This window comes from Xenia sp. Carnegie-2017, unplaced genomic scaffold, assembly GCF_021976095.1.
Source record: "Xenia sp. Carnegie-2017 unplaced genomic scaffold, XeniaSp_v1 HiC_scaffold_23, whole genome shotgun sequence".
NCBI classification, from domain to species: Eukaryota; Metazoa; Cnidaria; class Anthozoa; order Malacalcyonacea; family Xeniidae; genus Xenia; species Xenia sp. Carnegie-2017.
Window position 1 is genome coordinate 15927901 of NW_025813486.1, and position 72089 is coordinate 15999989.

General features: G+C 35.9%; 4 protein-coding genes and 1 long non-coding RNA gene across 9 annotated transcripts; 3 read left to right on the forward strand and 2 right to left on the reverse strand.

The window, feature by feature from the left end:
- The first annotated feature begins 4936 nt into the window (after nucleotides 1–4936).
- On the forward strand, nucleotides 4937–5866 carry LOC124449229 (putative nuclease HARBI1). The gene has a single exon (XM_047000169.1). It carries the CDS (start codon nucleotides 4937–4939, stop codon nucleotides 5864–5866), a length of 930 nt encoding a protein of 309 aa, XP_046856125.1.
- An 11233-nt stretch (nucleotides 5867–17099) lies between these two features.
- Nucleotides 17100–21414, reverse strand: LOC124448817 (52 kDa repressor of the inhibitor of the protein kinase-like). Of its 5 annotated transcripts, XM_046999790.1 has the most exons (3): nucleotides 21237–21414; nucleotides 18048–18142; nucleotides 17100–17265 (listed from the first exon to the last, which is right to left on the reverse strand). In XM_046999790.1, exons 1-3 carry the CDS (start codon nucleotides 21359–21361, stop codon nucleotides 17195–17197), a joined length of 291 nt encoding a protein of 96 aa, XP_046855746.1. In that variant the 5' UTR covers nucleotides 21362–21414; the 3' UTR covers nucleotides 17100–17194. The 5 variants fall into 5 exon arrangements, 3 of the variants coding, with proteins under 3 accessions (XP_046855746.1, XP_046855747.1, XP_046855745.1); XM_046999791.1 differs by lacking the exon at nucleotides 21237–21414 and having other exon boundaries at nucleotides 18048–18447; XM_046999789.1 differs by lacking the exon at nucleotides 21237–21414 and having other exon boundaries at nucleotides 17100–17362; nucleotides 18048–18436.
- A 12303-nt stretch (nucleotides 21415–33717) lies between these two features.
- Nucleotides 33718–34980, forward strand: LOC124449230 (protein ALP1-like). Its single transcript, XM_047000171.1, has one exon. It carries the CDS (start codon nucleotides 33718–33720, stop codon nucleotides 34978–34980), a length of 1263 nt encoding a protein of 420 aa, XP_046856127.1.
- A 3722-nt stretch (nucleotides 34981–38702) lies between these two features.
- LOC124449392 (HMG domain-containing protein 3-like) lies at nucleotides 38703–42832 on the forward strand. Its single transcript, XM_047000310.1, has 8 exons — nucleotides 38703–38983; nucleotides 39282–39421; nucleotides 39653–39863; nucleotides 39993–40106; nucleotides 40297–40496; nucleotides 40584–40725; nucleotides 41074–41696; nucleotides 41802–42832. Exons 1-8 carry the CDS (start codon nucleotides 38806–38808, stop codon nucleotides 42039–42041), a joined length of 1848 nt encoding a protein of 615 aa, XP_046856266.1. The 5' UTR covers nucleotides 38703–38805; the 3' UTR covers nucleotides 42042–42832.
- A 23882-nt stretch (nucleotides 42833–66714) lies between these two features.
- LOC124449396 lies at nucleotides 66715–67545 on the reverse strand. Its single transcript, XR_006949379.1, has 3 exons — nucleotides 67430–67545; nucleotides 67111–67246; nucleotides 66715–66832 (listed from the first exon to the last, which is right to left on the reverse strand). It is a non-coding gene; the product is annotated as an uncharacterized LOC124449396 (long non-coding RNA).
- Between the last annotated feature and the right edge of the window lie 4544 nt (nucleotides 67546–72089).

The following is a 72089-nucleotide window of genomic DNA, read 5'->3' on the forward strand; positions in this document are numbered from 1 at the left end:
AGAGAACATGGCGTCGTTATGTCGATTTGAACTTTAAAAAATCGACTAAACAGTTACGGATTGAAAAGCCGCAATATCATATATGATAAAACATTGGTAAGGCAACGTGTCAGTGATCTATTGGACGGTCCAGATTGTGTTGGTGGGTACCGCTCGATTTGGCACACACTTAAACTCGAAGGAACTCAAGTTCCTTGGGATTTTGTTGAGCGGATAGTAAGTGAGCTTGATCCTGTAGGTTGTGCTGAACGTAAATCAAAACGATTAAAAAGAAGACAATTCGTTTCTCCAGGCCCAAACTATTCCTGGCATGCTGATGGATATGACATCTCAATATGGCAGCTCAAACCATATGGCTTTCCTATCCATGAGGCAGTTGATGGCTGGAGTAGAAAGATAATGTGGCTTAAAGTTTTCAGATAAAACAACTTTCCTGAAATTCCAGCAAGCTTTTATTTGGAAAGTGTGAGAGAGCAACAAGGCTGCCCCCAGAAATTGTGAACTGATAATGGGACAGAAAATGGAATAATGACAATTATGCAATGCTATTTTATGGACAATGTTCAAGCCTATTCTTATGGAAAATCAACTTCCAATCAGCGAATAGAAGGATAGTGGTCTCACTTTCGGCGAAATCGATCTACATGGTGGATTAACTTTTTCCAAGACCTTATTGAGACTGACGATTTGTCTGTGACTAACGAATTACAAATGGAATGTCTGTGGTACTGTTTTGCTGAGATAATCCAAAAAGACTTAGATTTTGTCAAAGAACACTGGAATCCTTACAAAATTAGAGCCTCAAACTATCATACAATTGCTGGACGACCTGATGAATTGTTTCTTCTTCCAGAGAGCAATGGAGGTAAAGACAAGTTGCATACAGTTTCTTTGCAGGAAGTGGAGTTTGTTGCCGAAAATTTGCTGCAATTTGATGAAGAGGTGAACTGGTATCAAAAAGAACTCAGTTGCCTCAAACAAACAGTCGCGTAAGACAAGCAAGTCATCCATTCTATCGTTAAGTTCTTTTTGAAATGATATTTATGAATTTACTATCTTTTTACTAACAGAATTGTTAACCAACCTACAATTTGGATTGAGGCTCTCAATTTGTACAGACAACTATTCCTCATATTCCATGAGCATAATTAAATAATCAAACAATGCTTTAACTATTGTTATTCCAAGTTTACAAATTCGTTCAAAAAAATTAAAAGTTCTGTGTATTTTAAGAAGTAATGCTTTCAAAGTTCTAACAAAACAAATATTCCAACTAATCTTTTGTTAAATGTAATAATACAAAGTACATCATGGCGATCAACAAAAGGTTTGATGTGCCAAATGCACATGTTTAACAAAGAAAGATTTTAAAGCATCCCAAAATCTCCACCATCAATTAATGCAGATATCATGATTTCATTCATGCTGTCTTCACTCTTGAGATGTACAGGCAAGGTGATCACGAGGTCACAAGTGGATGTGGTTGGTCTACACCTACAGTTAATCTGACAACCATGTAAAAACTGACACTTGATCTTCTTGCCAGATCCAAGAGGTGGCATGTTCCTTGATCCAGTCATCCATTGAAGGATATTACAAACACAAATATTGAGAACCTCTGCATTTTAAACACAAAAAAACAATTGTATAAATTTTTTGTATAACATATGTATGAATAAATATATGACTTTGTAATAAACAAAATGATGTCATGTGACACAAACAGACATCACATGCTAACACACCCACAAAAATACACACCTTTCATATCCACATTATGATTAAAGTCATAGAAATATGTGTATGTATCTGCTTCCAGTTCTCTTTCCACCTGACTTATGCTGTACACAACGTCAAATGACTCAATTAGCAAGTTTGCTGTGACAGGCAAACCCTTTCCAATAACAAATACATTTTCCCAAATTTGAGCATGCTGATGTATATTTTTGTGCAAACAATATGTTTGCAGACCTTCTTCCAATTGCATAAGTTGTGGCAGCCTGTTGCCAACCTGGTCTCTCAAACAAATTGACCTATAAATTTATATATTAGAAAACTATACATAAGAAATAAGGACTAACAAAATATAAACAATGTTCACACTGAATCAGTCCTCTAATAGATGACTTGTTTTTACGGGAAGGTACTCCTTAATAACCAATTTCTTCAAGTATTGGATAAACATCATCCTGAAGAATGTCTTGCAGCTCTGAGTCTTCAGCATTCATGAGCTACAAACAATATATTATTACTAAATATACAAGTTTTTTAAAGTAATTTTATCCGTTAAGGTTTGTACCTTCTCGCAGATTTCTTTATTGTTAATAGAATTCATGTCTTCTACTTGCAGATTTCCACTCAAATAGTTATAAATTTCACTTGAAAATAAATTTAGACCTTGGCCTCCTTGAAGCACAGACATTGCCATTATCTCCCCAGCCAATTTGAAATCCTTATTGGCTAAAGACATTGTTGATTCAAGAGGTATGCAATTAGGGAAGAGACTTCGTTCAACAAAGGCAAGCATCTCTGCAAAAATTAAACAAGGATTTCTAGAATTCCATTGTTCAAGTATGTAACATATACCATGTGTTCATATGTACATCGGTATTTTATTTACCCGCAAAGAACTCTCGTCTTGGCCCCCCATCATCAACAGCAGCCTCTCCTGCAAATGTAACCTTTAAGAGACGATCTGGAGTGTAGTATTTACTCTTTGCTCTCTTATAATTTTCCCAAACTTTTTTCCTTCTCACTGTTTTTCTCACCATCTCTTCATCGGACTTAAGAGAATGCATTTTCAAGTCTGTAATGCACTGAAATAAAGATGGACTATCAGCTTTTTCGTCACTTGATGCGATCCCAGCATTGGACAAGTCGCCAACCAGGCGAGCATTAGGATTATTTTCCTTTACAATTCCAAACGAGCCTGAGCATTGATTTGCATGCACCTCTATCTGATTGATGGGAAATAACTTAAATAAAAAGAGGACACTCGACCTTAGGAATTGCCTTGATAATTGATTTAGAACTTTGATTACTACTTAATGAGGTTGATGGAGTATCCTTATTTTTAGTGGCTAAAACAATTGCAGAAGATATTTTAAAGCACTCTGATGACATATTTTTACTTTGGGAAGATCCTAATTCAACTGCTGATGAGCTATCATTTGCAGCACTTTGAGCTGTTTTATGCTCAATTTCAATAATGGGCATTTATTCATCACTTGAAGAGCTTTCCGAATTCCTCAAGAAACGACTTCAGTGCGTTTATTTTTTTCTCCAACAGTGGTACAAGAAATAGTTTTACTCGAGAGTAACCAAAACCAGACACCTCTTTGTATCGAGACAAAGTAAATAGTTCGTGAGGATCCGTTCCTGGGATATTATTGACCACGCTCCCATCTTTGAACACCAACATGTAGTCAACTTTTGAATTGAAGCTCTTGTTAAATGCAGAGTGTTTCAAGATTGCAGCTTTCAATATATCATCAGCAGTTGAGGCCACCGAAATGTTAAGTGCGAGTGAGTTTCCACGCTTAGCCTTTTTGTTTTCCATTAAGGACACCGTAATCTTTACTTCATCGTCCGACACTTTAGAACGTTTTTGGTTTTTTTTGCGAACAAAATATGAGCTCCAGCTTCTGTTTCCAATCTATCTTCATCTATTTTACCATCATGCGGAAATGTTTTGTAATTCATGTGGTGTGGTTTGTTCAGAAGACGCAAACTTTCGCCATGAATGTGGTTCTAGAATAAACGTTGCCGTTAGTGAAATTTGAAATAATGGAGATAACATTGACAATATCGTAGAGAAATATTTTTATCGTGGTAATCGATATCGTGGTATTGTAAAATTGCTTGAAAGCAAGATGGAGTCGAGATACATGTTCAGACACTTAAACGAAAATTAAAAGAGCTTGGCTTAAAACGATGAGAAGCTGGTTTTGACGAAGAAACTGTTCGAACTTCCATAGAAAACGTGATGCAAGAAGCTGGTTTTTGCTGGTTACTGATATATTTGGCATGCCTTGTGATTAAGACATCACTTAACCCTGTCGCGGTATCTGCTTTAATGAAGGAGATTGACCCAGATGGAGTCAGGCAGAGGGAAGAAAACGTTCGAGGAAAAGACCTTATATTTCATTTGGGCCAAATTTCGCCTGGCTCAAAGAGGGCATGAGCTGTATTAACAACCCTCTTTAAGTACTAAGCCCTTAATCACAGAGGTCGAAGTTTTTACAGAGAAATAATGGACCAAGGTCTTTTTGTACAGACCAAGATTTGTGCAAAAAAGAATGAGGTCGGATATTTCTCAGTAAAGACTGAGAAAGCGAGGTTATTAAAAGTATTTAAGCCATGGCCATTTCGGGCTAATAACCAGGCTACAATGGCTTAAGTACGATGGCCCGTAAGGGACATCAGCAAACATAATATGTGGTGGCAAACATTTAAATCGTGGAAGCAAACATTTAAATCGTGGATGCAAACTTTTAAATGTGGAAGCAAACATTTAAATCGTGGAAGCAAACTTTTAAATTGTGGAAACAAACTTTTAAGACCCCGTCCACACGTATACGGATATTTTCGTATCCGCAACAAAAAAGTTGCGGATAAGCCTTTCGTCCACACGCATCCGAATATTTCAGAGAGTTATCCGGAAACTTTTGAATCCGCTCTCTAGAGTGAAAATTTTTGTATCCGCAAACAATTTGGATGCGTGTGGACGGTAAATCCGGATATTTTTCTAACCAGAATTGCCTAGCAACTGTTATAGCGCAAATTTTCAACATGGTGGCCACTAATACAGTTACCATTGCTCTTTTACTTGGACTTATTTCCAGTCTTGTAACGTGTGTTCAGTTGACCTTAGCAATTTTTTTCTGTACACTTCAACTATTGCAAACGCAAGCTTGATATCCTCAGGCTTATTTCCATGTCTGATGCACGGATCAGACGCTATAAACAAGTAAAACGAGCAGGAAAACAATTTCGTCGTCGAAGATTTTGGGTCCGACCAGGACGTACAAGCGCTTGGTGGGACAATTTTGTCAGGCAAACTGTGATAGAAGAAGAATGGCGTGAAAATTTTCGCATGAGTCGACGTTCTCTCCACGAATTAGCTGACGAACTTAGACCATACATAGAAGGCAAGACAACAATAATGCGGTCCCCAGTAGATGTGGTTAAGCAGGTAGCGGTCACACTCTATTACATAAGTGACGAGGGACGTATGCGAAAAACAGCGAATGCCTTTGGATTATCGTGTCAAGTTGTATCCAAAATAATTCGTAAAGTGTGTAAAGCTATCACGATTCGACTTGGACCTGAATATATTAAACTGCCATTCACAAAAGATGTTGAGAGGCATATCAGGAACTTCCACAGATTGCACGGCTTTCCTCAATGTTTGGGCGCAATTGACGGTACGCATATCGAAATTAGGCAACCAGCATGTAATTCCACAGATTTCATAAATAGAAAAGGACGGTATACATTAAATGTTCAAGCTGCATGTGACTATAAGTATTGCTTTATGGACGTCGTCGTCAAGTGGCCGGGGAGTGTTCACGATGCCCGAGTATTTTCCAACTCAAAGTTAAATTATTTTCTTAAGAGTAGGGAAATACCTCCATGCCCACGACAAATACTTTCAGATGAGAATCCCATTCCAGTATTCCTGTTAGGAGATCCAGCCTATCCCCTTATGCCATACCTCATGAAGGAATACTCAAATGGAGGTTCAACAGTTCAGGAGCAATATTTTGGTATGACCCTTTGCCAATCAAGAATGGTGATTGAATGCATTTGGTCGTCTAAAAGCAAGGTTTGGGGCTTTGAAGAGGGCAATGGACATAAACATTAAAGATATCTCTACTGTTGTCTATGCATGTTTTGTCCTTCACAACTTTGTGAAGTTCACAAAGAGATTATTGAGAAGACAAAGTTTGTTCAGCTATTGATTATGATAGCCACTTTCAGCCAGCACCTAGTCACAACAACTACAGAACAGATTGTAATGAAGCTGAAGGGAAGAAAATAAGGAGAGTTCTCACAAATTATTTTGACCCTTAAAATTATACAGTATTCACTCAGCCAGATTACATGATGTGCTATCTCTTGTAACTTGAAGCAAAATTCTACATGTTAATAAGAGAAAGAGTTAAGTTGATGAATATGCATTAGTATAAATTCATTAGCACAATGCAAAAAACTGCTTTTTAGCTGATTTTACATTACTCAATTAAAAGCAAATTAATGTTTCAAGTTGCATCAAAAATAGCATCATGTTGCAGGCCTTTATGTAGCTAATAACTTTCGTTGTTTTGTCAACTTTTACTGTAATTTTTCTGTTTGAATTGTTTCATCAACACTTAGAGTGAGAAACTTACCATAAACTTCTGGTTGAATTTGCTCCATAAATGTACAGTTAATTATATCATCAGAGTGCATGCAAAATACTAGTAACAATTCAATATACCAGCAATAATTAAATATACCAATAATATTTTATAACCTTATATATCATTTACAGTATGCATCATCTTTAATAAGATGTATTATAAACTTTGAACAAAACCAACAATATTTTCAATGTCATAAATCTCAAGAAATTAATAATATCTAATATATAACATATCTCCTTACTACAGCTTAAAAACTACTCTCATTGTCTGAGTACAAGGACTGAGAGTTCAAAAATTGTCCGCTATGTGCCGCTGGAGTGTTTAGCTGAGAAGCATGTTGTGTTTTGCTGTAGTTGAACATGCTGTAGTTTGCCTGGGGAGCAATGTACTGTGGCTGAATCACACCTGGTGCAGGACACATCATTTGCCTCAATAAAACAAATCCTTCAGATATTGAATCAGTGAGTTTTTCCATGTTACTAGAGAGCTTTTCCATTTGGTTGGAGTAAGCCTTGTCCATGTTGTTATCCATTCTCTCTAGGAGTTGTTTCTTTATTTGAAGTTCTTCATGTGATATGTTAATGAGTTGTGCATCAACAGGCATTTTTCTTTTGAGTTTCTCACTCTTGTGTCCTTGTAATCTTGCATTAAGGAGGTCCCTTCTCTCTTTGACTTGACCCCTGGAAGATGAGCTACTGGAGGTTGAGACATTGTCTGTTGATATGTTAGCATAACTAGTTGCATCACCAGGGCTATTTTCATTTTCTAATTCAGGGCTGATAGTTCCATTAAGCATATAATATGGACTTTCTGGGTTCAAGCTGTGTTCGTCGTCGATTTCAGCGGTCTCGATTCCATCTGCTATCGTACTCGTGGCAGGAGAACCACCCCATATTTGCTCGCATAGTTCAAAGTATAGCAATACTACGCGGCCATGTCCACTTTTCCTACCTGAATCAACAGCTTCCCTGAACTTCTTTCGAACAATTTTTAATTTGGATGTCAACACTGATTTGGAAAGTTCTTCGTTTGGGTGGGGGTAATTTTTCCCCATCATCAGGGCATTTTCCGACGAAGGATACTGCTCAATGAAACGTTTAAAAATGTCATCATAATTGCTTCTGATCGATTCCCAATCGACATTCTCCATAGCGTTGGATGTTTTATATTCTAATGTTACTTTTAGTAAGAGTTCGACCTCATCATCACTCCAAATAAAGGAGTCCGTCTTGCTTTTCTCATTTTTCTTCGATTTCTGACCAAATAATGACATGTTTAATCAGACAAAGCCGAAAAACCTTTAACACTGACCGAATTCACAATTGCTAACCAATTTATCACCAAGTTATAAAATATGTGCACTCTCATAATCACTATCTTCATCCAGACACTCATAGGAACGAATGTAGACTGATCCTTGACCAGAAAGTTTAAGCAAAAGGTTACCAGTCATTTCCACTCATGGTGCAAGGTTTGGTTTGATGAGTTTGCCATAAGATGCCTAATGTAAATTTACATTACTGTTAGTAAAGATTCAGTCAAACAAATGGAGAAGTTCATGATCCATTCCAAATTTGCTTTCACAGAAATGCTACTCAACTGAAATGTCCGTAGAGATATTGAACCAAAAAATTTTTTCGTTCTATAGTTATAATTAAATGAAACAGGCATTTTCTGATAATTTGATGTACAGATAACCATTTCATTGCAGTCATATGGTATATTAAAAGCATTTTCAACTTACTTTCATGTACTTGAAACATAACAGCAAATACTTAGGAAATGCCTCCGCAATTTTACGTGTTAGTATTTGTGTATCCCACTAACGTTGAAAAGGAAAGCTGAGCACCACAAAGCCTTTACTATCCAACATAACTCTTGTGGAATGCGTGGGCACAGTTTCTTCTTCTGGATTGGGGATAAGAACCAAGTCTCACTACGCGCTTTGAATATTTATTGTTTCTACAAGCACTGGTGCTTGACTTTTTTCTACCAGTGGCGGCCTGGTAAAAATGCTGTTCTCTTCATCCTGTGCGGGACACCGATGTTTCAGGGGATGCTTGAGGCCTACGTAGGCTTGGAAACTGTCGATAAATTTCCTCTGGGACGCTCGTACTTGTAGTTGCATTAGCCGTTGAACTACTATTTCGTGACATTGCAACGCTTTCCCTTCCAAATTGAGATATACTAGGAGTCCTAGCTATCCTTTCTAGGTTAGAAATTCTTTGTAACGCCTTATTTAACGCATCTTCCATGTCTTTCTCCCCACAGCACACGTGAAAACAACACAGATATCAGTATCAAGTTATCAACTACATCGCGTAAATTATCATGCATAAATTTGCATTAATTAGAACCAATTTTTAAAGTTTAGCAAATATTTTTAGTTTAGAATTACAATTTGCAGTTTCGCACATTTTTTTTCAAATTTAGCATATAAATTAAACGAGTTTGAAATATGATTTTAAAGTTTGAAATATGATTTTAAAGTTCCGAATTAAAAATCAAACAATCGATAATTTTTCAATATTACGCAAATATTGTCCCGTTTCGTGCCTCATAGAAAGCTTTCAAGATGGCGGTTCTTCTATTTTAGGCAAAATACATCAAAATTAAAATTGTAAACAATTAAACGGACGCGTTTTTTTGCTTTTATGTTAATTCAAACCTTAATATCTCGTGTAAAATGATATCAAAACGAATGAATTCTGCACTATCTGAAAGATCGTTTTTTAAGCTATAATTTGTTGGTAAGTTTATTATTTACGTTGTGTATATCCAAAGTTATGATACAATGAACTTCGTAGGTCTTCAAAGACAGAAAATTACTAGGGACCATCGCCAGAGTAAAACCCAATGTTAACTACTGTTACGAACGTCCCGAGTAATAATAAAACGGTCGTTTTGGTTCAATTGCTCGTAACAAAAGAAATAAAACTTTGTGGAGAAGTTGTTATCAATTTTTAAGATATTTATTCAATACACTAATAATTCTGATACAAACGTTATAATATAAATGTTAAGTGTTCAAACTTATGTAGGACAACTGCTTTAGTGACTCTTTCGTTGATGGATATTATGTTCTGGTTTCTTTAGTTCTTTTGTATAGGTTCATTTTCTTTTATTTATCTCTTTTCGGGTTTCTCGTTTAACTTTTACTTGTGACTTTCCTTTGATGTGGACTTCTACTGAGTACCAACATGACTAAAACTTTCTTTTCTCTACTTATAAGTAAGTGATCGTACAATGATGTAGGATTAACCGCTTGTGCATAGACTGTCGTCAGTTGATTAACAACGTCCTGTTTTCTGTGGTCTATGCGTAAGCTTTTCCTGTTATTGTGTTAAATTCATCCTTTTGTAATACACCTCTTCCAACTCTGCCTTTGTAAATATCACACTATTTAATTTCTATTGCTTACTTCCGTTTACTTATTTCATGCGTTGTAAATATATGTGTATGTTTGGTTTTAAATATCATTCTGTCTGAGGATGACTTTGAAATAAAGTCGAAAATTTACAGTTTACTTCTCGTCTTGTTTTGATTCATATTTTGCAATCTCAAGATGTCTTGTTTCTTCGGAATTTGGTTTATATTATATCATGACAATGTTTTCATTAATAATAAAAACTGCTGTTCATTCAATGTTGAATGCCACATCAGTCAAATGAGCCAAGATTTATCATCTTGAATGAAAGGGACAGGTCCTCCAAAAAGTATGAAAAAGTTTATTTGGTGGTAAAACTTGTTGAAGAGTGGTGTTCTTCCGTCTCAATGTCTCAAGAATTATTTAAATGTGCATCCTAACTGTAGCTATATTTTTGCTGAACTTTTTCTTTCTGTCAGCACGAGCCATATATTGTTTAGCAAAAGTTTCTCAACCCAAAAGTACAAAAGATCTTCTTATATGTCAAACTTGACTCACAGAGCAAATTTCCCTTAGCACATAAAAGCCAGGCTCGTTGTGCTGTGATAATTTTTGGCAAGATTCCATCAATCATAGCATTCATCATACACATTTTATCTCTCATCCATCTTTGCATAGCTGAACAACACAGCAGATACTTTGCTAACCGTTTTTTCTATTGTATTTAATGATTACAAAACACCATCCTCTTTTCCCCGCCCAGAGAAGTACCAAGTCCAGAGTGTAAATTTCGCTTAAAACACAATCGTTTTCGAAAACATAGTGCATAACGGCATAAATCTTGGCAATGATCGTTCGCATTCGCAAGTCGCTACTTTACTTAACAAACGTTTGGATTACAAAATCTCCATTTCTTTTTTGTATTTCCTTATGATTTTAGCAACAATGCGGCAAATTCGATTCTTGTACGAGCAATTTTTAAATGAAAACGAACGCCGATATTTTACAGGTATCGTAATAATTTTGATGTCAAATTGATTTAACCTGTTTTATCCATGACAAATATTTGAAATAAGTAAAAGGTCGCTAAAATGCCTTAAATATTCAAAAATCCTTGTTTGTAAACTGTTATGATATACTCATGTTAGATTTGTTTACATTCATATGCAAATTGTTATAGAATCACGTGATATGTAAATTACCTCGTGGTATGTAAATCAATTCATTAAAAAGTTCAAGTCGATATCACAACATGGTGTCAGAATTTGTGGATTTTTAAGCCATTTTCTCAATCAAATACCGCTAGAAACAAGCTTTAAACATATCAATGGATAATCTACGTGGTATACCGTTTCCGTCAATGGATTGGACAGCCAGAAATCTTCCAGAAACCTTCAGAAAGTTCAAGAGGAATTGCGAAATCGTGTTCGATGGACCGTTAAATGATCAAACCGAAGCCGTAAAAGTAAACTATCTCAGACTCTTTCTTGGTGACGAAGGACAAGACATAATCAATGGATTGGACCTCACAGCCGACGAAGAAAAGGAGCTTGACAGCTACTGGTCGAAACTTCAACAATACGTGCGACCGAAGACAAATTTTCGCGTGGTCCGAGCTCAGCTCCGTGAATCAAAACAAGCGCCAGATGAGACAATCGACAGTTTCATGACAAGAGCCAGAATACTCGCTGATGATTGTGAGTACAAAGACAAAGAAGAACAACTAATCGACACACTTATATTTGGAGTTAATTCAAACGAGGTCCGCAAGAAATTACTCACCAAGGATAGCTCTTTGAAGCTCCACGACGCCATGAAAATAGCTCGCGCCGAAGAAGCATCACAGAAACACGTGACCGCCCTCCAAGAAACTAAAACAATAAGCGCTGTACAATCTACTCCTAGAAACCAAAACCGTCAATATCATCAACGTAGCCAAACAACTCAGTCCCAAAAGCCACCGTATCGCCCAAACGTCAGACAAAATGGATGTCTCAACTGTGGTCGCGACGATATATGTCCACCCTGGAAGGCCAATTGCAACTTCTGCGGAAAACGGGGACATTGGGAAAAAGTTTGCATCACAAAGCAATATCGCCAGATGGATAGGAGCCAGCAGAACCCTAGACGCGAATCATCAGCCAAAACACATGTCAATTCCTTAGAATACGCCGGAACGTCATGTGATGACTACAACGACACAATTGATTTCACCTTTGACTCCTTAGAGTACTGCGCCTTAAAGGGAGAGGAACTGTTCTCTACTGTCAGAATTCACGGAGAAAGAGGACCGTGTAATCTCCGCTGCAAGGTGGACACCGGAGTGCCTACCAGTGTGATTTCAAAGAAAATCTACCGTGAGCTATTCCCTAACGATTTTGATAATTCTGGAAAGCTTAAGCCAGAAACAAAGATTATGCCTGCCCAAGTCAAAGTTAAGACATACGGTGGTTCAGAACTACAACACATTGGGTATTTCACCACAACCATACGCCATGACCGAGAAACTGCGCAAGCCCAGTTCCTTGTGACAGAAACTAACGATACCCCTTTGCTTGGTCTACCTTCTCTACGCCAGTTGAGATTGATCAAAGAGAGCTGTAACACAGACTGCACCTTGTGTAATAGCCAAACAGACATATGCCAGATTAAGACCCAACAAAAGCCCATCCAGATTTCAAAGGACTCCCTTCTTAAGCATTATCCTGAATGCTTTAAGGAGATTGGAACACTTCCAGGAAAATACAAGATACCCATACGAGATGATGCTATCCCGTGTAAGGACGCCCCAAGATCCGTGCCAGAAAGTCAGCGTGAACCACTCCGCAAGGAACTTCGACGCATACAAGACATCGGTGTCATAGAGAAAGTCGACGGACCCACAGACTGGGTTAGCAGCATCGTGGTAGTGCCAAAGCCAAACGGCGATGTAAGGATCTGCCTGGATCCTAAGCGACTCAACGATGCGATCAAATGTGAGCACCACTACATCCAGAAACTTGAAGACGTGCTACCCCAACTCAGTAACGCCAAAGTCTTCAGTAAACTTGATGCCAGATCTGGGTATTGGAACGTGGTCCTTGAAGAATCAAAGCTCTTGACAACCTTCAACACTCCCATGGGTCGCTATTGTTTCAAGCGCCTCCCATTTGGTTTGGTATCTGCACAAGATATCTTCCAGAGAAAGATTGACGAAACATACGACGGATTGCCAGGAATCATCTGCATCGCCGACGACATCGTAGTTTACGGCAAAGACGACAGGACACATGACGAAAATCTTTTGCGAGTGATGGAGAGAACCAAAGAACGTGACCTGTCTCTCAATTATGACAAATGCCACATCAAGCAGAGCAGCATTGGCTTCTACGGACACATCTTGACCAGCGAAGGAATCAAACCCGACCCATCCAAGGTATCTGCCATCAAAGATATGAAGCAACCTCAGAATGTGAGCCAGTTGCTATCATTCCTGTCATCAGCCAAATACCTTGCTCCATTCACCCCAGATCTATTTGATCTCTGTGCACCACTCAACAAACTCACTCGAAAAGATGTTGATTTCCAGTGGGGACCTGAAAATCAGGAAGCTTTCGAGCGAATCAAAGACAACATCGCAAATGTTGGAGTCCTAGCTTATTTCGACCCGACAAGGCCTGTGACAATCCAGTGTGACGCATCAACGGAAGGACTCGGAGCCATACTCTATCAAGACAACAAGCCAGTAACAGTTGCCAGCAAGACCCTAACGAACACAGAACAGAACTATAGCAATATCGAGCGAGAGATGCTTGCCATAGTCTTCGCTTTGACAAGATTTCATCACTACACGTATGGACGCCACGTATTAGTGGAATTAGATCACAAACCCTTGGAATCAATTACTAAGAAACCAGTCTCAACTGCAAGTCCCCGGATTAAGCGAATGCTACTCAAGATCCAACCATATGACTACACTGTGAAATATGTTCCTGGAAAACAATTGCCAGTTCCCGACATGCTTTCAAGATCACCACTTCCTGGACCAGAGATACCTCAACTAGACGTCAGCATCGGATCTCTTGCACACATGACTACGAGCGGCTCGAAAAGTCAAGATTGCAACACATCTTGATCCGTTACTTCAGAAACTTACACACCAAGTCATGGTAGGATGGCCTGAGCATCGCCAAAACTGCCCCATCGACCTTCACCAGTTCTGGAATTTCCGTGACGAGATAGCTGTACATGATGGTATTCTCATGAAAGGTGATCGTGTAATCATCCCAAAGACATGCCAAGCCGAGATACTTCACCAGATACACACAGGACATCAAGGAATCGAGAAATGTTGACTACGTGCTAGACAAGCTGTCTACTGGTATGGCATTGACAAAGACATCGAGGACATGGTAAAAAGATGTGCTTCCTGCCAGCAACACCAAACTTCAAATCCTAAGGAAACGATAATTCAACAAGAAGTACTGAAACCTTGGGAAGTCGTGTCATCAGACTTGTATCACTGGAACAATGCTAACTACCTGTTACTTGTCGACTACTATTCCTCATACTTTGTTGTGAGGAAACTATCCCTATATTTTTAATCCAAGGTCGTAACTTCCACACACCAAAATTTTACAAAATGTCACAAAGAAAATCAAAATATAAGGAAAATATCTTACAAAAAGGTATCTCAGAGAACAATTGTTTGATATACAATTACAAGTTTTGTATTTTTTAAAACAAAATTCACGTCATTACTTCTAAGAATAAATGAATATTATAAAATACAGCGTCTACTTATATGACGTCCATATTGTCATTAGAAGCCAATGTTGCTTGTGAGCAACACATTTATGTCACGATCGTTTCTACAAGTATGTTACAGTAAATCCTGAGTTTCAATATGTCTCAATAATTTTTAGATATTTATCATTCTTTGCTATGTATAAAATTCCCATAAAATTTACACATAAAAGAGAACTAGATGAAATTTTCTTACCTTACACACACTCTAACACTGACTTGTTGATGCAGCCATTTTGACGACATATAGAATCCGTAATATTTAGCCGAGCACCATTTTTTAGGGCTGGGGACAAGTTTTGGATGTTGTTCAGCAGCAACATTGGCTTGGAATGGGAAAATTTTGTATGTAAGAACAAAGACAGGTAATATATTCAATGTTGCTCAGGAGCAACCGTGGCCCCTAGAGGGATATTGTTGGTCAAGTTTATCTAAATCTCCGGAAAATAGTGGAAGAAACAACAGGTCTTGAAGAGATCATTTCTGTTTGCCTGTAACAACAGTTGGACTTAGATCAGCAATAGACTCAAGCCGCTCCACATTGCATGGCAACCTTTGCTTCATTTGCCTGAGAAACTCAACCAGAAATTGTTGACATCTAGATTTGATTACATCAACCTTTTCAGAAGTTAAATTTGATTCTGCCAATGCCACTTGAAATAAAATACCAAAGTGAACCGCAGAAAGAGGCAAATGATTTCTCTCATCCTCTATGTCGTACGTGAGAGTGGAGCACCATGTTGTAAAGGTCACAGGCTTCATAGTACGGAAAAGAAACGCTTTGTACAAACTCATAACATCAGTGAGGAATTGCAGCAGAATCTGACTGAAACAGCTTATTTACTCGATTTAATTCATTAAGGATAGGCTGCAGAAAAATTAGATATAATTTATTCTCCATGTCACCATACATTTGAAAAAGTAATTCTGCAGTGTAATTGCGATCTTCATCTTTGGCAAGCTGAAAGTGTAGTTTCAGTTCGTCAAACTGTTGGAGTATTCGGTCAACACATGCAGAAATAGATAGCCAATGTGTGTTGGAGATCTTTAAAATCTTCAAAGGTGCTTCCCCACGTTGATAGCTGAATAGATCTGGCAATACTTTCGTTGGCTAGAAGTGCTATGATAAAACCAGTTGTACGTTTCTGACACCATGAACTCCACATTCCGTGGCATTACTTTAAGAGCATGTGAGGAACAAAGTTGGATAGAATGACAAATGCATCTTATATGTATTATGTTAGGGCATAGTTCACGAAATTTTGTGATTACAGAATTGTTCCTTCCACACATTGTGTTGCACCCATCAGTGGCCAAGCCTATACACTGCTTGATATCAAGTTCCTTTGCTCTCAAAAATTCAATTATTGCTTGAAAAATGGCCTCTGCCGTTCCTGATTCAATAGACAAAAGTCCAAGGAAGCTTGTGAGAATCTGTTGTTTGGCTGCGCTAATACTTAACCATAATGCACAGTTGTTTTTCATTGCCAATGTCAGTGCTTTCATCTATAATAAGTGAATAAGGGATATCGGCCAATTCTTGAAGTAGCTGTTTTAACATCGCTGGTCCTAACACACATTTAATCAATGCAGTACACTTTGTTCTGTGGAGTTTAACATCGTTCCCTGAGACATCTTTAAATAACTCGCCACAGTGTTTAAGCTAGAATGACACGCGATGTGGGCAGCGATCTTTATCTCAGTAACTTTTAGAGAATTGTCTACTTTTTTACTTTGACAACCTAACTCAAATAAGGTTCTTGAACTGGAAAAAGGTTGCTTGTTGTGTTTATGTTTCTCAGTTTTTGCATGAGAAACTAGATCCCCATGATGTGCTCGAATTTGAGTTTTGCGGTACTTACAATATGCTTTTTGGTCGTCTCCTGGTACACTCAAAATCCATTCTTTCAAGATTTCTTCCTTTTCCCAGTCTTTACAATACTTTTTATGGTATTTTGCCCACTTTCCCATGTTATATTAGCACAATTGCTGTTTACCATGACAAAAACAAAAACACATGGAAGCTAGATCATCAAAATTTTTTCCAGCCCAAAAAATCGTGCAAAAAGTTATTACCAGCCCAAAAACCAGCAACCCGCAGCCTCCCAAAATTTCCCGCAAACAGGCTTATAAACCAGCCCAATTGGGCGGGAAAACCGCCCATCTGGCAACACTGGTCTTAGATAATGTTGGCTCGGAATGGACAACCTTATCAATGGCGTGGATCATAAACTAAGAATGAGAGTGAGTATTTTATTAGATAAACAAACGAACAAAAGTAACTGCGCTTAAAATATTGCTCATAATTAATGCCATAATATAATTTTAGATACCCCAGAGCTGTAGCTTACAAATGGCTTATAAATTGGTCATGTGGTGTGCTTGGATGGTAAGACACAAGCAGGGGCGGATCTAGGATTTTGGATACCATAGGCAAAACATTATGACGTCATTCAGTGCTAAACCTATGACGTCATACTTTGCAAAACATACTACACTATTTATGCTTTCGATAAATTGTTTAAATCAAACATTCTAATCATTCAGCTATGCAGAATCTTGTAGATCTCAATCGTATAAATACATAAAAACATTGTATATTTATACTTACATATCACAAGGTCGTTGATTTTCACTATTCAGAATATTGAATGCACACAAGACTGTTTCGCCCCATATCAGGGCTCATCAGCATGCCTAGGAACACTTTAACGCAAAACAAAAAATCGTGATCCGGCATGGACAGCCCTGTGAGAGCCGAATTAAGCAGACTGGTTATGGCGCCAGAAGTTCGCCTACACACCTTTGAAAAGGAGTTTGGTTAGAAATGGGTGACTATATGGGATATTTCATGGATGTGATATTGCTCAATTTTTCACACCATCCCAGTCAATTCCAACCCTTTACCCCCACCTAAAAATGAGCACTCTGGTTTTGAAGCGCCAGAAACTCGCCTTTCACACCTTTAGCAAATAGCAAAAGGAGTTTGGTTAGAAATGGGTGACTATGTGGGACATTTCATGGATGTAAGATTGCTCAGTTTCTTACACCATCCCAGTCAATTCCAACCCTTTACCCCCCACCTAAAATGTGCACTCTCATTTGCCAACAAATGAGTAGAATGTAAATGTAATGTAATAGTCAAAATAGAGCTTTGTATAAAGAGTCTTTGTGAAGACTAAAATTTGGTGTAAGGAAAAATTATTCTATTTATGCTTAACAATTTTGTGAAAGTAAATTTATGTCGACAACGGCCGAGTACCATACACGTACTCAGCAGTTTTAAGATTGGAATGTATATAGGGAAAAAAACCTTTATCGGGCGAGCTATTAGTTTGATGCAAATTCTATTGACGTTACTATTGTGTACAACGCACAATAAATGGTTAACATATGGACATTTCAACAAAATAAAAAACTAGGATATGAATAAATTCATGCAAATTTTAGCCTTGTATTTCCAACAGCAAAAGTATTAATAACCTCACCAATATCTGGTACAATTTCCTGATGAATTTGCATCAAGGCCAAACCATTTAAGCGTTCCCCAACCATGGTACTTCGCTGATAGTTTTTAAGTGTCCTAAGGGAAGAAATAGATCGTTCACATTCACAAGAGGTAATGGGGAGCGTTCCTAAAATACGTAGTAAAATTTTAATGTTTTCAAATCCGGCGAAATGAACAGATTTTAAAGTCTGGGCAATGTTATCAGGAAGGAGGCCGCAGTGGGTCTCCCAATAAGTGTACCACAACCTAAGTTCAGCATCTAAGGCCAAAGGATTTGGCAAATCATCATAATAAAAGTTAGCCACAGTTTTGAATGGCTCTTTCCAATCCACCCCATCTCTTGTCATGGACATCATTTTCGTCAGTACAATGCTAAGGCCTTTATAGACATTCACACTCTCAAGGTCGAATTGTGATTCTAAAGAAGATTGCAAATGATCTAGTAGAGGAAGAGTAATTGCACGTTTATAATACTCAGAAATGGTTGTGTGGGGAATATTTTCCCTGGTCGTTTGTTTGCGCACTGTTCTTGGTTTCCATTCTTCAATGCCAACTTTTGCTGCCAGTTCAAGCGTCATACCAGGTGTCATGATAAAAATCAGAGGAATTCCTCATGTTCACCACCTCAGTTTTCAAAGTTGAAATTAAATGAATACCATCCATTATATCGATACTCTTACCCTGTAATAACTGTGTTACTGGAAGAGTTGAATCAAGAATATTTCTCGTGATAACTAAAGCAACGACGAAATCAAACCTGTCAATAAGTTGAAACAAAGATGAGGCATCAGACTGAAGCGACGGTTTGAACTCACCATCTAGATTTTCAGACATATCGTTAAGGGTGGTGTATACAGGTACAAAAGCTCTTGGAATGTATCTAAACCTTCGATACGTTCTACCCATCTAGTTTTGCAAACGTCTGTTAATCTAGTCTTTTCGAGTTTGTTTCTGAATTACGTATATGTTTTTCAAAGGGAATATTGCGAGTTTGGGAAATTTTAATAAAATTAGTGGCATTGTTAACATGTTTCAACATATCATTGACAACACGTATACTCAAAGAATCGCAAATGGATAAGTTTAACCTATGACTATAGCAGTGTGTATAAAGAGCCTTTGGGTTAAGCTTTAAAATTTGAGCTGCTAGACCATTAGTGCAACCAGCAACTGAACCAGCCCCATCATAACCTTGCCCCCTACAATCATCTATTGATAAAGTCAGTTCCTTTAGAGCCTCTAAAAGTAGCTTGGCAAGTTGAGCACCACTTAGTCCCCACTTACAAAAAGAAATGAAATGAATTCTTCCCTGATATTCATATCGGTATCAACAAAGCGCAAAACAAGAGACATTTGTTCTTTATGTGAAGAATCAGATGCTTCATCAGCAATAACAGAAAAAACTTACTTTTTGATATCAGAAATAATCTGATTACTGATTACCTGGCCACAACATTTAATGATTTTATTTTGACTTGTTTTAGAAATATAACTTCTATTCTTACCACAATTCTTTAAATGATTTTCTAAAACTTTATCCCCTCTCCTAACTCCATAATTGAGTGTTTCAATGAAATTACCAACCCCTCCAGATGAATAACAACCAACAGTAGGGTGATACTTGGAATCATCACGATGCCCACGAAGAGGTAAACCTAGACGTCCACAAAAAATGACAGAATCAATAATTGGAGATAGTATTTCCCATTCTGTTCTATTTCTTTCTTGATACCAGCATCCATGATCATCTCGATAGGCTGCAGAGTACCTGATATTTGGGAACGCAAAGCATCAAAATTGGTGATGTGGATGCATGCAAACCGACTTCCCTCCTTTACTTTTTCCAGCATGTTGAGTGAAAGAGCATTTAGCATTCTTCCAATCTTGAAGAGGTTCAGTAAACAACTTTTTTACTTTACTGGCCTTGCCTGGGAATCTATTGCCAAACAACACACACGATAGACAATACGCACCATTTTGTGAAGGTGAATAGCAAAGCCATTCATGCTGGTCTAGCCAATCATGCCTAAATGATCTGCCATTAGATTTAGGAAAATGATACTTTTTATCTGGTTTATATACATTTTTTATCAAATGACATATTTCAGAATTATCCATACCCTTAACTTTCTCCCTATACAAGGAAACATCAAAATTATGGGTTAAAACAGCAGGTTGCATATCACCAGAAGTTGGAATACCAGGCAATAGTTCCTGGGATGATGTGTGAAGCAAAAGACTATTGGCTTTATTTAATGTCTGAGCAAGAGCTGCAGCAGAAGAAAAACTCTCATTGGGCATCCTTTTAAAAGTTGGTTGGGCAGCAGGCCTATTAGTTGAAGTAAAAAAATTTGAAATGTCAACTGTTTTTGGTGCAATATTTGGAAAAATTTTGACAAATTTTCGTTTCTCTGTTGTTGAGCTGCTAGAATTAGACTGTGTACAGGAATTAGACAATTTTCGCTTCAACCTGTGGGCATGGAAAATGAGAGGCACAAAATGATTAGACTGAAAAGTCTCACCTGGTTGTACAGATCCTTCATGACAAAACAAAATATTAATAGCATCCAAACCTCTTTGGCTTAATAACCGGGCTGAACAATACGATTAAATAACAATTTATATCTACTTTCACCAGAATCAGGATAAAAGTATGAATTTTTCTACCTAAAACAGAAGATAGGCCCAAAATACAAAGAAAAGATGACCATTTCTGGTCATTACAATTTAAAATAGCCTCCTGTTTTACCAGTTCATCTGTTGTATATCCAGTGTCTAAACATTCTTTAGACACTGACAAAGGCAAAAGATTGTTTAAGCTTTGGGCAAAGTAATCACTGTGCTCACTTATAACAGACAAAAAGCATGGGTGTTGAGCATAAAAGCAGCATGAATAAATAGCTCAAGCGATGTTAAAATTCAAAGTAGGGACCAATGCATTGTTACCTACCAGAACTAGGAAGCTGAACTGTAGAGGCAATTGCCAGAAGCTTCAGATCTTAAAAATATTCAAGAAAAGAAATTAATATTTTGTTTGGTAGATTGATTGCATTGTATGAATGAATTGCTGACTGTAGACAAAGATATAGCCTAGCGAAATTGAGATTTAACCATTTTACACGTATATATAAATACTACAATACGATATATATAATTATAATATATTTACCTTATTGCAGTACAAGTCTTTCCGTCATGAGCGTGCTTTGGCACATATATTTCAGCTCCAAAATTTCGACACAGAGTATGGTCGGGGTCATAAATTCTATCTAACAGCTGCTCGTTAGTAAACATAGGTCGAACGTCGACCAATAAACGAGAATAAAGCTCATTAAGGCATTTTAAATCGTTTTGGCCAACGCAGACTGAGCAGTCTCGTATAAATTACCACAACACAATGAAGACATTATAAAATATCACAAAACCGTAAACTGAGCACAGAGGCTGTTCAGAAACAATACGAGTGTATGTTAATTTTCAATTGCCTAATTTGCCTAGCTCAACTATGCTTATCAACAGCAATGATTGGTTGGAATTGCTCAAGTTAGGCAAAAAATTGACCAATGAAAGCATACGGTTGCAAAAATTGCCCAATCAGAATACCTATACACGATGTCAAGTTAGGCAAATTCATCTTGTTTAGGCAAATTGCTAACAACCAATCAAATGGCTAGATCGCCTTCTTGACTTAGGCAAAATGGCTGCTTTGCCTAACGACACGGAGCTTTATAGATAATCATACGCATCTGGACTACGATTCATATCAAAATTACGTCATTTAATTGCACAACATTTCTAAACAAAAGTCAGATGATTTGACTGCGATAAAGTGCTATTCATAGTTTCATAATTCGATAAATTCGTATCGAATCTAAGTCGAAGTATATTTTGGTAATTTCACCATAGGCACTTGCCTATGGTGCCTACCCCTAGATCCGCCCCTGGACACAAGACCTTTGCTATCTTGTGTTTACCATATTATCAGAAAGAATTTCCCAACTGCCAGCACAAAGGGTTAAATGTCAGCTGAGCAACGCTTATGTGCCATTACGTACAATAAGAACTCAATACATACATGAACAATTCTACCAAAGTTCACAGTTTAATTCCAGGATATTGATTCAAGCAACTTTCACATTTGTAGTTTTCCATTTTTACAGTCTATCATGTGTACCTCAAAAATAACAAAAATAGGAAAGGTTGATCAAGATTAAAGGACATTACATGTTTGTAGATGTAGATCGTCCAGGTTAGTATAGTCCTGAGAAGGACTGTTTTCGTTGTTGTCGACTGACGTTTTGACAACAACGAAAACAGCGGTAGTCATTTTTTTGTTTGACTCTGAAGATGACTACTGCTAAGGTTGTCGAAATGTCAGTCAACAACAACAAAAACAGTCCTTCTCAGGACTATACTAACCTGGACGATCTACATCTACAAACATGTAACGATACTCCAGGGTTCAAACCATTTACTTTATTAAAGGACATTATCAACGAAAATGTTTTTCAAAAATATTTTGTTGCTGAGATATTTGCAGCAAAAGTTTTATAAATTTCGCCATCTTCGATAAACTTTTGATAAAATTATCTTGAGCGTTCGTGATGTCATTGCCTGGTAAGCAGTCAAAAGAACAATGTAACATAATTTGAGATTTGACAGTGTTACAAATTATTTAATTTTTTTTCTTTAATGGATGACATAAATGGAAATCCACTGGGTGATGTTCTGTGCTATTAATATGAACCTGAAGTGAAGGCCTAAACAAGCGAGAAAGCTGTTCCGTACAGGAGAATGAGGATAGTAAGGAGATCGATTTGTCCTTGTCGGAGGATGAAATTGATGTTGAATTTAAGAGATCAAATGCTTGGTGCCTTCAAACTCTTAGTTGTTGTAAGTGTGGCCATTGTACTTTGTCAAATAAAGCAATCGAGTGTTTTTGTTGCCGTGCGAAAGCGCTTAAGTACGATGAGGCTATGCTAGGCCAAACAGAAACTCAAGGAGAGTATTGCTTGACAACACACCAAGAATTTAAGGACAATACGCTGTTAGAAAGTGTGTTAAAGATAGACGTGTGTTGTTATATATTACTCTAGAAAAACTAAAACCAAAATGTATTAGCCTTTTGATAATACTACTATTTTTTTATATCAGTAAATTTTATTGCTTTATTTGTTATTGAATGACATCATTCTTCTTAGTTTTAGAAATTCATTCAATATCAACTGCACATATCATAAATAGGATAATTTATAAGGCCCTTTCCACACGCATATGGATGTTTTTGAAAACGCAGAAATATTTATACAGTTACGGCTTGCGTCCACACGTATCCAGATAAATCGCCCATACAAACTGTAGATTTTTGAAAACGTTCTCCAGAGTGGATTTTTTTATAAACGTTGGAAAATTGTTTTCGTGTAGACGGGCGAGACGGATAAATTTGAAAAAGATGACTACAAGCGTCGCATTTACCTCGAATATCGCGTGTGTCATTGTGTGTCAAGAGAGGTAAACAAACATGGTTGGGAAATGTAAAATTGTTGCTCTATTAATGTGGATGATTCCAGGCATTGTTGCATGCATTCAACTGAATGCTGCAATGCTGAATTTTCATGATGAGTATAAGAGCAAACGAATGTATGTAATTCGTCTTCTGTCATCGTCATCGATTGATAAAACACATGTGAAATGGCTGAAGAAAAAATGCGCAACAAAGAAACTAAAATTCTGGCTAAGACAAGGACGAACAAATGCTATGGAAGAATAACTTTGTTAAGGAAATAGTATTTCCTCGGGAATGGAAAGAAAATTTCCATATGAGAAGATTATCGTTGCGTAGGTTGGCAGAGGAATTGAGACTTTTAATTGAAGGCCAAGATACTATAATGAGGTCGTCTGTTGATGCTGTAAAACAAGTTACTGTAACCCTCTACTATTTAAGTGACGAAGGTTGAATGTGAAAGACCGCAAACGTATTTTGGTATTTCAAGTAAGCCTAATGAATGAGTACTCCAATGGTGGTTCTAATCGACAAGAACAATACTTTAGCATGACATTGTGCCAGAGTCACATGGTTGTTAAATGTGCCTTTAGTAGACTAAAAGCTTGCGTTGCCGCTTTGAAATGATCCATGGATTTAAATGGTTATGATCTTCCTCAAGTTACTTATGCTTGCTTTGTTCTTCACGATTTTTGTGAACTGAATGGAGAAAAAATTGGAGAAGAGAAAGTAGCTGCTTCCATCAACTATGATAAATATTTTCAGCCTGTTGTTCCTGCAAATAATTTTAGAACTGATTGCAATGAATCTGAAGGAAAGAAGATAAGAAGAATACTGACACAATACTTTTATCCTTAGAAACATGGTACACTTCATTTCATAGCACTCCTGGTTGAACACTAATAGTCTTTATGCCAAAAATAATTGCATTTGTAATACAAAAGTTAATCTAAGTAAAGCCCTCCAACTGTATTGTTTATTTGTGTTTTTTTTTAATTGTTATTGAATTGCTTTAATGCAGTAGTTGCTAAACAAAATTTCCTTGTTTCTGAAAATTTTTCTAACAGTTGCATTATTTATGAACCACTAATTTATGCTACCAATAATATATTTCATTGATAATACCAAAAAATAACAAACTTGGTCATATTAGTTGCTTTGCTTATACTTTAAATAATTAAAAGTCCTGATTAGGAATTGTGGGTATGTAAATCTGCTGCCATCTGATCTATTTATAAGCTGTTGAGAATTTCCATTCAAAAAATTCTGACCTGAAACTGGTGATGAAAAGTGAGATGGAACCATTACTGGTGATTCAACCATTAATTGACAAAGCATCAAGAAGCCATCAAAAATTGATCCAGTCAGCCGTTCCATGTTCTCTGAAAATTTTTTCATTTGCATGATTCGTTGTTTGTCAATTTCATCCATCTTATCCAGCAAGTGTTTTTTATGGCAACTTCTTCTTGAACTGCAACTAAACGCTGAGCATCTGTTGACAGTGGTCTTTTCATTTTATCCTTCCTATAGGATTTCAGTCTGGAATTCAACTGCTCCCTTCTTTGATTAATTAAATTTGAGGTTGATTCTTCACTTTGATTCATATCATCAAGATCTACAGCAGGGCTGTCTGAACTGAGAATACTATTTGAAGATGTGCTTGTCCTACTGGTGTCAGATAATAGAGTGTCAAGAGTGGTAGGTACAATAGGAAAATTCTCTTCTATTTCATTTAATTCAAATCCAGTGGGTAATGCAGATGTTGCTGGCAAGCCACCCCACAGTTCTTGACACTTTTCAAAGTAAAAAAGAACAACTCTGCCTCTTTCTTCCACTGTCAATAGCTGCCCTAAGCTGTGATCTAATTGGTTTTAGTTTAGTGGTAAGAGTCATCTTCGTCAGTTGGTTTGAACGATGAGGAAAGTCTTCTCCCATCTGCACAGCGTCGCCTTCTGATGGATACTGCGCATTAAATAACTCCAAAATAGTTAAATATTTTGTCTGGCAAGTCTCCCAATCCACATACTCTAGAGCTACGTTAAGAAGTAGCTCAACTTCATCGTCTGTCCAGACAAAACTTTCCTCTTTATCCTTATTTCTCGACGACCTCTTCTTTTCATTCATTATAAGAAAATTAATCAAATACAAGTCACTATTGTACATTATACCAATATTAGCACACTCAAAACAGCCATGAGTGACTTGTGCCAAATTCACGAAAGTTGTACCATAACGGGCGTGCTTTTTAGTTAGCGCATGCTTACTTTGCTTGATACAAGTGTTTTTGAAAAACTCCGGATACGTGTGGACACAGATTTTTTGAAACCCGTATAAATATTTCTGCATTTTCAAAAATATCCATATACGTGTGGACAGGGCCTAAATTAAACGAGACTTACGTGCAAGTTAAAGTTTGATTGTAACTCTATCAGTTATTGGACAAGGAAACCAGGAAGTCATGTGAGATAAGGAATAAGTTTTAACGCAATGAGTAATTTCAACAGCATTCACAAAAATAGGGCGGGTGCAATTAGATTATGTTATGCAGCAAGTATAGTTTGGTGTTCCACCAATGTATAAATGGCTGAGTGACTCCTTAGTTTCTTTCTCCAATAATTCATAGAATTACAATCAAACTTCAACTTACCGGTAAGTCTTTGCTTGATTTTTAAATACTATTTCGTCATTGGACTATGTTACTAAAGAGTCATGTGAGATATTCAAAGTGTTGTAATAACAAGTTATAGCATAAAGCCAAATTTATCAACAATTTTCTCAAACAAACATTTGATAAACTTTAACAAAAGTTCATTGATATTTAGAAACATTTTATAGTAAGCAGCCGAAGTCGGCTTTTGTTTGTTATGGCTTATTATAATATTTTTGAAAATTTGAAGCATTGATCCATCCCACCACTTCGATAATGGCCTCGATTGATACTGATGCTCTATTCGCAGCTGAAGAGGACTTTCCTCTTGTGTTTTGTCCATAAATTCCTTTATTCCGGACAGCTTTAGAATTGTTTCAGGCCATCTCAAAATAGTGTCTGTGTTTACCATAGTATTGAAAACTATTTTACAAATGTTGGGAATTACCTCTAACAATTTTTGTTTTTTCAATGTACTTAGTATGGTGTTTGATTAGCTGCATCTGGTTTACATTATTTATAACTATTAAAGGCTGTAAATGTTTCCAAAGTCTAGAAGATTTTTAAACAGTCAGTCAGTCAAATAAATGTATATACCTTTTATCCTCCCAAGACATATCAGTGATAATGCTTCAAGGATTTCGCACATTTATTACTGTGGCCCAAATTTGTAGAGAACAGTACGGCTTATAAAATACTTGAGACTTTTGCATTAATTAATATATTTGCAGTATTTTAGACATGTGTATATATGCCTGATTTTGAAGTAGCTAACACGCTGCAATATACTTGTGTTTAGTATCATCTTAAAGATGTTGTTCTGAATATTACAAATATGTTTTTACTATCCTTGCCTAAATTCATGAAGGAATTCTACAGCTTAGAAAAACATTGTACTTTTGCATTAATTAATATATTTGCGGTATTTAACTAACATGTATATATATTCCGGATTTTTAAGTAGGAAACATGCTGCAATATACTTGTGTTTAGTATCATCGTTAAGATCTTGTTCTGGGGACTAAGCGAAACATGCTTGAAAAACAAATTTTCTTCTTCTGAATGCGCGCTTCTGCAATTGGCGGAGAAAAACTTCGTGAAAAATTCTAGTCCACTTTAACAAATAATAAAAAGCAAAAAGTATGGGAAAATATAACTGACGAAATCAACACCCTTAGAGTGGCAATCCTCTTCTGTTTTTCCACAGCACATTCACAGTCTGAGTCATTAATTTTGTCAATGTGATAGTCTGATATATTTTCTTATTGAAAAACCTTGTATACTATAGATATACAATAATGGAAGCTGAACTAAAAACACTCAAAAACCTTTATGTATTTTTTAGGTGATTTAATACCTGCATCTGCCTCTATGGTGCACAATGTCTTGGAGTCTGACATCGAAACTATAGAGGGTTGTCATGAATCAGAACCCTTTCTTGCATTTCCCCCTTTATTGTCACAGACTTTGGCCATCATCGAAATACAAAATTCTAACCGAAATCCATCCACAACACCCACACCTCCTTTATATCAAAGATCAACATTCTTTTCAACCGAATCATCAAAATCTTCTTCATCCAAAACACCAATACCCCCTTCTCATTTTTAATTTTAGTCCATTAAACCCTCTCAGCCATGAACATCAAGGAAGCGTAAGGTTAGTACCCAACACAATCAGCAAATGCAACTTGAGGTACTTACGTAAGAGAAAAAGAAAATTAAGCTGGAAGTTGAAAAATTGAAGTTGAAAAATGAAAAACTGAAAATAGAAATATTAGAATAAAAAATTTAAAAAAACAATAGTTATATATTGTTACTAATGTTGAAATTGCATCACTTTCAATCATTTGTAATTCAATGCAAAAAAACAAAGTGTTTTGGATGTGTCAAAAATGCACATTTCAAGTTAAGTTTTTAGAAAAACACACACATGCTCATATTAAATCAAATTTCATATTTTATGATATGTATATTTTTTTGAGCATGTTTTGCTCAGTACTCTTTTTATCAAGCAAACCTCAGTTTGAACTACAAATAGAGAAAATGGTACTTTTTGAGTGTTCTTTTGTAAATTATTTAAAATATTTTACGTTGTGTTCACAAACAAACGGAAATTATCATGAAAAGAAATAATTATATTGAATTGTATTTATTATATTATTTAATTTTAAGTCAATATGATTTTCTTAAAAATGAAGTTAAATATAATATATGTTTATATATTAATTAAAGTATGTATTTGAAAAATGATCTCTCACTGCTTGTCCTGTTGCTATTTCAAATACTTCATCATCAACATCTTCATCAAATTGTTTATCTTCCTCATTATTAGGCAAAGGTTCGTTTTGATCTATTGCAATATTGTGCAAATTGCAACATGCAGTGATAATGGTGCACACACTGTGTGGCCTACACCAGATTTCAGAGGTCTGGAAATTTTGTCCTTAAAAGGGGAAGAAAGAAGAGATATGTTGGGAAGGGTGAAGAACAAACTTAATAGATATATGTGGAAAGGCTATTGATTTGTGTGCAAATTTGTAGGGAGTGCATGCCGGTAAAAGAAAGACAAAAATAGATGGGCATTTTGTGAGCAGTCAAGGCAGGTAGTTTTGGGGCAAAGGTGTTGTTAAGGAAGCGATGCCAAAAACTGCAGCATTACAAGTACTTGTTTAGTCGCAGAGACTGGTAGCCTGCAATTTGTCATTGGATTTATTTTATGTTTGACAATTTGTGTTATGTACCTTACACTTTGTCTACTGAAAAGATAGCGTTGAAGTAATTCTTTTTCACTGTACTACATTAAAACATTGTCTATTTCACATCAATAATTTCTCAGTCCGTCTACTTACTCCCAGAAGAGCATAGACATTAACACCAGGTAATCTGTAAGCCATATTTTTTTAAAAAAACTGCAAGACAACTACTATTTTTATGCAGTTTAGTAATTTAAATGTTCTCATGAGACCTTTTAAATTTACTCGGTGGATACACAAAATTTAACTGGTGGATGAAGTTATACAGACTTCATACAACGCCATTTTTCGAGCGTTTGAAATTTATATGATGGATTGCAATTTCATGTCATGTCATGTCAGTCCCGTGACATTTTCATGTTGTAGGGGTGTCATAATTGAGACTGCAGTCAGGGATCTCCATTGTCTCTGGTCTTCTGTCATTCTCAGCAATTTGCTTAGTGTGTGTCCAGTCCACTCTTTAGCATTGTCGAACCAGGTTTTTCGTTGACGGCCTCTTCTACGTCCTCCTTCTATGGTTCCCTGGAGTATGGTCTTAGCCAGGGAATTGTGGCGATTAACATGGCCAAACCATGCAAGTTTCCGTTGCTTTACAATGGCTAGGAGCTGTTGTTGTTTGCCTGCAGTATCATCAATTTGTTGCCTGACATACTGGTTGGTCTTGTGCTCTGAGTAATGGATGCCTATTACTTTTCTGTAGCGCTTGTTCTCAAATGCCTGAATCTGCCTTTCAGTTTCTGCATTCAACATCCAGCTTTCACATCCATATAAGAGGATGGAAATCACCAGTGATTTTTAAAACTTGATCTTAACAGGGAGGCTGATGTTTGTGCTCTTCCAGATGGTGCCGAGTCTAGTCATTGCTGCTGTAGCTGTGCCAAGTCTTGTTTTGATCTCTTTTGTTGAACTGCCATCCTTAGTGAGGATAGACCCCAGGTATTTGAAACTGTCTACCTCCTCTAAAGCTTGTCCATTCAATGTGATGTTGGTTGGTCCTTGCTTGCTGATGCTGTTGACAAGAACCTTACTTTTCTCTGCACTGATTTCCATTCCAAAGGCTTTTGCTGCTTCTTCAAGTTTTGTGGTGAGGTCTTGAAGCTCTTCCTTGCTACCACCTATCAGGTCGATATCATCAGCGAATCAAAGATTGCTAAGTGGTCTACCATTGATGCTTATTGATGATGGAATTCAGATAGTGTCTCTGTCATGATGTTTTCTAGGAAGATGTTGAACAGAACCGGAGAGAGCAGGCATCCTTGACGAACCCCAACTGTTGTCCTGAATGATTCTCCAGTCCTGTATTCAGAAGAACTGCACTAGTTTATCCATCATAAAGAGCCTTTATTACATCAATAAGAAAGCTGTCGATGTTGTAATTCCTTAGGACTTTCCACAAGCCATCATGCTACACACGATCAAAAGCCTTTTTAAAATCGATGAAGTTGTGAAACAGTTCATACTGGTGTTGCATGTGCTTCTCTATGAGAATTCTGATGTTGAATATCTGCTTGACTGTGCTTCTATTAGGTCTGAATCCTGCTTGTTCGTCTGCAAGTATTTCTTCAACCTGTTTCTTCAGTCTATTTAGTACAACCCAAAGCATGACTTTACTTGGGTGGCTGATCAAGCTGATTGTTCTGTAATTCTGGCAATGTTTGAGATTGCCTTTTTTGGGTAGGTGTATGATCCAAGACTGAGTCCACTCTTTTGGCCATTGCTTCTTTTCCCAGATCCTTTGGCAGATGGTGTTTAGAGCCTTTACAAGTTCTGGGCCTCCATGCTTCAGAAGTTCTGCAGGTATATTGTCTGCTCCTGGTGACTTGCCTCCTTTCAATGCATGTAGTGCTGCCTCGACTTCTTCCTGAAAAATTGGTGCACCTCCATTCTTCCTGTTTGTGTGGGGTGTTTTGGTAAGGAAGCTCGTATCTGGTCTGAAGTTGTAGTTGTACAAATCTTGACAGTATTCTGTCCACCTTCTAAGGACTGCTGTTTCGTTGGTAAGAAGTGAGCCGTTTTTGTCTTCGATCTTGCTTGTTGTTTCCCTGTTAGCATCTTGAGGGTGTCATATGCAATCTTGCTGTTACCATTTTTCATGCCTCATTCTAGGATGTTACACTGTTCAGCAATCCAATTCTCTTTACCCTTCATAATATTGTTTCTAATGTCTTTGTTGACTTTGGCATACTTCTGAGCGGCAGATGTATCTGTGGTCTTCTTCCTCTTGAGCTGTCTTCTGTTGTCACATAGGTCCAGGATGTCATTTGTGACCCAAGGCTTCTTCTTTTTCCTTCTCTTCCCAAGTACCTCTGTTGCTGTTTCTTGTAGCACTTCTTTCACATTGTCTGTGAGGTTGTTGATGTCATCTTCCAACAGATTGAGCACAGCAAATTTCCCTCCCAATGTTGCCTTGAACATGGCAGCACTTGTTGGACCATATAGTTTTTCTAGGTCGAATCTTATACAGGCGCTGTTAGGCTTGTAGTTCCTCTTTAGTCTGAATCTTAGAGTCAGCAGCACCATGTCATGATCACTACCAATGTCTGCTTGTGATCGATCTGGTTGTGGGTCTTGTTGTCAGGTGAGTGCCATGCTGCCCTTCTGGATGTCTTATGCGGAAACAGTGTGTTGGCTAGGGTCATCTTGTAGCTCTTGGCAAATTCCAGCAGTCTTAGTCCACGATCATTGGTCTCTCCCAGTCCAAAGCGTCCGACTCCAAAGCAGGCCATTGGTCATATGCATCCTCGTCTACTTTGGCATTCCAGTCTCCCATGACAATCAGCAGGTCTTTTTTAGGAATGGACTTGATGATCCTGTCCAGTTCTTCATAGAACTCTTCTACTGTCTCGTCGTCATAGTCAGAGGTAGGGGTGTAGACTTGGATGATGGGGAGGTTGTTTGGTCATGCTGCAATACGAATCGAAATAATTCCGCTGTTGACTGGTGTGCAGCTAATCCTTGATTTCACTCTATCCTTGTTGATAATGAAGCCAACTCCATGTCTATGCTTGTTGTTATCCCCACTATACCATAACTTGTGTCCTTCATCCGTGATGGTTTCTCCAAAGCCTGTCCATCTCACTTCTGCTATTCCTAGGATGTCCCACTTGTATCTAGAAAGTCTCATGTGTGAGTTCTTTTATCTTTCCACATGCATACAAAGTCTGTACATTCCAGGTCCCAATGATGGTGTTGTCCCGTGGAAGTCTTAGTGCTGGAGTTGGTTGTGCCCCAGTAGCATACTTCTCACTCCCATAACTCTGCGGCACTGCAGCAGGAAGGGTGTCATTGGTGATCTGGGCCTCAACTGATCCGGCATGTCAATATGTCTATTTGTTCCTATCATAACAATTCCATGGGCTTAGACAAGTTTTGGCGTCACCCATCTCCTCTCCAAAGCTGATATTTCCACAGGGTTTACTCCCGAAGATGAATTGCGAACTTTGGCTGGTGAGCTCCATCTGCCCACATGAGACAGGTAGTACTGGATTACATGGTACCAGTAGCAGGGAAACCCTGACCTGACAATGACGATTGCAATTTAAATAATGGTTAATGACTTAAACGCCTTTCTGCTCTTAATGCAGGAAACTAAGGAAATTGGCAAAACGTTTTTATCGTGTTACCAATGTGCATTTGCTGTTCAGCCATTTCTAAATAGAAATTAATGTTCCTTATTAGTTGTAAAGTGTAAATAAGCCCATCGGTGGTATTGCACAGTGGTAAATATGCCATGGGCCTGCGATCCATGCTAAAAGAAATAACGGTGTGTCCAGGGGCGGATCTAGGATTCTTCAAACGTCAATCCTAAACTGGCGAACGCCGGAGGCGTTTTAGGCAAAGTGAATGAAATCGCAGTTTTTCATTTTTAATGACAACCAATTATTTAACAGCAGCCAGTTGTGCTGTAAGACATTTTTGCAGCAACAGCACGTTAAAGTGGTTCTATGACGAAAACTTAACCTTAAAAAATCATCGATTTTAGCATTCAATAGTTTAAGCACATATCAATTATTGCTTTCGTAAAATGTAAGCAAAAATAATAATATAACGAGGGAGTTATGAACATTTGAAATGTCTAATTTTCATGTCCGCCATGAAAATCGGCCATTTTGAATATTTGCAATCAGCAAAGGTCTGTGACGTCATAGTCTTAACACAGCAAGAAGCGCACATTGGAAAGTATACAAAGTAATGATAAGGACTTGTAGTACGTATTCCATGTATGGATATATATTGCACAATCCATAAGAGCAAATACACGACGCTAAAGCGCAAATACATGACGATAAAGAGCAAATACACGACGTTAGCAACAACAAAAAGTCAAAATGGCTGCTCGAGGGAGTCATTCGATTTCTGAGCGAGATCCATCTGTGTACTGTGATAATGAAACTTGTAGTCCTCTTATTGTACGTTGTGGTCGAAATGACTGTGGCGCTGAAAAATGCAATGGAGAGACGTATCATTGTCCTTTGTGTCCTCCTAAAAAATTTTCAAAAGAAATTCCATCAAGAGTAAAGGCCCGTTTAAACGATCCAACAATGTTGGACCAACATCGTACAACATTGTTGGATGCACATTGGATAATGTTGGACGGTTGTGTTTAAACGATCCACGTACGGATCCAACAATGTTGGACCAGCATTTAACTACAAATGAATTGTGGGATACATGAGTAGTTTTATGCAGTGAACTGTCAACTATAGTTCACTGGTTTTATGTTAATGACAATTAATTACATCAACATGGTCGACGCATTTAAAAAGCGAAAACTTGCTGCAGCTTTTGCTATATTCATCAGTCTTGACGAGCAAGAAAAGAAGCCCACTCGTGGAAAAACTCGTCGATGGATTAAAAGACGCGGAGAGATGGGTTACTTTAATACTATCGTTAGAGAATTGATGATGGAAGACACTGCGTCGTATTGCGAAATGATGCGAATGTCATATAAAGATTTTAAATACATACTTCAAGAGATTGCATCGCTCATTACTCCACAGAGAATCAACGGAGGGCAAAGAGTAATTTCCCCCGCAGAAAGATTAACATTAACTTTAAGATTCCTGGCCACGGGAGAAACATTCCGAAGTATGAGCTTCCAGTTCAAAGTATGTGTGGCTGCAATATCATACATTATTAAAGAAGTTTGCAAGGCCATAATTAAGCATCTTGGACCAAAATTTTTCAAAGTTCCCTCAACCAATGAGCAATGGCTTGAAATAGCTTCTAAGTTTGAAGAAAGGTGGAACTATCCAAATTGTATTGGAGCTATAGATGGGAAGCACATTGTGATGCAGCCACCTGCGAATGTGGGCTCCTATTACTACAACTATAAGCATACTCATTCCATTGTACTTATGGCTATAGCTGGACCTGATTATGAATGCATCTATGCTGATGTTGGAACAAATGGAAGAGTTTCGGATGGTGGAGTCTGGAAAAAGTGTGGACTTTCCAAGGCAATAGAAGATGGTGCAGTGTCTCTTCCTCCACCAAAGTTGTTACCTTTAGGGATGGTTGAAGTGCCTGATGTATTTGTTGGTGATGATGCTTTTGCATTGCAAAAACACATGATGAAACCTTACCCCCAACACGGCCTTACAGATGACAAGAGAATTTACAACTACAGACACAGTCGTGCACGAAGAGTTTCAGAGAATCTTTATGGAATTATAGCCAACAGATGGCGTGTTTTCAGGTCTGTGCTTTTGCTTTCACCTAGAGCCATTGAAGATCTGGTTTTAGCTGCAATAATATTGCACAACTACCTCAGAAAGAGTACATCCTACAGTATTTACTGTCCTGTAGGAATTACAGATAATGAAACAAGTGAGGGAGAACTGATTCCTGGTCAGTTGCGCAATGACAACCATTCTGAGTCATTTCTTCCATTATCTGTACCACCAACAGGTCACAATGCTACAACCGAAGCAAAGAACATTAGAGATAACTTCAAGGAATATTTCTGCAATGAAGGAGCAGTTGAATGGCAGTGGAATTTAATTTAAAAGTTAACCATTTACCATCTTGTGAACTATGAAAATGTTGACATAGAACGGTAACTGACAATATAGTAGCTCAAACTATCCATAGTAGTAAAGCTTTTTGGTGCAATTTCATTGTAGTAAACTAGTAAAGCTTTTTGGTACAATTTAATTGTTTAAGATCCTAGCCTTAAATGAAAAGTAAGTTTTACAAAGCTTTTTACATAAAAGCACATTGGAAAATTGCCATTTATGAATTTAATTTACAAGTCATGGTGAAGAACATAAATTGAATATTGTTGCATTCTAAAAGCTTTGGTACATGCCTTATTCTATTCTTTCTCTACGACAAGTTTTTTATTCAATTTCTTCCCTAAGTAAACAAATTGATGTTTCTATCTAAAAATCCTCTCTTTGATGCTGTCACTTAAATTGCAGTCTAAATTTGTTTTTTGATCTCTTTCAGATATCCGAACTCTAGAGAAAAGCAATTAGTTTCAGTATTTTTGATGGGTTTCATTTTTTTTTCAATTTTAATTTTGCATATGTTGACATTTTTTACCCAATAGCCAATAATAAGATGAATTTTATAAAATAGGTATAAACATGAATAACAAATATTTTGCAGTTTGTTCTGTTCATTTAATGTAGTCGAGATCATACAAATAATATTTCAACATTGTGAATTAGTATTAAACATTCCCATAAATGATCCTTGGTTCATTGGAACACCAATGTCTCTATCCTGATGATGGATTATAGGCAGGAAAGATTGCGCACTTGACTGCATTTCAAGTTCAAAAATTATGTCATTTATTTTCTTTTCTGCTATCATCCTAGTCCTGCTGTGAAATTTGTCCAACTTCTCTGAAATATACATAGCAAAGTAACATTTCTTTTGATCTGTTTGTGGCACAACTGGCTCCTTTAAAATTTTAACACAAGTTTCTAGGATCTCAACCTTTTTTGCTTCACTTGTAGCTCTTGAAGATTTTTTTGATGGCCCGGAAGATGAAATTGATGCACAAGCTCCAGGTGTAACAGGGGTTCCACACCCTTGAAATTCACTGAGACTTCCCTCAAAACTACTATCTCCATCAGTTGAAAACACAGAATCTGGAGTTGAAGTTTGTCGTGGCATATTATCTCTGCTTTTCCCAGCTTGCATTATTGGAATTAAGAACTGCAACCTGTCACAGTAAATCCATGAAGATTTATAGGTTTCAGAAAGTCCTTGTCCAGACTTTGTTTTCTTAGTTTTTCCTAGTTCTCTTCCAAGTTGAGCTCTGAGACACACAATTTTATTCTTGATATCAGCAATTTCACGTTCTAGTGCTTCTGCAATTTCTTTGTAGGCTTTATCTTTGATGTCTCTTTTGTGATAGTCTTCACAGAATACATCCCAAAGACAAGCTCGTTCCTCAAGCATATCTATTAATTGTTGGATGTCAGATTCGCTCCATTTTGGCCATTTTCGGCGCTCCTTTCGCTTTGTATTATATGTAGTCCTACAGCTTTCTTTCCGTGCTTTTGTTTTAGAACTAATATTGTTTTCTTCTGATTGCTCTGCATCGAAATTATAATCCTCAATGTCCTCCATAATTATATCGAAGTAGATGGTAATTCGCAGACAATCATGCATACATGAATTATGAATGTGAACATATTCATAACGCGCATGCCCCAGTCCAACAATGTTGGACGTTTTTGATAGAATTCAAAAGCCATCCAACATCGTCCAACATTTTCCAACATCGTCCAACATGGTGTTTAAACAATCCAACTTTGTTGATCCAACATTGTTGGATCGTTTAAACGGGCCTTAAAAGAACACTTTAAAAGCGTCCACTGGGAAAACAGGATTCATGAATTTGAAGGTAAAATGTGCTTATTTCTGCGTAGGTTTAATACATAACCCACGTCAATGAGCGAAACGCACAAAGAACTTTGGATTAAATCACAAGTATTGATTAAATCATGAAGAATTTAGGTAATTTTAATAAATAATTTGAGAAATTGGGTTTAAACTTATAAAATATTTAGTTTTCTAAACTGCATCATCACAGCTGAAGATAGGTACTCTCAATTATAAATGAAAACCACATGCTTTTAACAGAAACTAACTTTGTGCTGTGCTATTTCCCTAAAATAGAAAAGCATTATTAACCTATCTTATATTTATTGAATATCATTTGATTGTATGCTCATCTAGTTAATATTGTATTTGTCTCACTATATATCCATAATATCCTATCATTTCCATATTCTTTCTTTACTATTTCTTGTTTTTTTTTATGTAAGGTTTTGACATTCTGAGGTGTAAGCTGTCATGTACTTTTGCATCCAAACGACATGGCTCAGATGTCAAGCATTTCAAAGATGTTTTGCACTATCACTGTTTTGGATGTAATTCTGGATTCAAGCGTCGCAATGAAGCAATTCGACATGTAAGAAGTGCACATGATTTACAGCTTTCTGTTGTAGAGTTTGGTTCGGGAAAACAACAACAATGTTCTCAAAGTCAACTTTCTCCACATAAAGTAGCCCAACAGCAAGTACCTCAAAACCTACAATTTGAGCAGCAAATGCATCAAACTCAGTTCCCTCAAGTTCAGCAGCATCAGCTGGAGCACCAAGTGACCACTCAGCATCTCACACAGCTGCAAACACAGCAACAACAAGAGCAATTTCTACATATGCGGCTATCTGAGGAAACACACCAACAAAGCAGCACAAACATAGAAATGTCTGAGGTTCAACAATATCAGGAGTTTTCTTACATGCCTGCTCAGTCTCGTTCAATGCGACAACAACCACCCAGAGTTAAATGTCCTTTCCCGGACTGTAAATGAGAATTTCATCCAAATTCCTTTCAAGCCACATAAAGACCAAACATGCTGCTGATAAAAGAAAGAAAATATCTTCAATGAGGTACTTGAATGGAATATGTGTTGACTCGACAAATGGGGTTTATTTGTGAGGAAACAACTTAGTGGAACAGATCATCCCATTCATTGTCAATTTAAAACCACAAACTCTCCTTCTATTGCATGTAGTGTTGATACATGTCGTCAACTTAGCGAAACTGCTTCAAGAAGTGGTCAAGCAAATTTTCTTTGTGATCATGTGCAGTCTACATATTTTATTGGGACGTCAACTGTTGTTGATCATTTAAGAGAAGATTCTCTTGATTATATAGTGAACACTTTGAAATGGTTGAAATTTGAACGGAGGTCTGAATGTCTGCAGTGGCAGAAACAAGCTAATGACAAGAATACCCCACTTGTTGTTCAGATGCCTGTCACACCTGATTCCTCCAATCGTTTCTTTCATTTTTCTGTGTTTGCAAATGTTAAACGGGATCATTACTGGTCATTTTGCAAACGAGTAATTGTATCATATGACAATGAAACTTCATCATTTCATTGCAAATGCTGCCCATCTCGTCGTTCCTGCATGCATAAATGCATTGTTAAGTGGGCAATTGGACAGTGGCATCCCTCTGTTGTTGGCACCACCCCACCAATTGATGATGAAATTGGTGAAGATTTAAGTTTACCAGAACCAGAAGATAATGCTGTTGAAGACGTTCTACTTGAAAATCAAAATCAAATTTCCCTATCTGGCAGCTTTTTTTATCCTCCTTCTGGAGATGTGGCTGCAAAGTTTGTTGAATACCTGTTTGCTGAAAAGAAGATCCCTTCACACATTCCTTTGACATTAACTGTGGAAAAGGAACTATTTGCTAAAAGGTAACTGTTTATTTAAATCGAACAAAGCAACCTTTTATTATTGCATTGTCTTCACTCCAACGAAAATATTCTCCAACGGTTTAGTTCCTTATTGAAAATGACATTCTTTCCATTAACTAAAACAGCAAAAAGATTTGTTGTTTGTATTGACATTGTCTTGTCTCCTAGTTACCTTCCTGTAGAAACCATCTGTTTTTATTGTAAATCACCACTAACTGAGCCACACTGTGTAACAAGAAATGCAAAGTTGGTAACTATGAAAGGGATTATTGAAGGTTTGTCATTAATATGAAACAGCGTGTATATATCATCGATTTAAATCTCGAACTTTAGATAAGACATTGAGTTGAAGATAAACCCAAAATGTACAGTTACACATTTTATGGATTGTTTTGTATAGTTACCAGAGTGCTCAAACCTATAACGGTGAGCTTTGCATAGGGCGAAAGCGTTGAACGTGTCATATGGACTCTCTACGTAGTCTGTGGAAAATGCTCAAACTATGCATGAGCAGAAAGCGTATTATACAATGTATACATATATGTGTGTGTATCTTTTTCTTTGTTCTTCCAGGAATTTCGCTGTTTGCAAAGTTTTGTGTCGAGTGCAAGATACCGTACAGATACCAGGAGTATTCAGCTGGTGTTCACAATTTTAATGACAACTGGCTTTTAAGTTTGGGAATATGTGATATGATCAGAAAACATCTTCAGGTATGTTATTTTTAAAGCATTTAAGAACCACTTGTCACTATTCCTTCCTCTCTTTTTCTCTTGATGTAAATTTTTTTAACTGGGTGATGGCCTTAACCAAACTGTGCATCATCCATATTGTACCACCCACTCCCCAATTTTTGCATGTTGATAGTTAAGAAAAACAAGGAAGGGATATTAATAACCAGGTATGCATGCTATAAATGAGCATGTATTGTATGAAAAATATAGGTTCACAACGCTGTCAGTCGCACTGTTGAGGCAATTGAAAACTGGCTGCAGTTGCGACCATTTCAGTTACCACGTGGTCAAATGATGAACGCGTATCTTCACTTTGAAGCTCTCTCAGATCATGACTATGGGTTTTCTTGTGTTTTGTGTGGACACTTTCCTCCCCTGTTAACTCTAGATGTAGACAAGAAAGGAATCTTTGAACTAGCGGGTAAATTTGACTGATAATTTGGCAAACTTTTTTTATGAGTGGTTTTTGTTACATACTTTTACATTGTCATTTTTTAGGTTTGTTGACTTGAATTTTGATTTTGTTAACTTGTATTCATTTGCATTGTAGTTAGTGAACTTCAGTTGCCAGACCCCGAATCCGATGCTCCTGCAGATGAAGTGGACGCTGAAAAGTACTGGCAACAAGTGAACTGTGGGATCTTATACAGAGGAGTATTGAGAGGTACGTACGTGCTACAATGTTTATGTACTCCTGCACGTGAAAGTTTAACGTTTTTTCTTACATAATTTATTTTTTGGTTTATTTTTGTTTACAAATCCTTATGATTGATTTGTTTGATGTGGACGTAGCGTATACACCATCTGGTGTGTTTGAATTATGATAATGCTTGTAGTTTTTCAATTGTTTGTAGGTACTGAAAAAAACCCTTTAGAAATCAAGCCTTCATATAAGTTTTGGGCCCCATATATTGGCCCAAAATGCAGAAGAGGAAGGAAACTATTTATTACCGAATACATGAAAGCGTATCATAAACAAAACCTAACATCAGCTGGGGCTACATCTGATGAATGTTCAATTGAAAAGCTCATGGATTTGTTCTGTGAAGGAAAAGTGCGTATTGCTATTAATTATTAGACTGTGTAGAAACTTTTGGGATGAGTTGGTTTACATAAAAGTCATTCTCTGTGTACTTTTTAGGTACCTGTTATAAGAGAAATGGCCAGAAGTTTAAATGTGAGCGACAAGGGGTCGAAACTTGATATAATTAACCGTATAAAATCTGTTTTGAATATCGAAGAAACGTTTCTTAAACTTTTCTCAAAGATGTGGGGTGGTTCAGGTAAGGTTAACTTGAAATTGTTTCACAAAGACGACGATTTTCGTAATGTATTGTGCTTCTTACCTTTATTCCTACCTACATACGTTTTATACATTAATCTTTTGTGGATATTGGTGTGTTAGCTTACAAAAAATTCATCAAATGGTTTCCTTTTTCGGGCAAAAGGTTCAGGTTCAATTCCTGTCTGATGACGTATGTGAGTTAGATATAACAAAAACATCATAGTTTTGTACTTTTATGTGTTAAATTTGTTGATATATTGAGTGCACATTGTGTGAGAAGACAGCAAACTTAGCAAATTCATTATTATAATTTCAAATGGATAAATAATTTTTATTTTTGGCACAGGCGGTTGGTTGGGAATGACGTGTCCACATGGAGTATGCTATGGTCTGAAATGGCTATTGCGACAAGAAGGACCACGAGATCATGTGGACATGCTTATGAATCTCGCTGCTGTTCCGAATGTTACCATATTGGATATGGCAAACATGATTGTAGCTCATGCAAGGAACAGAGGATACGACGTTTTTCATCCATTCCAAGGTCGTGTTGCTGAATATAGCCTGGAAAATATCAGACGAGCTAATAGTGGTGAGCTAGAGATAGACTGGCCTTGGTTTCCAAACGGAGAAAGATGCGACTTGTCAACTGTCGTACAAAGGTCGGATGGTGAGCAGCTTCTGTGTAATCCCTCAACTAGATCTTCTGATCATTACTGCCTGTTTGATCAATTTCACGAGAAAAATTCCACGAACCCAGCCGACTGGTTGCGAAGAGTGTCTTGCGTTAACCAACTTGCCGGGAAGATCAATTCAGAAACTGCTGAACAACTCAACAACAGACGAAACCGTGATAATTACTTCACAACATCTTTGTCAACTCACAATTCCGTCTTCATGGAGCGATTGGCAACTCATTTTAGTAATGAGAAATTAAACCAACGTATCATAAATACTCATCGCAAGCAGGTAAGTGAGTGTTTTATTCTTTATTTTTAATGGAGTCTAAGTGTTGTCTTTTCCAGTTGCCTGAATAATCTTTTAAAATGTATGAAATCTTCTGTCTCTTCACAGTTTGGAATGGCTATGAGTTTTAACTCCTTCGGTCAACTTATAAGTAGAAATGAAGATGATTGGACCGAGCAGGCATCACAACCAAAACGCGTCCGTTTGTCGACTGAAAGTCTTTCAACAGCTAACAGACCTGCCACAAGTAGCACTGGAACACTAAATGATGCTTGTGATGAGTTGACACACGTTGCTGAGAAAATGAATCCCTCAGCTACAAGCAGCTACGACCTTGTTATAGACTAGTTGTGACCTCGTCAGTCGTCATCAAAGCTTAAGTGATATTTGACATAAAGGAAGCTCAATTTCTGTTTGGTTGTTCACAGCTTGGCAAAGAACATTGTAACAAGTCGAATTCCAAAGTCGAATTCCATTACCATCTGTAGATCTAATTTCAATATATATACTTATTCATATAGAACTGATGTCCAATGCCTGAACACTAAATTCAAATTTCTTTCAAGCATTTCATCAAATTTTCTCAAATTCTTATATAATTCATAAAACATCTAATTATACCTAATGTGAAAATTTTATGTAAAATAAAGACGTCCTTCGATGTGAACTGATATCCTTATACTATATTATATACTATATATAGTATACATACGTATAGATAGCCAATGCCTAAATAGAATCTTAAGTTCTTTGAAGTATTTCATCAAATTTTCTCAAATTCTTATATAATTCATAAAACTTCTAATCATACCTAATGTGAAAATTTTATATAAAATAAAGACGTCCTTCGATGTGAACTGATATCCTTACACTATATTATATACTATATATAGTATATATACATACGTATAGATAGCCAATGCCTAAATAGAATCTTAAGTTCTTTGAAGCATTTCATCAAATTTTCTCAAATTCTTATATAATTCATAAAACTTCTAATTATGCCTAAAGTGAAAATTTTATGTAAAATAAAGACGTCCTTCGATGTGAACTGATATCCTTATACTATATTATATACTATATATAGTATACATACGTATAGATAGCCAATGCCTAAATAGAATCTTAAGTTCTTTGAAGCATTTCATCAAATTTTCTCAAATTCTTATATAATTCATAAAACTTCTAATCATACCTAATGTGAAAATTTTATATAAAATAAAGACGTCCTTCGCTGTGAACTGATATCCTTATACTATATTATATACTAAATATAGTATATATACATACGTATAGATAGCCAATGCCTAAATAGAATCTTAAGTTCTTTGAAGCATTTCATCAAATTTTCTCAAATTCTTATATAATTCATAAAACTTCTAGTTATGCCTAAAGTGAAAATTTTATGTAAAATAAAGATGTCCTTCGATGTGAACTGATATCCTTATACTATATTATATACTATATATAGTATACATACGTATAGATAGCCAATGCCTAAATAGAATCTTAAGTTCTTTGAAGCATTTCATCAAATTTTCTCAAATTCTTATATAATTCATAAAACTTCTAATCATACCTAATGTGAAAATTTTATATAAAATAAAGACGTCCTTCGATGTGAACTGATATCCTTATACTATATTATATACTAAATATAGTATATATACATAGGTATGGATAGCCAATGCCTAAATAGAATCTTAAGTTCTTTGAAGCATTTCATCAAATTTTCTCAAATTCTTATATAATTCATAAAACTTCTAATTATGCCTAAAGTGAAAATTTTATGTAAAATAAAGACGTCCTTCGATGTGAACTGATATCCTTATACTATATTATATACTATATATAGTATACATACATATAGATAGCCAATGCCTAAATAGAATCTTAAGTTCTTTGAAGCATTTCATCAAATTTTCTCAAATTCTTATATAATTCATAAAACTTCTAATTATGCCTAATGTGAAAATTTTATGTAAAATAAAGACGTCCTTCGATGTGAACTGATATCTTTATACTATACGTTATACTATATATATAGTGTATACATAAACAATTTTTTGCGCATTGCTGTAACCTTTTAAAATGAGCACTACAGGAATCAAACCCATATACTAGAAACAGCTAGCAAACCATTATGCTCGTTTAAAGGACAACAACAAACTTTTTCTGTTTTTCCATCAAATTTTATCACGTTATTGATTGTTCTTAGTCTCCTTGATTGATCACAAACGCAAACTACTGCAAAATACAAATAACTGATATTAATGTTCGAGGCATATAAGAATATTATCCCAATTTTAACGAAACCTGGGCACATTCACTTCTTCATTCAGGCCATGCAGTAAAACTTATTTTAAATGACAACTTTTCCCAGAACTGTTTCACCCCCCGAATGATAGGTCCCAAAGAAATTATGGATTTATCCACACTTGTTTTGAAAGGGATACGTTGCTCTAGTTTGGGTGAGATGTCAGTGAGCACTTGTTGCTGTAGAATCTCAAGTTTTTCTGTTGAATTCTGTTACCTTTTCATGGTGATTGGGAGAATACTGGAAGAGTGCTCCAAACACTCAACGATATTAGTAGAACATCTAAACATTCAGATGCATTAGACGATAAACGTTCGACACAAAGAATAGCACAATTCGTTGCACGTTTGGCTCTGGTTCGTCCAGACCATTTGTTGTTTGTTACAACTCGTTGTAAAATAAGCAAATCAAACATATGATAATTAAATGGTTCAATAGACTCTTGAATGCTTTGCCGAACTACTTAAGAGGCAATATTATTATCCAATAATATAATTAGAAAATAGTTTATGACGTTAATGATAGAAGAACATTGAAATCTACATGTATGTCTTATGTCTAATAGGAAATCTCTATAGAACTGTCCATTGAAAATCTTGTTGTTTTTAATGTTTTTCATATTACGTTTAAAGGACTGCTGTAATTGGAGAAAGTTCCTAGCCAATTGGTAGTAATCTATGTTACTTTCTGGTGAATATGTTGGGAGATTGGTGTCATACTTTATGGACATAGTAACGTTTTTTTACAAAACATTGAAATTTCTGGTGCAATCTTATATCATGTTTGGATCAATTGTTTCCTTTGGACAATTAATGAGTCGTGACATTCTACAATTTTTAAAAACTGCTGAAAAAGTGCTAATTCAACTTACTTTTCAGTTTTCTGCGTTTTTTTGCGATGCTCATTTTCTAATGGTTTATTACGCAGGGGCGGATTTAGACTGTTGCAAACGTTGCAAAGGCAACAGTCAGAATTTTGCAAAAAATATCAGTCCCATAAAAATCGCATAAAACGATTTATCGGGTTCGCAATTTTGCATTCATGCGTAGTGCAAGTTGTACTTCGTTAAATTAAGGTTATACAAAGACTAACATGAAGTATGTGCCTATAAATCATCTAAACGCGATCGCATCGTTCAAAATCACACTGAATGGATTATAATGAAATCGGCAACAGTTTGTTGCTTAATTTAGCGAGCTTTGGCTACAGCCAGACGTGCTAACCCAATCACATTGCTAATTGTGGCAACAGTCGAGCGTTGCTTAACCAATCATATCACAAATCACAGCAACAGTGACAGTGGCAACAGTTCGATACAATTGCGTAATTTGCTTTTATGACTTAATTTTGGTGTATGGACAACTTAATTGTGCTAATTTGGAAACATTCAAAATGTCATCTTACGATACGTTAAAGCAACTGCGCAGTTTGTTGAATAAACCGCCTTCCTATGACGAAAAGGCAAGAATGAGTGGGATTTCATCACTCGGCAAGAATGCGAGAGAATTATTGCAGCCAAACTGAGTAAAACGAGTGGCGACATACAGCATGTTCATATATGTCAATTTTCAAAACTGCAGTTCCCTCGAAGTCAGGAATTACGCTGCATAAATCACTTCCCAATAAAGTTAGTAAGTTAATAAGTAATACGTGCCACACTGGATTTCACTAGAAAAATTCGACAAATTTTATAATTGACTAGACTTTGTGATGTACTGTATGCAACTGTGCAAATAAATTGTTATTGTGTCAATTTTGCAAATAAATTTGCACAGTAGATCTGTAATCTGCAGACTCAAAGGCTCTATGACTTCTTAATGCACATGCCTTTAATGTTGTATTTAATATTATTTATATTGTGTGGTTTGTATCATTTGTATTTAAATACATTTGTTTGTCACTTCCCACATATGTGGTGGTGGTATGGACAAACCCAAGAGCATTTGAAATTTAAGTTTTAATGTGAAATGACTCATTCCTGGATTTGCTTATGTCTTTACGGCTTCTACTATATGGATAGGTTATTTAGATAAATGCTGATATTTTAATCTAAGTAATGATTGTGGTTATATTTATAATGCAGGCATAGATTTAAAGGACGTAATTTTGATGCAGATACATATCATGTGTCTTCCCTGTAAAAATAATTGCAGTTAATGTATTGCTGTCATAACTTATAAACTCTGTAAAACATAATGTTTTATTTCTATGTCATTTGATAATTTGCACTTATTCCATTGTTATATCAAAATATAGGACTTCTGGTGATGGTAATTGTCTTTATAATTCATGCTCCATTGCAATGTGTGGTGATGAAACCTTAGCCACCACTCTTCGATGCCTTACAAGCATAGAATTGTTTATGAATATACCTTATTATTCTTCCCATCCTTTGATTGAACAGCAGCATAAGCAAGGTGCGTTTAGTTGTAAGGAAAATGCATTTGCTATGTGTCTATCTGATGCTGCACTTGAATGTTTTGATAAAAAAGATCAGAAAAAGGCTATTTTTGAAGAACTTTGTAGAAATGCTAATGATCAAGTTTATTCATCTTTCCTGTGTTTGATGTCATTGTCAAGCGTCATCAGACTTCCTATTGAGTCTTATTATCCCATTTCTTCTTCTGATGTTATGGATTCTCTTTCAATTATGTTTAATTGCACTATTGAACCAAGGGAGATGTTTGAATTGGCAAAAGAGACTGACAAAATACACATCTTTCGTTGTGCATTTCAACCAGTGGACTATTTAGAAAAGAATGCCCCAAAAGCAAACAATCATTATGTACCTCTCTGTCGCAAAAAATCCAACATTTGCATTAGTGATGAAGCACTATTTTTTACTCCTTATCTCCTAAATATGTATTTTCCTGAAATCTTGTCCACCAGTTTCATTAAAAACGCTAACGAGTCCCTGTCAGCTTTCCAAGATGTCTCACCACATAAGGAAACACAAATAAGTGTCAAACCAGCCAGTTCAAAAAAAAAGTTCAAGCAAACTTCTCTTGACCAAGTCATGACAAAAAGAAGAAAGATATTGGAGGAGCCCACCACTAAAACACTGTTCGAAAGGAGAATTGTGCCTTCTGTAGTGGAAATAGTATCCTCAAACACTTCAAACTCCCATGCTTTAGATGTTGTTACTGGATATCGCTACGATATTTCAAACTTCGTGAATTTGTCTGCTCCTTTGACTGACCAAGATAAATACGCTTTGATTTGTAATCTCTGGAAACCCGAGTCAACTTACGATTTCCCTGTAACCATCATTAAAGGTAGTGGTCGAAGAAAGTTTCAATATGACTGGTTAAACATGACCGAATTTTCGTGTTTAGCATACTCTGCCAGAGTTGATGGTGCTTTCTGTTTAAATTGTGTTCTTTTTGGGGGCGAGTCCACTCACAATGCTTCTAAACTAAAACAACTATTTAAAGAACCTTTTAAAACATGGAACGTAGCTTTGCAGCGATTTCGTGATCATAATAAGAAATCGCAAGTACACAAAACAGCCACCATTCGTTTCTCTCATTTTAAAGAGGCAATGGAGCAAAGGTCTGTGCCCATCGATTGTCAGCTTAATTCAATTCGACAAGATTGCGACCTATAGTTGATGCTATTTTACTTTGTGGTCGGCAAAACATCGCATTAAGAGGACACAGAGATGATTCTAAATTCATTGAACAGGCCAATGTGAACACTGGTAACTTCCAAGAAATTTTAAAATATGGTGCCAGGTGTGGAAATTCTTCTTTAAATGATTATCTCGACGCTGCTCCACGTAATGCGACTTATAGATCAAAGACAACACAGAATCAGTTGATCGAAATTTGTGGAGACATGCTATCATCTAGAATAGTTGAAGAGGTTAAACATGCAAAGTATTTTTCTATCTTGATGGATGAAGCCACAGATTGTGCAAATATCGAACAGATGTCTTTGGTTATTCGCTTTGTGGACAAGCAGTTCTTAATTCGTGAAGATTTCCTTGGATTTATTCCATGCACAGAGGGCCTATCTGGTGAAGCAGTAGCTAATGCAATTTTAAAACACCTTAAACGTTTAAAATTGTCAATTGATTATTGTCGTGGTCAAGGCTATGATGGAGCAGGGAACATGGTCGGTAAATATTCTGGTGCAGCAGCCCGAATAATGGCTATTCAAGAGAAAGCAGTGTATGTGCATTGTAATTCGCATATTCTTAATCTTTGTATTGCATCATCTTGTAAAGAACAGTTCGTACGAAATATGATGGATGCAGTTCGTGCGACGTCCGAGTTCTTTCGATTTTCCCCAAAACGTTTTGATTTGCTAAAGAAGATAATTAAGAAAGAACTGCCCAACTGCCGTCACAAAGTTATTATCAACGTTTGTAAGACCAGGTGGGTGGCAAGGATTGACGGTTTATTAAATTTTATCGAAGCTTTCCTGGCTATTGTTCAATGTTTAGACGAAATCAAGGATAATGTTGACGGGGACTGGAATGAAGGATCAACTGAAAAAGCTAACGGTCTCTATCACAGCATCGTCAATTTTCAGTTTATTTTGGTCCTTGTAATTGTTTCCGGCTTTCTGGAGATAACCAGACCACTTACTGTTCAGTTACAAGATTCTAGTCTAGATGCAAATGCAGCTCGTGAAAAGGTTTCTCTTTTGTTCGTTATGTTGGAGAGGTTCCGATCTGATATTGAAAGAAAGCATGAAACGTGGTTCAAGAATGCTGCTGACCTTGCTGAAGCTGTTGGTACTCTTCCTTCTAAGCCACGAACAACTCGTTTACAGAGTCACAGACCCAATACTCCAGCAGAGTCCATTTTGGAGTATTATCGTAGGGTTGTGTCCATTCCTTTCCTGGATCATCTTATTTCGAAATTAAAAACGCTTTTCTGAAAGAAACTTAAACATTTTGGATGCCACATATGGAATGCCAAAAAATGTTTTGTCGAATCCAGAGGGATGGAAAGAAAGATTTTCTCAGTTTCTTAACAAATATAAAGACGACCTGCCCCAGCCTCGTCTTCTTCCCACCGAGCTTGAAATGTGGTTTGAAAAATGTCGTTTATCTAAAGATAGCTTGCCGTCTAACCTCGGCGATGTTTTGAAGTTTGCAGACAAGGCCACTTTTCCTAACATATTAACTGGTTTTCTAATATTCGCAACAATTCCAGTAACTACTTGTACATGTGAACGATCCGTTTCTACCCTAAGACGACTTAAAACATATTTGCGAAATTCCATGTCAGAAAGTCGATTAAGTGCTTTAGCTATGTTAAATGTCCATCGCGAAATCCCGCTTGATATTGACGAGGTTATCGATTTATTTGCAAAAAAACATCCAAGGAGAATTATCTTGCGTGATGTTATAATAATGATTGATAACTTTGGCTTTTCTAATCCAGTCATCGGCTAATCTTGGTGGTTGCCAAAGCTTGCTCACTTTTGCCAGTAAAAAACATGTTGGGTTTCGCAGTATCTTAGCGAAAAAATGATCGAATATGGCTTAAAATTCAAAAAGTTGAAGTCACCATCCACAACTTGTTAGGTAGAGGGAATAAAATCTCTTGACGGAATTCTTGATGCCTATGCTGTGATTTACAATGCATTGGATTATAGGAGTGGTATTACCAACGAAAAAAAAAGAATAACATTTATTATTACTTGTTGCCTGCCTTTAATACGATGATTACATCTTGAACATTTCTTTGCTATATCTACGTATCTTTTTCTTGCTGTTGTTGGAGGAGTGATATTGTCAATGAAAGAAGAATGACATTTATCATCACTTGTTGCCTGCCTTTGGTACGATGATTACATCTTAAACATTTCTTTGCTATGTCTACGTATCTTTTTCTGTTGTTGTTGGAGGAGTGGTATTATCAATGAAAGAAGAAGAATAACATTTATCATTACTTGTTGCCTGCCTTTGGTACGATGATTACATCGTGAACATTTCTATGCTATATCTACGTTCCTTTTCCTGCTGCTGTTGGAGGAGTGGTATTATGAAATATCAATGCAAATAGGAGAATAACGTCATTAGTTGTCCTTGCCTTCTTTTCACATCACTTTTACTACTGTTAGAAGAATGTGGTCAAAAACGTTTGCTTCATTTGTTTGATATAAGGCGGCGGCTCATGATTATTTTTGTGCTGTGAAATAGTTTCTTTGCTTTTCACAAAAAAAATATGCCATGCTTCTCCCTTTTTAAAATCACTCGTGTATTGGAATGATACCCTCGTGATTGAAAGTTGTTGAGAAGGTATGAAACTTGAGAAAGCTGATAATAAAGATGAAATTGTTTAATAGTGAAAATTTTCATTTTAAATTATTGAAATTTACGAAAACTTAATTAACTAAGTAAAGCCAAGGTTTTTGCAAATTTTAACGTCAAAATGCGGGAAATCACATTTCCGAGGGTCTAAAATTCAAAATTTTCCGGGGGAGCATGCCCCCGGACCCCCCTAGAGGACTCGCACCTTTGGCGCTCGCAGTACTGCATCAGTCACGAAAATTGCTGGATCCGCCCCTGTTACGATTCCTGGACTAATCGCAATAAAACGTGTATGTACGCGTTAATGAACAAAAAATACAAAATTGAGTCAACTAAATGCAGTAAGTTCTTTCTGAACCGTATTGAACATACTTGTAACTTATTTACGGCACTCTAAGGAAACAGTGCGTTTTGTGGTTGAGAAACGCTGATGCATATTGCTCAGGAAAAAAGCTAAGGCAACAACAGCCAATGGTTTTGAGGCGAAAATGTAAGAGCACACAGGATTTTACCGTTAAAAGAATCATTAAATTAGTTAGTGCTGCATTCAATGTAGTAATCAGAAATTTTTATCTACCACAAATGTCACTAAATCAACGTCAGTTTTGCAAGCAAATCTTCACACTTGGCTTGGACAAATAACTGGAAACAGTGGCAGATCCAGTGTACCTCAAAATAAATTATAGCTCCTCAATTTGATATTCAAATTACATTGAGAAAAAACTATTGGTTTTGAATTTCTAAAGAATATAATTTTGCCAATTAATTTGCCTCTAAGATATATTGGATAAATGAACTTAACGTTGCGGTTTAACGATAAAATGGATCTATTAGCTGCTTTCGTTGAAAAGAACAGTTTCTCTCACTTCTTTCCACATATCACGTTGACACGTCATGGAAGTGCCAAATATTTTGTATTACTTTATCTCAAAATTTCTTTTAAATAAGATTCAATATGTACTAGTATGAAACCCTATGTAATGTACTTTTTAAAGTTATGGAACAATTATCTTTATAATATTTCCTTATGTTTTCTAACTTGCAGTACATCACATTGTATTTTTATCTCAATTTCAAAAAGTTGCCCGACTAGACGAACGACGGATGTCACTCCCCTGCCATACCCCCTCCCCCTTCCCAAGAAGTTTCAACCGTGTAGGACGATTAGATTACAAAATTGTATCTTTGAGTTGTTATATCATTGAAATTATAAGATAATATCTACAGAAACAGGCATGCACATGCAGCCAACAATTTCAACAGTTTTTAGAGGACACTAAAAGGTTATGCACCAGAGTTTATGAGTTTTAGAGGTTATGCACCCTCTCCGACAACACAGACATGAGACAATAAGGCCTGTCTTATACTTCACATTTTACATGAGTCAAATGCATTCAAAACAAAAGATAATGAGGAATTTCATCTCATTTTCTTTTATCTTTAATGCATTTAACGCATGTAAAATACAGTCATGAAACAATAAAGTCATTAAACAATACATTCATTGAACAATATAGTCATTAAACAATACAGTCATTCAACAATACAGTAATTAAACAATACAGTCATTGAACAATATAGTCATGAAACAATACAGCTATTGAACAATACAGTCATTAAACAATACAGTCATTAAACAATACATTCATTAAACAATACATTCATTGAACAATATAGTCATTAAACAATACTGTCATGTAACAAGAAAGTCATTGAACAATAAAGTCATTAAACAACACAGTCATTAAACAATACAGTCATTAAACAATATAGTCATTGAACAATATAGTCATGAAACAATACAGTCATTAAACAATACAGTCATCAAACAATACATTCATTGAACAATATAGTCATGAAACAATACAGTCATTAAACAAAACAGTCATTGAACAATATAGTCATTAAACAATACAGTCATTAAACAATACAGTCATGAAACAATACAGTCATTAAACAATATAGTCATTAAACAATACAGTCATTAAATAATACATTCATTGAACAATACAGTCATTAAACAATACAGTCATTAAACAAAACAGTCATTGAACAATATAGTCATTAAACAATACAGTCATTAAACAATACATTCATTGAACAAAATAGTCATTAAACAATACAGTCATTAAACAAAACAGTCATTGAACAATATAGTCATTAAACAATACAGTCATTAAACAATACAGTCATTAAACAATACATTCATTGAACAATACAGTCATTAAACAATACAGTCAATAAACAATATAGTCATTGAACAATACAGTCATTAAACAATACAGTCATTAAACAATACATTCATTGAACAATATAGTCATGAAACAATACAGCTATTGAACAATACAGTCATTAAACAATACAGTCATTAAACAATACATTCATTAAACAATACATTCATTGAACAATATAGTCATTAAACAATACTGCCATGTAACAAGAAAGTCATTGAACAATAAAGTCATTAAACAACACAGTCATTAAACAATACAGTCATTAAACAATATAGTCATTGAACAATATAGTCATGAAACAATACAGTCATTAAACAATACAGTCATCAAACAATACATTCATTGAACAATATAGTCATGAAACAATACAGTCATTAAACAAAACAGTCATTGAACAATATAGTCATTAAACAATACAGTCATTAAACAATACAGTCATTAAACAATACATTCATTGAACAATACAGTCATTAAACAATACAGTCATTAAACAATATAGTCATTGAACAATACAGTCATTAAACAATACAGTCATTAAACAATACATTCATTGAACAATATAGTCATGAAACAATACAGCTATTGAACAATACAGTCATTAAACAATACAGTCATTAAACAATACATTCATTGAACAATACAGTCATTAAACAATACAGTCATTAAACAAAACAGTCATTGAACAATATAGTCATTAAACAATACAGTCATTAAACAATACAGTCATTAAACAATACATTCATTGAACAATACAGTCATTAAACAATACAGTCATTAAACAATATAGTCATTGAACAATACAGTCATTAAACAATACAGTCATTAAACAATACATTCATTGAACAATATAGTCATGAAACAATACAGCTATTGAACAATACAGTCATTAAACAATACAGTCATTAAACAATACATTCATTAAACAATACATTCATTGAACAATATAGTCATTAAACAATACTGTCATGTAACAAGAAAGTCATTGAACAATAAAGTCATTAAACAACACAGTCATTAAACAATACAGTTATTAAACAATATAGTCATTGAACAATATAGTCATGAAACAATACAGTCATTAAACAATACAGTCATCAAACAATACATTCATTGAACAATATAGTCATGAAACAATACAGTCATTAAACAAAACAGTCATTGAACAATATAGTCATTAAACAATACAGTCATTAAACAATACAGTCATTAAACAATACATTCATTGAACAATACAGTCATTAAACAATACAGTCATTAAACAATATAGTCATTGAACAATACAGTCATTAAACAATACAGTCATTAAACAATACATTCATTGAACAATATAGTCATGAAACAATACAGCTATTGAACAATACAGTCATTAAACAATACAGTCATTAAACAATACATTCATTAAACAATACATTCATTGAACAATATAGTCATTAAACAATACTGTCATGTAACAAGAAAGTCATTGAACAATAAAGTCATTAAACAACACAGTCATTAAACAATACAGTCATTAAACAATACAGTCATTGAACAATTTAGTCATGAAACAATACAGTCATTAAACAATACAGTCATCAAACAATACATTCATTGAACAATATAGTCATGAAACAATACAGTCATTAAACAATACAGTCATTGAACAATATAGTTATTAAACAATACAGTCATGAAACAATACAGTCGTTAAACAATACAGTTATTGAACAATACAGTAATTAAACAATATAGTCATTAAATTTCGTGAGTTGATAATATGGGGCGCCGAAGCGGACAAAACTGCTATATTGCAAATGTTCATGCTAACTGAAAATATTGTTGCTAAGTTCAAATAAATTCATGCTAAGTTCAAATATATTCATGCTAAGTTCAAATATATTCATGCTAAGTTCAAAAATTCATGCTAAGTTCAAAAATTCATGCTAAGTGCAAAAATTCATTCTAAGTGCAAAAATTCATGCTAATTAAAATTCATAGTCTACCCGCAACACACCTGAAAATCGTGGGGTGAAAACCAATTTCCCGCTATTTGCAAATAATCTAAAATGGCAGACCAGCAAAGTAGAGGTTAGCACTATTTTCCACCCAGCAAACCGCCCTTTACTCTGAAATATAATATTTTACACAATATAATATTTTACACAATCTAATATTTTACACAATATAATATTTTATATAATATTTTACACAATCGTCGAAAAACGACATATTTTCCAGCCTGGATTATAAGTTTATAACTTAAGGTGGTTGCATGAAAATTTATACTGCAACATTTATCTGTAAATATTTTCATATGTTGATATTAAAAACTGTATTATAAAAATATAAAATTACTCGAAATCTCAAAACGACCTAGCACCAGTGCATGCATGGTTTCCATTTAGCTTTTGGTTCTTTCCCATTAGCCGCCATCTTTAATTTATTTCCGATTGTGTAAAGTAAAGGGCGGTTTGCTGGGTGGAAAATAGTGCTAACCCAAAGTAGAATTCAAAGAAGACATCTTCTCCAGGACGCCTTTACGCAGATTGCGCGACTAACTGGTGTCGACTTTAATGAGCATACTAACCCACAATCAAATTCGAGAAATAATTCACCATCTCAAACATCAGTGAATGAGGAACTTCGCTTAAGATTTCCTTCACTACGATTACCGACATCGACAACAACGACAATAAACAATAGTTACAACACCAACAGCCACCAGGAAACAACTCCCACTTGTCCAGGGAGGAACACGAGGCCTTCAATTTCCGGCTCAAGTACTTCACGTTCCCAGAAAAATCGGATGAGAAAGCGTAAGGCAGATCAGATCCCAAAAATTGTTTATAAGGACCTAGTGTATATACCAGATCCAGATGAAGGGCAGGTTCCAACACATAACGCTCGTGTCACTCTTGAAACGGAGGGAATGTTGTGCATGGATTTCCAGTTGACACTGCTTGGGATTCAAGGACGTTGAAGAATAAAATTTGTGACCAAATACGTCCACTTTTTACGTCTGAGTTCGAATATGTAAAGGTATGTAAAGATGCATTTTTTAAACGTTATGTTCAATATTTTCTTTATTTATCTGCTATTAGATACAAGATATAGATATCATACGTGAAGTGCTATGCATTGATTCGTATAAATCTGCTGAAATGTGCTATTTGCTTTAGGCTTGCTATGGAAAGCTTGTACCACTAAAATTGGCCAGTGGGGTTGAGCCTACCGCTGAAATTATTCTTAAAGTAGCAGGACAGGGCGCTATATACCTTAGGTGTACAGAGCTGGATGAAGATTTTGGTGTTGATGATGATATGTTAATGCATCCAGCTTTTGAATATCAACCAAGGTTGGTTTTTTTCTGAATAATCTCAAGTGAGAATAAATAATCTTTAGTTATTTGCATGGCTGCAATTGCTATGCTATTTGATTATTTGTTCTGCTATTGTAGAAGAGGACAAGGTTTTTATTGGGTCACCAGCAAGTCTTCTTCAACTTGACTAATTTGAACAACTTTCTTTTAAGTTTTTTTTTGTAATGACTTTATCAGGTGTATTTCAACCACTACTGAAGAGGCATGTCCTGTTATGACCCAAACCCTTGGTGGAGTAGCAGGCTTACCTCGTGAAATTATTTCTGATACAAATAGCCAACCTTTGGAATTGGAACCTGTTGCAGCTACTCAACCTGAGGCATTTGTAACTGATCAACCAAATGAAACAATTCAAGGTAACCTAAAATTTGGCTTTAATGTACTACAACTTGATGTTGCCAATTATTTTGTAACCTGATGCTTATAAAAATTATAACAACATTTTATGTATCTTAATGTGTTTACTTTTTAGTGTTATCAGTTGATTTAACTGATGAAGCAAAACAAGAGAAAGATGTTCTGATCCATAGAAAAAATGTCATGAAAGACATGATCAATGAGTTCAGGAATAATGATATCCTTAATTACAAGCTTATTTTGCGAGTCATGGCAAGTAATGGAGCAGTGGAGAAGGGTGAAGGTGAAGGAGTTGTTAGGGAAATTCTGACTTTATTTTGGCAATCTTTCTCCAGCTCTTTGTCAGTAGGTGCAAAAAAAGTCCCAAGCATCCGACACGATTTTCAGAGCAGTGATTGGCAAGCAGCTGCTTGCATTATAATTTTTGGATATACAACTGTAAAATATTTTCCCATAAATTTGTCAGTGGCGTTTGTGGCCTTGTGCATTTTTGGTGAAGAAAAGGTTCCTAATGACATGCTGCTAGAGTCATTTAAGCTTTATGTGTCCACTGATGAAAAGAATGTAATCAATGCTTGTTTGAATGGAAATTTCAATAGCCAGGATGAAGATACACTTGAATTTTTAAGCAGTTACAAGTGCTTTCATGCTCCAAATGAAGAGAATATCAACAACATAATTTTTCAGCTTGCACATCAAGAAATTTTTCAGAGACCAAAATACATAGCATCTTGTTGGTCAGAAATTTTAAAATCTCTTGTAGTGTTTGACCCTTTTAAGTCAATTGCAGATTTAAAGAGCATGATTGAGGACAAAGCCGCTAATACCAAAAAAGTTCTTAAATTATTGTCTGCCAAACCAGAAAGTGATGCGGAAAGAGTTTGTTTCGATCATCTGAAAAGGTTTGTGAAATGTTTATCTGAGGGTGCACTAGTAGCATTTTTACAGTTCACTACCGGCAGTGATATCGTGGTTTGTGATTGTATAGAAATAGTATTTGTATCTCTGGATGGGCTTGCTAGACGACCAGTTGCCCACACATGTAAGCCCAGTTTAGAATTGCCTACAACATACCAGTCTTATAATGAGTTGTGTGAAGAGTTTAGCAGTTTACTTAGAGAGAAGAGCTTTTGGGAGTTTGACATTGTTTGACCAGGGAGACTAAACCAATTTTATAATGTAAATGTATAACAAAACCTGTTTAGTTCTGTTTTGTTTTTGAAATTTTTGTTCACTGAGTACTGTGCTAGTGGTTACACTTCCAGTGATTTCTTTTTGAGCTTGCTTCAGGTCACCATATATTTTCTAACTATAGTACTATAGTACATAATAAAGACAATGTAAATCAAGTAGCTGCTTTATTGTTATGTTGCTCAATAAAAGCTTTGTATTATTCACTGTGTTGTTCATGTTCATGTATTTCTTGTAAACATGAAACATAATGATAAATTCCGTAATTGCCATCATCACTTAGGAACTGTTGACTGTTTAAAGTGCTAGGAATTGAAAGTTCAATTTGTGGAACAATTATTGCATAATCCTCATCATAGATAGCAAATCCAGTCTCTGGCGACTGCTCATCGTCTGCAATACCAGAGCCAATTGTGTTATCAAAGACCTCATTTGAATTTTCACATTCATGCTGATCAGAAGCAGCATTAAGAGAACCAGCAATAAACATTTGCTCCGGACTTTGATGACCTGCACTGCTGACTGGATGGCTATTCCATTGTTTCACAAATTCTTCTAGACTCTTATTAATTTGTGGAATAAACACCAGCTGCAGAGCAAGCAAATGTTGCTCGTTATCAATATCAAGTAAATGTTCCTCTTCCATGAAATTGAAAAGTAAAGCATAATGGCATAGAACACCAGAATACACATCCCGGTGGAGACGCTCCACTCTTACATTATGAACAGATCTTCCTGTGAGTACACTGCCACGATTTGTTCCTCTGTGTTGAAGCATGTACCTGGCTACATGTACATTCTCCATGCCATGGTCAGTTCTTATTTTTTTTGGCAAACCATGTGCGGATACCCCACGTTGAAATAAAGAATAGACCGTTGAAGCTAAATTATTGTTTTGACAACATAGATATATAATTAGCCTGCTGAAACCATCTATACATGCATGTACAACCATTCTCCAACGAATGAGTTTGTGATTGCCATCCAGATGCCACAAATAGTTGGGATATGGCACGCTGTATTTTCTTCTATAGATGGCTATATGGCCACGTAGTGCTGTACCGATCGGATCTAATTTTCTTAGACAATTCCTCACTCTCCACCTTTGAATTCTCAACCCTCTACATCTAAGGGCCCCAAGTAAACGAGTTTGTCCTATGTTAGGTGTGAGGAGGCGTATGCTCTCTACAATTTTACAAAGATCAGGGTCAGATATATTGGAGAAGTTCTGTTCTAACACAGTGAAATTCTGTCTTTTTCTTCGCAAGGTACGATCAGAAACACGAAGAATCTGAGCAATTTTTGTCCAGGTAAAATGCTTCGACCTTAAGAACAGCACCTGTTCTTCATTAATGTCATAACGGGGCCGACCTTCACCACACGTCGTAGAGGAAACTAGGACACTTGAAGGCTGTACAAACGATTCGGCATTTTGAAGTTGGTTATTTTCTTCGTCAATATACTGTTTTAACGCAAAAAAAGTTTGAAGAAGTTGAAAAATTAGCTCCCATAGAAAATGTGTTGGATTCAAACCATTGAGTAAAACTACCAGAGTATCACATGCTTCGTCCATTTTCACTGACAAGTTTTCAAGAGCATCCAAGGAAGCAGAGCGGTTGTCAGTAAGTGGCCCTTCCTCATACACATTTTGTATTTGAGAAAGAATACCCTTCAAAATATCTAAAAAACTCAAGAAGTTATTCCTTTCTGCCATATTTCCTCCTTAGATTATGCAATGTTTGAGTTTCACCCCACAATTTTCAGGTGTGTTGCGGGTAGACTATGAATTTTAAGTAGCATGAATTTTAATTAGCATGAATTTTTGAACTTAGCATGAATATATTTGAACTTAGCATGAATATATTTGAACTTAGCATGAATTTATTTGAACTTAGCATGAATATTTTCAGTTAGCATGAACATTTGCAATATAGCAGTTTTGTCCGCTTCGGCGCCCCATATGATAAGATAAAATACAAAGCATTAATAGTTATAGTACCTTCTTCATTACATCGAGATGGGACTGCTTTTATCAATAGAGTACAATCTTTTTTTCCATTAAAGACCAAAGCCTGTCTCACTTGCTGCCTTTAGTGAGGCTGTATTCATAGAAAGTAAAACCCACTGCTGACCACCAACCACGTCGTGTATTTGCTCTTTATCGTCATGTATTTGAGCTTTAGCGTCGTGTATTTGCTCTTATGGATTGTGCAATATATATCCATATATGGAATACGTACTGTATGTACATATGAAAGTAATACATAAATAGAGCAAAAAAAATGTCAAATTCATCGAGATCTAGCTCGCTCTCTGAGTCTTCGATCGAGACAAACGCATCGATTTCTTCATCGGAATTTGTGACGGCAAATTCGAACGAATCTAATTCGGAAATTTTGCCATTTGTCGATAATATTGAACCGCTTGCTTCGCCCGATGAAATTGCTGAGTACGAAGCTACAGTCGCAGAAGAACGGCGGGTTGAAGACATGCTGCAATATCGTTTTGATGCCCGTGTTGATGTTACTTCATGGTAAGATGACATTCTTAGTGTGTTACTTTCATCTGAATCGTCAGCCGTTAGCTATGATAACTTTATGGAAACATACAATTTGGCCAATATTAAAGGTGTGAATGTTGCCATTGTTCGTTGGATCTTGTTGTCAACCCTCAAGAGTGCCGATGCTGCATGGAAATAGAGCAATGCCGTGGTAAAATGTATCAGTTCGAAATCGATGAAAGGAAATGCATTTTGGATCACCCTGGTTTCAACGAAGTTTGCCTGAACGAATTTGTTCTTCAAGCAGCTTCGTTAGGTTTAAAGACCAAAGGTCATCGCATGATACAGACACTTCATTTTGTATTTCCTTTAAAACCTTAGTATAAATGTATATTATATATTGAAAGTTTGCCTGGATGTATTATTGGTTCTCTCAAATTGTGAAAATTTATCATCTGCAATATGTGTAAGTATATAATAATTGCAACTTGTGCTAACCTGACGCTCTCTTGACGTTGTTGGTGTTTGTGATTTCTTCCAAATAGTAGGTACGGCACCAGGTTTGAGCCGTCTAGTCATACCACCCAAATGGAATAAACGCTCAAAACAATCATCCGAGAAGTGATTCGAACAAATCATAAATCGAATTTCGCGCGAACTCGGATTAAAGTTTGCGCGCTTCGTCTGAACAAATTTAACCCAAATTCTTCTCAAAGACTCGTCGTTTAGGCTTCTATGTAATGAAATGCCTGTACTTCTATCAGACTTATTACTGCAATCTTGCACGACACAGCGTGTTGAAGGCATGTTAAAAAAATTGAGTTATACAACCTTTTATATCTCTATTTGTATATAGTGTTATATTGTAAACAGCAGCGAGTTAAGACTATGACGTCACAAGCACCTTCCTTCTTGAAAATTCAAATATGGCACATTTTAATGGCGGCTCTTAAAGTTCAAGTTTTATCGCTACGTAACTCGAGCAGCATGAAATACTTTGCGCTAAAATTTCGCCAGAAGAGATTTTTTTACATACACTATTAATCTATGAAAAAAAACGAGAGGCAAAATTTTCGTCATAGTACCACTTTAAGCAGCCAGTTGTGCTGTAAAACATTTTGGCACCAAAGGCGCATTAAGCATCCAGTTGTGCTGTAGAACAATTTTGGCACCAACAGCGCATTAAGCAACTAGTTGTGCTGTGTAACATTTCTCCAGCAACTGCACATTACAGCAGGCAATTGCACTGTCTTATATTTCTGCAGCAACAGCGCATTACAGCAGCCAGTTTGTAAAGTCAGTAGTATTTCTACAGTAACGTAGCCATAACACATTAAGCAAATTTCAAACGTGTATTACCTTCAGGAAACTTATTGATCACTCTTTCTATGTCAGGAATAATTTCTGGGTGAATTTGCATTAAGCCAGGCCATTTAAACGTTCCTCGACCATAGTCCTCCTTTGGTAGGTTTTTAGATTCCTCAGTGCTGAGAATGATCTCTCACATTCACATGAGGTGATTGGTAGTGTACCTAAAATGCAAAGAATAACTTTAATATTTTCAAATCCTGGAAATGTTACATGCTTCAGTGTTTTGACGATGTTTTCTGGCAAAGGCCCATTGTGCCTTTCTCAGTATAAATGCCATTGCCTTAATTCAGCATTTAAACCAAGGGGGTTGGGCAAGTCATCATGATAGAATTTTGCAACACTTTTAAACTGTTCTTTCCAATCAATTCCTTTGTCCGACAGAGTCATCATTTTGACGGGAAGGATAGATAATCCCCGGTACACATTAACATTGTCCAAGTTAAACCTAGTGCTCAGATGTTTGAAGATGGTCTAATAAAGGAATAGTGATGGTTAGTTTATAATGTTCTTTGAATGATTGACTGGGGGGATTAGACCGCATATTCTGTCTTCTAGCAATTCGCTTTTTTTTTCTTGAACGTTGACCTCTTCAGCAAGTTTTAAAGCCTCGTCATACCAAGTGTTATGATAAAAATTAATCCTTTTCCTCATGTTGGCTACATCATTCTCCTAAGTGGTTATCAAATGAAAACCATCCATAACATCAATAGTTTTTCCCTGCAACAATTGCGTGACTGGAAGAGTAGCATCAAGAATATTTCTTGTAATAACTAGCTTAACAATAAAATGAAATTGAGTAACTAATGAAACTGGGAAGCATGAGCAGCAAGGGAAGGCCTCACCTCACCACTTACATTGTTTATCATGTCATGAAGAGTGTCGATTAAAGGGATAAACAACTGATGAAATGTGTCATGACTGTCAACTCGCTCAACCCATCCGGTTTTACAAAGACTTACCAGTTTTGCCTTCTCGGTCTGAACATCTGACTTTTTAACATGCTCAGCAAAGGGTATGTTGCATGTCTGTGATATGTTGATAAAATTGGCAGCTTGAGAAACAACAGATAACATGTTATTAATTTCAACGTTAGAAAGAGTGTCACAGACAGACAAATTTAGTCGATGACTGTAACAGTGAGTGTAAAGAGCTTTAGGATTAGTTCTTAAAATGTGTGCAAATGTCTCTAAACCATTTATATGCCCAAAAACAGCCCCTGCACCATCATAACCTTGTCCCCTGCAATCCATAATGGGTAAAGCAAATTTCTCTAGAGTTTCTAAAATAAGCTTCGAAAGTTGTTGACCACTCAACCCCCATTTGCAATGTAGGAAACACATGAACTCTTCTTTAACATTCATTGAAGAGTCAACAAACCATAGAACAAGGGACAATTGCTCTTTGTGAGAAGAATCAGCAGCTTTATCTACAATGATCGAATAATATCTATTTTTTTTATCTCGTTTATAATATCTTCTGATATTAACTGACCAATACAATTGATGATTTTGTTTTGGTTGGTCTTGGAAATATAACTTTTATTCTTGCCACATTTGAGCAAATGATTTTCCAAAGTTTGATCACCAGCTCTAACTCTAAAATTTAAAGATTCAACAAAATTACCAACATTACTGATTGGTAATTTTGACTGATTAGCAACCAACCTCTGGGTGAAATTGAGCATCATCACGATGACCTCGTAATCCAATGCCAAGCCACAGAATATATACTATACAGAAGGGCCACTCTTGAGTTAAATTGTCGCTAATTTTTTATGAGCATGCTCCAATTCCGCCATCTTCTTGGCCAGTCAATAGCTGGCAGATGTATATAAAACTATATGGTAAGATGCGAAGTGAAGACTGGAAAACGTCGATTTTTTTCAATTGAGGCTGTTCAATCTGATTCGTAATTTATAAAATAGCAAAAGCAAGGTATGTTTTAACTTTTCTGAAAGTTTTAAGGAATCTCAGTCGTACTTTATGCCGACTCATCTTCATCGCATGTTCGATTTGGTCAAACAATCACACTATGAATCTTTATGACACCATACGACTGAACTTTGATGATTGAACTACAGAACATTTATTTGGTGTTTCAGGATATTTTTCTGTGTTATTTGAGAAGAAAACATCCTGGAATATCTGCCAATTTAAAGCTGCACTGTTTATACGATACCATTAAGACAAATATATTACTATAAATTCTATATAGTTATAGTTTTATTGAACATGTAATTAACATGTATCTGAGAAATAGGGAATTGCATAAGAGCATACACACTGGCTGAACTGAAGTTTTGTACTGTTGTTTAAATTTTGGTCAATTACAAAGACAGACATGAGCTAATTAAATGATAAGATAATTTATTACTTACCTTTGGTATACAAATAAATCTTAGTTAGACTAAAAAACAACTTTGACCATGATGAATGGCATCTATGCTGTGTGTTGTAGCAATAGTTGGTAGTTGAGTAAAGGGTTCTTGCAGTAAATCTCATAGACTAAATTTCCACTATTTATTTTATTTTAATAGAATCCTTCTGCTGTAGTTTTTTACTAGAAATAAATATAAACTGTATGGCGGAACTGTCCTGAGAATTAAAAGCAATTATCTTTAATTTTGTGAGTTGTCTTGAAAACCTATGCTGATATTTTATTTTCCTTGTAAACTCAAACAATACTCAACATTGCTCAATTGATGATTGTATATGCTTTATCTGTAATAGTAGTTTGTTCCTACAGATTCAATAAAACACAAAAAATGATTAAATATGATAATTCAAAGTGGAAGTGGTATATGGAAAACACAATTTACAAGTACTTCTTGCAAACTTTACATAACATCAGCTGTGGATTCAAACATTAATTAATGTCAAATACTGGAACGAAATATAAAGGAAAAGGAGGAGGACGAACATTTTGTTCTGCTGTTAACTGTTCAAACAGCAAGCATTCACATCCACATCTAAGTTTTTTTAGATTTCCAAGAGATCCCAAAAGGTGAAGTTTCAATCACAAATCAAATTTTGCTGTTAGAAATAAAAAAAAACAACCTTTTCATACCCTAGTCATTTGTCTTTCCAGATCAAAGGAATGGGTGATTCTCAGCAGAAGAGAGGATCTTATGAACAAGGATGCAAACTACCTTTACAAAAATTGTCGATTATGCACTGATCATTTTGAAGATATGATGTTTGCAAATGATTTGAAAAATCGATTAAAGACTTATGCAAAACCCACTCTATTTAGCATTCCAAATGCACCCCCCACTGTTGGCACAAAACGGAGAACAATTAAAAGAGTGGACCAATCATATATACAAGGTAAACCACAAACCTAGTTTCAAGATGAAATTAGACAAATTTTAACAAATTTATTTTACAGCCAAAAAATCTAAAATGGATAAAGATCAGGAAAAAAGGAAGGATGGTATGAGAAGTTCTATTGTATGATTTCATTGTTGAGTCCAAAAATACATGGGAAACTATTTCAGTTCTAATTCTTGACCATTAGTATTGGTGGAATGTAATTATAGCTAAAGTTATAATGCCATTTTGCATTTTATTTTCCATCTCAAGCTTTTGGTCACCACTTTGAATTAGTTATTACTCTTAAGTTTATGTTTAGAGCCACCAGATACACATTCACCATTGCACAAAGTTGATGAAAGTGGGCCTAGTACAGAAAGCCAAACTTCAGATTTTTCTTGCCAAACAAGTGCTATACTATCCAATAATACACCTAGAAAACAAAAACAACAAAAGTTAATAAAAGCCCAAGGAAGGAAAATAAGTCGTTTTATGCATGCAAAGAAAAATCCATCAACACATAAAAATTTGGAAAAGCATTGGAAAAGCTGCCTAAAAACCTTGCTCATTTTGTGCAAATGCAAATTAAGCTTTGTGAAAGAAAAAAGAAAGGGAGACGATACTCACCACAGATGAAGTCCATTGCTGTGTCCTTGTATCCTGCTAGTGGAAGAGCCTATCGTATGCTCTCGAAATTATTCATTCTTCCTTCCAAAACATCATTGCGCAGATACATCTCTAAGATGCCAGCTGCAACTGGAATATCTCAGGGAGCACTAAATATCATAAAGAAAAAAGTGGACCATATAAGGGAAAATGAGAAATTAAGTAATTTGTGTATGGACAAGATATCTCTCAAAACCAACTTATTCTGATATAGCCAATGACAAAATAATTGGCCTTGAAGATTATGGAAGTGGCACAAGAACAAATAAACTGGCAAATTCAGCACTTGTCCTCTTGCTCAGAAGCATTTTGGAAAAATGGAAGCAACCACTTGGTTATGTATTGGTAAATGGAGGATGTCCTACAAAAGAAATGGAAGAGCTGATGAAGGATGCAATTGACAAAGTTGAAGGAATTGGGTTGAATGTTGTTGTAGTAATGTGTGATTTGGGGATTAATTTTCAAAGTTTGGCTAAGCACCTGAACATCAGTGCAGAGAGTCCTTGGTTTATGCACAATCAAAGAAAGATTTATTTTATGTTTGATCCACCACATCTGATCAAATGTGTTGGAAATAATTTGATGAAATACACTTTCAAGCTCAACCAGTTCACAGCCAAGTGGCAGGATATTGTGGATTTCTACAATAAAGATAAAAAGTTGTCAATAAGAGCAGCAACTAAACTGACTGATAAGCACATTGCCCCAAACAACTTTGCAAAGATGAAGGTGAAATATACTACCCAAGTCTTAAGCCACACAGTAGCAGCATCCATATGCACATATGTAAGTGTTGGATGTCTGGCGTCATCAGCTATGGGCACTGCAGAATGGCTTTTGTAGTTTGATTCTCTGTTTGATTCTGTGAACGTTTCAACAGGACATTCACAAAAGTCTTTAAAATGTGCATTGACCAATACCTCTCCACACCTCAACTTTTATGAGCAAGCTATTCACTTCCTATCTAATCTCAAGATTTTTCATGGCAGCCAAGATGTAACAGGCAGAGTAAAGTGCATCACTGGATGGCTAATTACCATAAATGCGATTTGTCAGATTTGGGATAACCTTCACCAAAATTATGGGCTTAAGTTTCTTCTAACAAGAAGATTAAATACTGACCCAATAGAGAACTTTTTTGGAGCAATTTGTCAGCAGGGTGGCAACAGCGACAATCCGACCTCCATCCAGTTCACCCGTGCTTTCAGGAAGCCTTTTTTTAGTTCATTCTTAAATTCATCACAAGGCAACTGTGATGATGACTTTGATGACTTACTGGCACAAATCTGCAAAGCTGACTTAAGCATTCCTGTTTTGATTTCTCCATCTAAAAACACAAAAACTGACGATGTTGAGATAAGGGATTAAAAGGAAAAGGAGGTTGGTGACAATTTAATGAAAGAGAATTCAATTGCTTACGTAGCTGGATACTTACTCTAGAAATATTTTGAAAAGCACGAGTCTTCCATATGTGAGTCAGTTATGGTCACAGACCAACTTGATGATAGCAGAAATCTGCTTTGCTACTTCAAGGCATATGAGTCAGACAAGAGCTTTGGCGGTCTCCTTGCACCAAAAGTATCATTTTATGAATATATCACCAAAATTGAAGACATATTTGACAAAGAATTCTCCACTTGTACAAAAAGTGTAGGTATTTTGAAAAAGATTCTTCAGCAGCTACAAAAAGCTCCAATTCCATTTGAACAGTGCTCGCATTTTTCAATTGATTATCTCCTCAAACTCTTTCTAAGAATAAGGATTTACTATGCCATCAAGTTTGCAAATCGTAATCTATCAGCCGCCAAGTTCAAAAAAATAAAAAGTACGTAAAAGTGACTCACCTTTAGAAGGAAAATAAATGAACCCGCATACACCTCGGATGAATCAAATGAAAGTGACTGTCAAGATTCGATGCTTTTTCAATACATTATGATGCAGGTCGTCTGAACTTCTAAACTGCATCAAAGTGCCAAACCACTGTAAGTAAAAAATTCCAAGAGATTTCAAACTTAATGTCATTAACGAGGCAAAATAAGAAAAATTCTATTGACTGCAGTTTACAAAGCTGAGAAGTGGTCACAGTCACAGAACGAAATGTAAGATTTCGAGCTTTACAACACGTTTAATTATGTTGTAAAAAAAGAAAGAGATAGAATATACCTCAAATTTTGTCAAACTCTCGCTAGGAACAAATCTACGACCTTATTGAAGAGATACAGGCAAATATTTGTACTTCTCTTTACAATCCTTATATTGTTTGTCAGAAATTGACTGGCTAGGAAGATGGCGGCCAAGATGCGCGAAACAGCATGCACGGCCCCAAAAACATCAAAGGTTCTGACAAGAGTGGCCCTTCTGTATAGTATATATTCTGTGGCCAAGCCTTCCACAAAAAGAACTGTATCAAATATTTGTTTAAGAATTTTCCTATTTTGCTCAATTTCAAGTTTTATGTTGGTATCTGAGATATTTTCAATGGGTTGAGCTACACCTGACATTTGAGATCGTATATTATCCACAATTGGAGAAGTAGATGCATGTAGTCCCATTCCCCCCTCCCTTACAATTTCAAGCATGTCGCCTAAATGTACCTACAGCATCATTCCAATGACGAAAAGGTGAACAAAATAGCTTGCTTATTCTCGAGCATTTACTGGGGAACTGATGTCCAAAAAGAACACGTGATAAGCAATAAGCACCATCTTCTTTTGGTGAATAGCACAGCCAGGTAAAATCTTTGAGCCATTCATATTTAAAAGATCTTTTATTGTTCTCACTCAAAGGAGGAAAAGTGTAATTTTCATCTGGTTTAAAAACATTTTTAATAAGCAAACAAATATCAGACATTTTCAAAGCTTTAGCTCTTTCGTAGTAGGTAGCTACATCAAAATTGTGACTTAAGTTAGGCTTTACCTGAAAATCTTCAATGGTTTGTTCAGAAACTCTAGTACAACAAACCTCACTTGTAATGATTTCTGGTTTTTCCATTTTTGAAAAAACTCACTGATATTCCTAGACTTTTTTTCCGCTTTTGCTTTTTTTGAAGGCACTGGGCATGTTGGACCAGAAATTGCCCTTTTAGTTTTGCTAGGAAAAAAACTAGAGGAACAAAATGATTAGGTTGGAAACATTGATCTGGTTTAACTACCCCTTTATAACAAAACAAATGATGAATTGCATAGGCTGATTCTTTAACTGTTCTTCTTGTACAAACGAGAGAGTTGAATATTGATTTAGGCCTGCTCTCTCCACAATCTAGGTAATAAGTAAAATTTTTTGTTTCCAACACAGAAGAAAGAGCTAAAATGCATAGAAACGGTGACCACTTTTGGTTATGACAATTTAAAAAGGCTTCCTTTTTGACAAGATCGACACCTACAAAACCAGAATCTAGACAGTCTGGAGATACTTTCATAGGTAAAATATTCTTTGAGGTGTTGTTGAATTCTTTATGCTGTTGAACAATTGAGGAAAATAAAGAATTTTGGCAGTAAAAAGTAGAATTCAAAAACAGCTCAAGTGATGTTAACTGCCTCAAAATATGCAATGCCAAAAGCAATGCCACTGAACTGTAGAGACATTTGCCAGATACTTCTGATCTAAATTGAATAAAAAAGTCGTGTTCCTATAAGTCCTCCAAAAATTTAACTAACTGGCCAGGAAATATCTAACATAGCTACTTAGTTACATGTAGAAGATAATTCAAAGTTCAAATATAAATTCACTATTCACTGAATAGTGCCAATATTTATAATAAAATTATAAATAGTCCAAGCGTAAATCTTTAGTACACACTGCACAAATTGAAATCTGCTTCATTAAAATATATACAACAGTCAATAGACATAAACCACATCTTATAGTCGCATAAATTGATATTAATGGTTTGGATAACTTAAGTCCATGTATACATTTCCTTTGTCCTTGTGTTGCTTACCCACGATTTTAGGGATGTAAATTTCTGCTGAGAACTCTCTGCTCAATGATGTTTCACCTTTCAAAAGCAATGATAAGAATTCCTCTCTCGACATTTTAGTTGCCCCACAATATTCCTCATTCAAACGCAATTTCAATTCATTCAGACATTTATCATTCTCTTGCGAAATTGCAGTCTGAACAGCAGCATACATATCAATATTTAACATTGTAGTTTGTAAACGATTTTCCAAATAAATGCCGTGAAACCAATTTTATAAACCCACGCTAAAGTGAATCACAATGTGATGATTTATCTTGCATTCCAGACACCAGGCTTGACTATGTTAGCTCAGAAGGCTATCAGTCGATATCGGTCAAACCAATCACAATAAAACAAAAATTCAAATAAACCAATTGTAAGATAGCAATTGGAGTCCCTTTTTGGTCCGGCCACCCCTCTTATCGGTCGACACCATTCCAGACTGTCCACTAATCTGGCCATTGACCAATAAAATAAACGTTTTTGGCGTTCATAGACTCCTTTATCAGTCGAACCAGTCAAGCCACCACGCTTATCAGTTGGTTATTCCACGTCAATTAAAATTCAACTGATCTGGTTACAAACGAGATATTCATTGGATTAGTCATTAGTTTTCAATAATAAATAAAGCTGGATTTTTATCACGAAGTAAATACGATATTAAAGTAAGAATAATGGTTTTAATTAATATGAATAGGTAATTTTTGGATTTAAAACATCAGTCGCGTGACGAAATTGACATACTCTAGATCCGCCCCTGGGTGTGTCATGGGGTCCTGCAATAAGAAAATGCCTCAGGCACCGTAAGGTGTAAACCCTCCTATGCTGATCCCTCTATAAGAGTAAAGTAAACAGATGTTCAAATCATTGCTCCTTGGTATAAATGGAATCATAAATATAAGAAGAATAAAATAATTCATTAGTTTTTCCCCTTGAGAAAGCTTTAATGGGCCTTCCAACAATAATTATTTGTAGCCATATGAAATCTGTCTGTGATTTTAAGCCTCTTTGAGAAAAAATTTTGAATTTAGCCAAATCGTTTGATTTTTGTAAAGCATTAAATTCTCTAAAATCGTATATTCTTGTGAACCATGTCCGTGATAATGAGGGGTCTGAAACTAGTTAATTTTTTGAAGTCATCCAAGGTACTCACGTTACACAAGTTAAGTATTCAATTGCTACCAAGTCACTGCTGCAGAAGCACATCTAAAGTCTATAAGCGTCTAAAAGCATTGTCTTTGCACTAGTAAGAGCAGAAAAATGGTAAGTAATTGTGTTGCAGCCAATTGCATGAATAAATCAAGCCTTAGCTCTAGTATGAGTGTTCACAATATACCTTATAATGATAAAAGGCCTAAGGCTAAGCAAAGACAGAATATCGCGGCTTATGTAATTAAAGCAAAGTGCATATTTGAGCTTCCAGTGCTTTAAAACTTTGTTCAGCTCACTTTGTTCAGACCGGACAGTTTGTAGTGTCAATTTAGCAGTTTACTGAGTCAAAAGAATGCTAATTTTCCCAAGGCTTAAAAAAGGTAAGATTGGAATTTGTGTCTTTCTGAACATCCATGCTTTGGAGTCAATATCCGAATCATTATTGCTCAAGTTTTCATTGCCTTACGAGTTTTCTACCACATATCCCATTATAAAATTTTTGTCAGAATTAACTGACTGAACACTGAATTCTGATTTCGATTAATTGCTTTCTTGGCAAAGCATAATTCCCTTAATTGCATTCTTCCGATTCATTTATCAAATCTCCCAAATAGTCTCCCAAAGGAGCAGCAAAAACTACGCTGTCTGTGTCAGCATATAAAATATTCTTATGCAACAGATCTAACAAGTTGTATAATTCTAAACGTGCCCATGTAATAGTAAAAATACTAATAAAAATATTTGTTGTTTTATTTTCCTTTTGAAACTCACAATCAAGCTTGTAAACAACTTCAACTAAATCGTCATTCAGTCAATGCATATCGTGAATTTTGGTGTGTGCACTATTTAGTGGTTTTGTAGAATTCAAATGGGTCGTAGATAAACTCCATGATTAACATACCTTTACCTTGAGCAAATTTACCCCACAGTGATGTTAAACAAGGCTTTGCTAGTGCTTTTACCCTGGATTTTTTAAAAAATTTTCCTATGCAATAGAATTCCCTCATGTTTTATTGGTAGTCATTGATATATTTTTCTTGGTCTGATTTGGATGAAACCGATGTTGGCCAAACGCTAGGCTGCTGTTTAATTGCAAAAATAAATCAATATTTGCTAAATAAGCTGCCAGAGCTTTCTTCAAAATGCCAGATTTCATGTAACTCTAAAACTTTGCAGAAAATGCTGTGTTTGAGGTGTCTGTCTCAGTCTCTTGAAATCATGCTCCCATATCGTTTTCATATTATACCCTAACTCTAATGATCTTTTCTCACACTCAATGGTGTGACTGTACATGTCTGTTAGCTTTGTCCAAGGCTTCCACACTTAAATTACCAAATTTCCTGTTTGGACTCTAAAAAATCCGTCTTTCTTAGCAAATCTCCTTACCAAACTTTCTTAATATCCTTGCAAAATTCCATGCAAATATCCTTAAACTCAGCTAATTTTGGTTGTCAAATGTGCAATTGGAGTACAAAAAGTAACTATTACATTGCAATAATTGCACAATCATAGGAGTTTTAGTACCCCTTCGTTTATAATAAAAAAATTTACTAAAGTACCAAATCAAATTAACATATGAACATAATTTGCAATACTGATTTAGATTAACAAGAAATAGCTTAACCTTTTCCTTAGCTTAATCTATCATTTAACAATTAGTGATCGTCAACATGCATCATTGTGTATTTTTTAGTTACCCAGTGGAAATTC

What these genes read in the sequence shown, in the direction of transcription:
- LOC124449230 (XM_047000171.1), top strand. Translation starts at nt 33,718, where the DNA reads ATGGTCGACGCATTTAAAAAGCGAAAACTTGCTGCAGCTTTTGCTATA.
- LOC124448817 (XM_046999791.1), bottom strand. Translation starts at nt 18,423, where the DNA reads ATGATGTCCATGACAAGAGATGGGGTGGATTGGAAAGAGCCATTCAAA. An exon ending in GGAAATTGTACCAGATATTG is followed by an intron (nt 17,266 to 18,047) that starts GTGAGGTTATTA and finishes TTTGCGTTAAAG; the next exon opens with TGTTCCTAGGCATGCTGATG.
- LOC124449392 (XM_047000310.1), top strand. Translation starts at nt 38,806, where the DNA reads ATGACATTCTTTCCATTAACTAAAACAGCAAAAAGATTTGTTGTTTGT. An exon ending in ATTTGTTCTGTGAAGGAAAA is followed by an intron (nt 40,497 to 40,583) that starts GTGCGTATTGCT and finishes TGTACTTTTTAG; the next exon opens with GTACCTGTTATAAGAGAAAT. An exon ending in TAAATACTCATCGCAAGCAG is followed by an intron (nt 41,697 to 41,801) that starts GTAAGTGAGTGT and finishes GTCTCTTCACAG; the next exon opens with TTTGGAATGGCTATGAGTTT.
- LOC124449229 (XM_047000169.1), top strand. Translation starts at nt 4,937, where the DNA reads ATGTCTGATGCACGGATCAGACGCTATAAACAAGTAAAACGAGCAGGA.